Source organism: Astyanax mexicanus, chromosome 6 (genome assembly GCF_023375975.1).
Source record: "Astyanax mexicanus isolate ESR-SI-001 chromosome 6, AstMex3_surface, whole genome shotgun sequence".
Taxonomy (NCBI): domain Eukaryota; kingdom Metazoa; phylum Chordata; class Actinopteri; order Characiformes; family Acestrorhamphidae; genus Astyanax; species Astyanax mexicanus.
The window spans coordinates 56,876,662-56,948,750 of record NC_064413.1 but is presented as its reverse complement, the minus strand read 5'-3'; the positions used below and the strand labels follow the sequence as shown (position 1 = coordinate 56,948,750).

The window sequence follows — 72,089 nt, the reverse complement described above, 5'->3', positions numbered from 1 at the left end:
TTGTATAGAGTGATATGGAGTTATGCACAGTTGTAGAGAATTACATGGAGTTGTATAGAGCTATATACAGTTATATGGAGTTGTATAGAGCTATATACAGTTATATGGAGTTGTATAGAGCTATGTACAGTTATATGGAGTTGTATAGAGCTATATACAGTTATATGGAGTTGTATAGAGCTATATACAGTTATATGGAGTTGTATAGAGCTATGTACAGTTATATGGAGTTGTATAGAGCTATGTACAGTTATGAACTGCTCATATATAAGCTTATCAGCGGAGTTATAACAGATATTTCTGTAAAAATTAGCAGATAAACACCTACCGCTGCTTTCCTCCATCACTTCCGTCCTGCAGCGCAAACCACAGTCACGAGGACAAAATACACCAATCAGCTCGATGAACCAGTCCACAAGCTCCGCCCCAACCAGTTTAAACCAATCACATGCCATCTCTTCCGGGATATAAGGCTGTATTGGCTGTACAGGCAATACTATTCTAGTGACACGGTTTTCTTCAAAATAAAAGTCTCAAATGAAACGCTATGGACTACTTTGAGAAAATATATAAATTTTAAAACTAATTAAAAACTGATAAAAATGATAATCCCATAAAATAATGTAGATAAAAAAATAAAGGTAATTTAATCATAAATAAATTGTACTAAAACTAGTGTTGCTGGGTTATGCAGTTTTGTGGCGACACTTTATTAAATATACTGAGTCAGGAGACATAATTCTTTAAAAAGGTAGCATTATTGAGAAAAATACATAAAATATATTTATTTTAGCCACTTGTAGAATGTTTTACACTAGTCGAACAGACAAAATATGTAGAATTCATATGTGAATCTATTGAGTCTTTATGGTACATCCTGTAAATTCACACTCCCAGACACTCCTCACAGTTAACTTAAATACAATATTTGTACGGGATACGGAGAGTTTTTACTGAACTGGGAAAATCTGCTTTTAGCTACAGAACAGCCGCAGTGAGCTGGAATTATTCACTACAGGAAACACTAAAACTCACTAAATCTCACTAGAGTCACTAAATCATTTTAAACTATTAGTCTCTAACTACCTTCAGACAGCCTGTAACTGTTTTAGTTTTTCTTTTAACTTTTTATTTATTTTAATTATTTTGTCTTTTTATTCATCTAATTTTGTTTTACCTTTTAGCCGTTTTATTTCATTCTTTTATATTTTTTAATACTTTTTAAAATTATTATTATTTATTTTACTTTTTTATAAACTTGGTGTTATTTTAGTCCTATATTTCTTTTATTGTGTTTATATTTTATTATTCAAATTATTTATATCTTTGTTTTATTACTTTTTACATTTTAGCCTGTCTGCATATGTTTTATTCTGAATTATTTTATTTCTTCTTAAATAAATCTTATATTGTTTGCTTGTTTTTATAATTGAAACATATCCCTGATAGCAGACTACTCCGATCCGGATCCGTTTTACCTCCGGCAGATCCGCGCTACAGTCAGGTCTGTTTAGTGGATCTGGTCCGGCTTCACTCCGGGTTCGGGTTATGATTGTGACTCACGTTCAGATCCGTTTTACTGACGGTAAATCCGCATAACAGTCCGTCTCATTTCACGCCTTCCATATGACTTCGGCACGGAGTCAGATACCAGATGTGAGTTCAGTGTCAGTTCAGTGTCGTTTTGCGGATCCGGGCCGCATCGGCGGAGCGGCACAGGAGCGGGAGAAATTCAAACTCAGCGCGAGGACCAACTGACATCTGCTGAATCTGCGCTTCAGGTGAGATAACTAGCTAACTAGCTATCAGCGTCATTTAATTACATTTATTGCTCATTTTTAATCTTGTATATGCTAAAGTTGATTTATCACGTGTATGTTGGATAATATCAATTGTTTTTTTGTGTATTTAATGTTAATTGTTGTCAATTTGTAGGCAAAATTGACAAAAAGCTTCAGTTAACGATACCAGTTAGTTATGCTAGTATTAGCTAGTATAACTAGCTAAGCTAACCAGGCTAACTAGCTGAAATAAACGCTGTTAACTCATTTTGCTCGAGTAACACACCTTTTTTTTATTAAAATAAACAACTTTAGTTATTCTTAGAACCTTAAATAGTTGTGTTTGGGCTTAATTATAATAAAGCTCGTCAGACGTTTTCCTGCTCCACCTTAAATCGTGCAGCAATGGCTTACTGACATTGACATATTTAAGCACTGTTTAAGGTGGAGTGGGAAATACAAAGAAGCTGGCCAAAAGTAAAAAAAAAAAAAAAGAAAAAAAAGTAATTATACATTTTATAATTTGTTATAAACACAACTAAGTTACTGTCAATAAAAATATGAGGCTGCATTTAACTTATTATTTTCCAGCATAAACTTTTCCATTCCACCTTAAATTTATTCTCACGTCGTGGCGCACGAAGGAGCTGGCCAGTGTCCATATCAGCAAAATGTGAATCTTTAGAATAATAATTGGGTAATATTTGCTAGCCTAAATCAGCATATGTGTAGTAATATATTAAACAATATCTGTTCTGATTTCAACTTAAAAACACCTGTTCAAAGTTACTACAATATATTAATTATATGCATTTGCTTAGTAGGGCTGCTGAGGGCTGGGGACCTGAGATAAGGTGAGATACAATTATTTTAGCTAATAAAATGTATGTTTACAGGTTGGATCCACCTAATGCATTTTATGTTTAATATTATGGTAGTCTTGTTTGTTATACAACATATATTATGTTAATAGTTTATTATATATTTTGCCTGCTGCATCAAAGACCAATTCTATAAATGACCATTTAAGGAAAATGTCATAATTGCCAGCACCATTACCCAATGAAGTTCATGTTTATTATTAAGCAGAAAATTTGCATTCTGTATCAGAGGCCAATTCTATAAATAAATATATGCAATAACAGTATGATCCTAAAAAACACGTTTTGAGCCGAACTTGCCTTAAAGGGCCTCTGTGCCCTCTACTGCTTTGTAGTGTAGTAATTTTCAGAAGTGCTAAATATGTGACAACAAAGCTTTGAACATGGATCTTTCTTGTATAGGTTGCTGCAACAGTGATTAATAGTTAGGTTTACAAAACTTATTGCCTCATTTAGTTTAGTTTGTTCATTATTTGCAAATAAGTTTTTGGATAACTCAATCTGGATACATAAAGTCTGATGCAAATCTGATGTATGGTAAGTTAAAGTTCAGCCTTTATTTTAAAAAAGAAAATGCTTAACTTACAATACTGAATGTAATTTTGTTTTGTTTGTTTTTTAGGTGTAATCATTTACCCATCAAATCACCTAACAAGGTAATTAATTCTATTTTCCAGCAGTTCTGTAATTAATTTTGACTTTAAGTCTGTTGATACACGTTTGATTTGATATGTTTGCTCTTAATGTAGCATTTATCCACTTTCTTATTTTAATTGTTTGTTGTGCCACTGCACTAAAAACTTTAAGGGACACTGTAAGATTTTCTTGATTAATTTATATACATTTTAAAGAAGTAAATTTACAACCATAAAAATTAGTGTTCCACTCCATTGAGCTGTAATATACAGAATAAAAGTCCTCTCATGTCTGATCTGGGCTCCACTGTGTTAAAACAAGGCTATGTAAGTATTTGCGTGCCCTGCTATCAGAACTTTCTCAGCCTCGTTTCAACACCGTGGAGGTCAGATCAGACATGAGAGGAATATTATTCAGTGTATTACACCTCAATGGAGTGAAACAGTGATTTTGAAGTTCAGAATAGCTTTTAAGTTTGTGTTTTGTTTTCTAAGTCGTATTTTTGAGAACTTTGCAAGTTCTCTCACTTATAAATCATTGAGGGGTCTGAAATTTTCATCTTTGGTGCATGTCCACCGTGAGAGACATAATAAAAATCCGGAAATCACAATTTATGATTTTTTTAAAATAATTTATTTAATTTACAACTTTCTCAGCAGGATTTGGTATCCGCAAAATGGTTCGAGGTCCTCAGCCCTCGCCTCCCCCAGCACAGAGGAAAACTACCAAGGGCGGTACTCTCATTATAGGAGATTCAATTGTTAGACATTTAAAAGTATCTAAGAGTAATGGCACAATTTCATGTCTTCCAGATGCTTGCATGCTGGTAGTCGGCAAGCGGCTCCCTGGGGCGCATTGCCAAAGCAGGAACCCCGGCACCATCGCCCTCCATGTGGGGATGAGCTTTCGGGAGCGACCGGCCCCATTCCACAGAGACAGGCTTCTCTCTGTGAACATCGAGGCGGTGCTACGCTGAGACTGACTGTCTCTACCCAGTCACACCAGCCAAGTAGGTTTGTTTGCTGGTATTTCTGCTTGTACTATTTGTATGTCAATTCTTCATAATAGTGTAAATAAAACACGTTATCAAAATAGCTGGAAAATCTGTTAACAACTCCATTAGAATTAATACAAACTCGTCTGTCCTCCTGAGTTACAGCAACAACCACATTAAATCGGGGCTGTTAAATATAAGATCGCTGGCACCTAAATCAGTTACTGTAGGTTAAATTATCATTGACAATGCACTCTCTATGAGACATGGGTTAAAACTGATGGATATTTAGCTCTAAATGAGTCCACTCCCCCCAGGTTCTAGCTATTTCATCTACCCATGCAGGACTGGTCAGGGTGGTGGTGTAGTCGTCAGTTATAGGAATAAATCAAAATACAGAGTTTGAAGCTAAGTCATTTGAACTGTTTAACCTTATAGTCGCAGGCCCATCTACTGCCACCAAAACCCAACATTCATTCCTGCTGATAACTATGTACCGTCCTCCAGGACCATATGCAAAATTCACTAAGAAATTCAGTATATTTTTTAGCTGCAGTAGCTCTCAACTCTGACAGAGTTATCATTGTTGGTGACTTTAATATCTATTTTGAAAAGAAACAGGGCCCACTGAGAATAGCATTTAAATCAATTTTGGATGCATTAGCCTTCAATGAGAATGTAATGGGCCCACCTACTGATGTACTGACTCAACTTTTTTTTCATTTGGTGATCGTTTTGGCTATGTTGCAGCCAGGGGAATGCATTTTTGCAGAAAACCTGCTTTTTCATAAAATTTTTGAAATCTAATGTCTTTTACTCTCACGTCATTCATACTCTCTGGACGCATTTTGCACTCTCTGGACATGTTCATGGCAAAAATGTTCACACACCTACAAATTGCTCTTAAATCATTATACATCAATATTGTTTTGCTTTTTTTCATAAATCAGGATTTTAACCATTTAAATAACTGTTTAATAATTTTATACAGTAATTACAGTGAGATAAAAAAAAATGTGTTTTCAATGGAAGTCAATGGGGCATTTTTGGCCACAAAGGTGTTCAGAGGGAGTATTTGACACTACATAAAAAAAATTCTACCAATGCCCCATACATCTAATATTTATTATATGAGAAATAGTACAACTTTTGTGGGGGTTTTTAATGAATAATTAATCATGAATGTAATTAAACTGTCAATTAAAGGGTTAAAATCCTGGAATGTATTAAATATTTGATCATTTTGATCAGGGCTGGATTTGATTAAGTGATTTATGAAAAAATAGCAAAAAAAAATGTATATGAGTATTTTATTGCTGATTTTGTGCATGTACATTTTTGGCAACAAAGGTGTCCAGAGGGTGCAAAATTTAAATCTGGCACTACGTAAAAAAATAATAATGCAATCAAATCAATTTTGTTGCTAATCTTTTACATGTCCAAGACTCTAATAGTCACCAATGCCTCATTTGTCTGCTGTTTGTTTTGTGGAAAATAATTTTTGTGTTTTTTTTTTTGTTTTGTTTTTTTTGCCAAAATACAACAATAGTTAAAATATTTAAACTGTCATTTAAAGGGTTAAAATCCTGAAAATTATTTAATGTTTGGTAGTTTTGGGTAGAACGGAAGTTGATTAAGTGATTTTATGAAAAAAAAAAAGTTTATTTATGTAAAAAAAATATATATATATTGATGTATAATGATTTAAGAGCATTTTTTAGGTGCTTGTACATTTTTACCACAAACGTGTCCAGAGGGTGCAAAATTTGAAGGGGGCTTGAGGGTTAACCTGAACATTTATCACCTGGCCGCTTTATTAGCAAAAACACAATTACAACTGCAACAACAAATGCATTTATCAAAAACCGCTGACTTATATTCTACAGGTGCTGGTCAACGAATTAGAATAATTTGAAATAGTGCAATCATGAAATTCTTTGAATGCATTTTTTGTGCAGAAAGCAAATCAGGTGTTCACCGCACCTGTCCTACTCTTTAGACTAATCACAGAACTCGTTACCTGGAAAAAAAATTGCTCAGCTGAGCTTTCCAAAAGGCCCATTTAGGCCATTTAACTGTGACACTGTTGTTTTATTGAATTAGAATAATGGAGAAACTGTTTCATTGAATTAGAATAATTTTTATTATAATTACAATCATCACTTTCTCAGTATTTTGTGGCTGCCCCCTTGGCTTGTATGACTGCCTGAAGTCTCCGCGGCATCGATTTGACCAGCTTGTCGCAAGTTTCCGCACTCACAGCTTCCCAGGCAGTGGCGATGTTCTGCTTCAGGTGGTCCAGCGTAGTAGGCTTTCTGTCGCGAATTTTCCGCTTGACGATGGCCCAAAGGTTTTCAATGACATTGAGGTCAGGCGAGTTGGCCGGCCATGCCAAAACTTCAAGCTGTTTTTTAGTGAACCAATCTTTGGTCGACTTTGCCGCATGAGCCGGTGCAAGATCCTGTTGAAATATGAAGTCTTCTTCGCCGAACTGTTCCTCAACAGTCGGAATCAGGAACGTTTCCAGAACATCTTGATATACGGCAGCATTGACAGTCTTCTTGAGGAAGCAGAGTTTCCCTACACCTCGAGCGGACATGCATCCCCAGACCATAACGCTCTGGGGAAACTTGACGGATCTTTTCACACACTCGTGGTTGTAGGTTTCGCCACCACGACGCCAGACACGAGGACCTTGGTCACCGAAGGAGATGCAGAAGCGTGATTCGTCACTGAAGACCACTTTCTGCCAGTCTTCAGCAGTCCACTCGCTGTGTTCTTTGGCCCACTTCAGCCGTTTCTCCATTTGTTTCTTGTTCAGCATCGGTTTTACTGCTGGAACGCGAGATTTGAAGCCGAGTTTGCGCAGACGACGGTAAGTGGTTGATCTGGAGACGTCAGCGCCGGTCTGCTTGTTCCACAAGTCGGTGAGCTCGGAAGTGGACTTGAACCGGTTGCTGACTGCGATCTTTCTCAGCTGCTTGTTGTCGCGAGCAGAAGTTTTTCGGACGCCGGAACAGTTGGTGCGCTTGCTGCAGTTTTTCTTGAGAGCTTTGCAGACGGAAGACTGGCTGATGCCGAGCTGCTCAGCAATTTTAGTTTGGGTCAAGCCTTGTTGGCGAAGGGCTTGAATTTGAGCCACTATTCCGGTTGAGAGGTCGCGCTGCTTACCCATGATTGATTTTACAACTTAGAAATTCTACTCAACCCTGACTTTATACTGCACAGTGAACACTCTTCACAGAAATCAAAAATTCGAGCATTTATTCTAATTCAATGAAACGGTTTCTCCATTATTCTAATTCAATAAAACAACAGTGTCACAGTTAAATGGCCTAAATGGGCCTTTTGGAAAGCTCAGCTGAGCAAATTTTTTTCCAGGTAACGAGTTCTGTGATTAGTCTAACGAGTAGGACAGGTGCGGTGAACACCTGATTTGCTTTCTGCACAAAAAATGCATTCAAAGAATTTCATGATTGCACTATTTCAAATTATTCTAATTCGTTGACCAGCACCTGTATTGTAAATAAAATACAATATAATTTTAAGTACGAGTTAACAAAGTTCTTAGCCTTACAAAGCTTTTGGGAAATGCACCCCAAAGCTATAAGTGCACTTTTTATTTATCTTTCTTTTAATTTTGGGTGCATAATTCCAGTAAAATGGTAATTATTTATTATGTGAAATGGTATAAATGAAAATTAGCTAGCCCCTATTAAATACAGCTGTGACATTTATATATCTTTTAGAAATTTGGTCAAATGAAAAACACTTGTCATTTTAGTACGCTATATTCATTTCTAGCCACTTCTTTTCTGCTGTTTCTGAAATAAAATATTTTCTTATTTTGTCTTTTTTATAGGCTGCACTGTAGTGGTGTTAAGTGTCCAAGAATGCTCTCATCAGTGGAGGCACAGCTGGCTGCAAAAAACGTCTGTGTCTGCATGTTTATATTATGTGAATTAAAAATGGTTTTATTATTAAAATAATTGTATTAATGCCTGTTGATTTATAAATTGTTTAATTGAAATCAAAATTTATTTAAGTAGCTTAATTAAGTATTGCATTTATAAGTGATGGTATTTTATTTTAATTAGCTTAAGTATTGCATTTATAAGTGATGGTATTTTATTTTAATTAGCTTAAGTATTGCATTTATAAGTGATGGTATTTTATTGTAATTAGCTTAAGTATTGCATTTATAAGTGATGGTATTTTATTGAATTAGCTTAATTAATATTGCATTTATAAGTGATGATATTTTATATAATTAGCTTAATTAAGTATTGCATTTATAAGTGATGGTATTTTATTTTAATTAGCTTAAGTATTGCATTTATAAGTGATGGTATTTTATTGAATTAGCTTAATTAATATTGCATTTATAAGTGATATTTTATATAATTAGCTTAATTAATATTGCATTTATAAGTGATGATATTTTATATAATTAGCTTAATTAAGTATTGCATTTATAAGTGATGGTATTTTATTTAATTAGCTTAATTAAGTATTGCATTTATAACTGATGGTACTTTCATTAATTAGCTTAATTAAGTATTGCATATATAAGTTATGGTATTTTATTTAATTAGCTTAATTAAGTATTGCTTTTATAATTATTGTATTTCATTTAGCTAACCTAATTAAGGATTGCATTTACAACTAATGTTTTTTTATTATATTATTTAAATATTGCATTTGTAATTTAATGTACTGTATTAAACTCTTTTAATTTATCAATGTAAAAAGAAGTCAAATAGCTTAGTGCTCTTTCTTTACTACTTTTATTTTGAAATATGTCATTATAATCAGTAATAAGTAGGCTGGGGAACGTGAAAAGGCCGTGGCTTGGCCGTAGCTAATACGGAACTAATCCGGGGCTGATCCAGATCTGGTCCAGATCTGTAACGGACCTGTTCCAGCTAGTGTAACGGTAAGCGGATCCGGCGCGGATCCGGCCCATATTCGGTCTAAAGGAACACCTGAAACGCTTGGTCTGGACTGGTGCTGGCCCAGTATCTTTTTGACTCCGTAAAACGGATCCGTGACGGTTTTGGCCCGTTGTGCATCTGGACCCCGGCCCAGAACCGTTTTACGGATCCGGCGCGGAACTTGTGATAGACTCGGCCCGGATCCGGCCAGAATGCTTTTTGCTATCTGGGATCTTTCATCTTTCAATGAATTCTATCTATCTATCTGTCTGTCTGTCCTTAATTGTTTTCTGGGTATTACAATAACTTCTTTTTAAATGTAATACTCTAAAAGTGGACTAATACAAGTCCATGTATCTGCTTCCCCCTGCTGTTCTCACACACACACACACACACACACACACAGATTGAATATTCCAAGTATTCCTCTTATATCTTGTTTTTGATTCCCACAGTAAAGCCTGCTGTTGGTTTTTAAACTAGGTGATTCAATATCTAAATTTTTACTTTAATACTTGAATACCTTATGTGCTGTAATGGTAATTTAACCTAATTAAATTATGATCTACACTCATCTTTCACTACTGTCATCAAACATATTGTTAAGTAATGTTAAAAGCTGTGAAATGGTAAATGTGGGTTGTGTGTGATTCTGACCTGTGTGTTTAAACGTTATGTAGAAACGCAGAAGCTGCGCTTCTTAAAGATTTGTTCTGAACAAAAACATTTTTTTCTGCATACTTGGTATAGAAAATGATTAAGGATTAATTTATTTTAATCCTAAACTGTGATTATAAGGGTCAGAAATGAACTATGATAAAATGATATATTTTTCTAAACAGAAACAAATTAAATAGTATATGCTCAACGTCCGGTTTTCTATTTATATACCTAATTAAGCCTCAAATGTTCAGAAAACTGAGCTGATAAACATTACACCGACCCTTTGTTGTTGTAACATTGTTGATTTCCCTACTAATAATCAATTACTGATTATCTGGGGACAAATATAATCACAACACAAGGCCTGTTAGATTCAGGTTATCTTTACTATATAACCTGTGATATAGAGTCTCTGCTATAGAATCCCTCGCGCTGCCGCTCAGTCTTTCATTCACGCGCTATGGCGCTGACGTCACGCGCTTGTGGCTCTGACATCAGGCGCCTGGGCCTAAAAATAGCGCACTGCGCAGATTCTGTTCAGATGTCGAGGGTTTCATCCTCTCATCTTACCCCAGATTACAGTAAAGGTAAGATAATAACAATCTAAAATAACCTAAAATGATAAAGAATCATATAAAATAGTATAAAAAACATAAAATCCAAAATAATATAAAATAATATAAAATAGACAATCTAAAATAATACAGAATAGTATAAAATACATATAATATAGTGTAATATAATATAATATATATAATAATATAAAAATCATACAATATAATCCAACTTAATATAATATAATATAATATAATATAAGACAACACAATAATATACATTAAAATCCAATATAATATACTATAATACAATATATTTTATTGTATTATTATATTATACGTTACAATGTATTATAACATATAATATAGAATAATATAACATAATATAATATAATGTAATATAATATAACATAAAACAATATAAGATATTACAATATAATACAAATTTAAATAGTACAACATAATATACAATACAATATAACTTAATACAATGTAATAAAATACAATATAATACATTATAATCTAATCTAATGTAATGTAATAAATTCTAATATAATACAACATAATACACAATATATTTTATTTTATTATTTTATATTGTACTACATTGTTTAGTATTAGATGGTATTATATTGTATTGTATTTTGTTTTATTTTAATTTAGTATGTTGTATTGTATATAATCTTTTATTGTATTATATTATATTATATTATAATATATTATAATATATTACATTGTATTGTATTGTATTTGATTATATTCTTTTATATTTAATTATATTTTATTATACTTTATATTAAAATAATACAGAATAGTATAAAATAGTGTAAGAAATAGACAATATAAAATAATACAGAATAGTGTAAAATATATATAATAGTGTAATATAAAATAAAATAATATAACATAATATAATATAATATAAAAACAGACTCAGAAAATCCTTTATTCCTTCATCGGGGACGGGATGCTGCTGCTGAGTTTAATCCAGTCACACCACTTGGACATTATTCAACCTTATTTATTTACACTAACACTTCCCCAACCTCGCTTACATTCAGGTACATTTTACTCATGATTGGGTATTCACATATTCACGTTCTCTTTATAAAACTATATTTGTTACAGATGCATATTTATATTATATTTCTATGTCACATCAGCCACTTTCATAATCAATATCATTGCACCTTTCACTTTACTAATTACTAATTATTCAATTATTTAATGACCATTAGCAACATCTACTGCACTGCTCTGTTTACAGATATAACTTACCTGGTATAGTTACGTTTTGTATAGCCTTATATATTTTCTATTCCTCTGTGTTTTAATTTATGTTTGAGTATGTTTCTTATTGTATTGTGTTGTTGCTGCAGGATGCCTAAATTTCCTTTGGGATAAATAAAGTATCTATCTATCTATCTATCTATCTATCTATCTATCTATCTATCTATCTATCTATCTATCTATCTATCTATCTATCTAATACAACAAAATAATATACAATAAAATAAAATCTAAGCTAATCTAATATAATACAATATATTTTATTTTATTATTATTTGATATTATAATATATAATACAGAATAGAATAAAATAGTATAAAATAATAGACAATCTAAAATAATACAGAATACAATAAAATAGAAAATCTAAAATAATACAGAATAATATAAAATAATTTAAAATAGGCAATCTAAAATAATACAGAATACAATAAAATAGTATAAAATAATAGACAATCTAAAATAATACAAAACAGAATAAATTAGTATAAAAAATAGACAGTCTAAAATAATACAGAATACTATAAAACAGTATAAAATAGACAATCTAAAATATTATAGAATAATATAAAATAAAACATCTAAAATAATACAGAATAATATAAAATAACATAAAATAATAGACAATCTAAAATTATAGAGAATAGAATAAAATTGTATAAAATAGACAATCTAAAATAATACAGAATAATATAAAATAGTATTCGGGTTAGGTGGTTAGGTCAGGGTGGGTTAGGTGGTTAGATCAGGGTGGGTTAGGTGTTTAGATCAGGGTGGGTTAGGTGTTTAGATCAGGGTGGGTTAGGTGTTTAGATCAGGGTGGGTTAGGTGTTTAGATCAGGGTGGGTTAGGTGTTTAGATCAGGGTGGGTTAGGTGGTTAGGTGAGGGTGGGTTAGGTGGTTAGATCAGGGTGGGTTAGGTGGTTAGGTGAGGGTGGGTTAGGTGTTTAGATCAGGGTGGGTTAGGTGGTTAGGTGAGGGTGGGTTAGGTGGTTAGGTGAGGGTGGGTTAGGTGTTTAGATCAGGGTGGGTTAGGTGTTTAGATCAGGGTGGGTTAGGTGTTTAGATCAGGGTGGGTTAGGTGTTTAGATCAGGGTGGGTTAGGTGTTTAGATCAGGGTGGGTTAGGTGTTTAGATCAGGGTGGGTTAGGTGGTTAGGTGAGGGTGGGTTAGGCGGTTAGGTCAGGGTGGGTTAGGTGTTTAGATCAGGGTGGGTTAGGTGGTTAGGTGAGGGTGGGTTAGGTGGTTAGGTGAGGGTGGGTTAGGTGTTTAGATCAGGGTGGGTTAGGTGTTTAGATCAGGGTGGGTTAGGTGGTTAGGTCAGGGTGGGTTAGGTGTTTAGATCAGGGTGGGTTAGGTGGTTAGGTCAGGGTGGGTTAGGTGTTTAGATCAGGGTGGGTTAGGTGTTTAGATCAGGGTGGGTTAGGTGTTTAGATCAGGGTGGGTTAGGTGTTTAGATCAGGGTGGGTTAGGTGTTTAGATCAGGGTGGGTTAGGTGTTTAGATCAGGGTGGGTTAGGTGTTTAGATCAGGGTGGGTTAGGTGTTTAGATCAGGGTGGGTTAGGTGGTTAGGTGAGGGTGGGTTAGGTGGTTAGGTGAGGGTGGGTTAGGTGGTTAGGTGAGGGTGGGTTAGGCGGTTAGGTCAGGGTGGGTTAGGTGTTTAGATCAGGGTGGGTTAGGTGTTTAGATCAGGGTGGGTTAGGTGTTTAGATCAGGGTGGGTTAGGTGTTTAGATCAGGGTGGGTTAGGTGTTTAGATCAGGGTGGGTTAGGTGGTTAGGTCAGGGTGGGTTAGGTGTTTAGATCAGGGTGGGTTAGGTGTTTAGATCAGGGTGGGTTAGGTGTTTAGATCAGGGTGGGTTAGGTGTTTAGATCAGGGTGGGTTAGGTGGTTAGGTGAGGGTGGGTTAGGTGGTTAGGTGAGGGTGGGTTAGGTGGTTAGGTGAGGGTGGGTTAGGCGGTTAGGTCAGGGTGGGTTAGGTGTTTAGATCAGGGTGGGTTAGGTGGTTAGGTCAGGGTGGGTTAGGTGTTTAGATCAGGGTGGGTTAGGTGTTTAGATCAGGGTGGGTTAGGTGTTTAGATCAGGGTGGGTTAGGTGTTTAGATCAGGGTGGGTTGGGTGTTTAGATCAGGGTGGGTTAGGTGTTTAGATCAGGGTGGGTTAGGTGTTTAGATCAGGGTGGGTTAGGTGTTTAGATCAGGGTGGGTTAGGTGGTTAGATCAGGGTGGGTTAGGTGGTTAGATCAGGGTGGGTTAGGTGTTTAGATCAGGGTGGGTTAGGTGTTTAGATCAGGGTGGGTTAGGTGTTTAGATCAGGGTGGGTTAGGTGTTTAGATCAGGGTGGGTTAGGTGGTTAGGTCAGGGTGGGTTAGGTGTTTAGATCAGGGTGGGTTAGGTGGTTAGGTCAGGGTGGGTTAGGTGTTTAGATCAGGGTGGGTTAGGTGTTTAGATCAGGGTGGGTTAGGTGGTTAGGTGAGGGTGGGTTAGGTGGTTAGGTCAGGGTGGGTTAGGTGTTTAGATCAGGGTGGGTTAGGTGTTTAGATCAGGGTGGGTTAGGTGGTTAGGTCAGGGTGGGTTAGGTGTTTAGATCAGGGTGGGTTAGGTGTTTAGATCAGGGTGGGTTAGGTGTTTAGATCAGGGTGGGTTAGGTGGTTAGGTCAGGGTGGGTTAGGTGGTTAGATCAGGGTGGGTTAGGTGTTTAGATCAGGGTGGGTTAGGTGGTTAGGTCAGGGTGGGTTAGGTGGTTAGGTCAGGGTGGGTTAGGTGGTTAGGTCAGGGTGGGTTAGGCGGTTAGATCAGGGTGGGTTAGGTGTTTAGATCAGGGTGGGTTAGGTGGTTACATCAGGGTGGGTTAGGTGGTTAGATCAGGGTGGGTTAGGCGGTTAGGTCAGGGTGGGTTAGGTGGTTAGGTTAGGGTCAGGGTGGGTTAGGCAGTTAGATCAGGGTGGGTTAGGTGGTTAGGTCAGGGTGGGTTAGGCGGTTAGGTCAGGGTGGGTTAGGCGGTTAGGTGAGGGTGGGTTAGGTGGTTAGGTCAGGGTGGGTTAGGTGTTTAGATCAGGGTGGGTTAGGTGGTTAGGTCAGGGTGGGTTAGGTGTTTAGATCAGGGTGGGTTAGGTGGTTACATCAGGGTGGGTTAGGTGGTTACATCAGGGTGGGTTAGGTGGTTAGATCAGGGTGGGTTAGGTGGTTAGGTCAGGGTCAGGGTGGGTTAGGTGGTTAGGTCAGGGTCAGGGTGGGTTAGGTGGTTAGGTGAGGGTGGGTTAGGTGGTTAGGTCAGGGTGGATTAGGCGGTTAGGTCAGGGTGGGTTAGGTGGTTAGGTGAGGGTGGGTTAGGTCAGGGTCAGGGTGGGTTAGGTGGTTAGGTGAGGGTGGGTTAGGTGGTTAGGTCAGGGTCAGGGTGGGTTAGGTGGTTAGGTCAGGGTCAGGGTGGGTTAGGTGGTTAGGTCAGGGTCAGGGTGGGTTAGGTGAGGGTGGGTTAGGTGTTTAGGTCAGGGTCAGGGTGGGTTAGTTGGTTAGGTCAGGGTCAGGGTGGGTTAGGTGGTTAGGTTAGGGTCAGGGTGGGTTAGGTGGTTAGGTCAGGGTGGGTTAGGTGGTTAGGGTCAGGGTGGTTTAGGTCAGGGTCAGAGTGGGTTAGGTCAGGGTCAGGGTCAGGGTGGGTTAGGTGGTTAGGTGTTTAGGTCAGGGTCAGGGTGGGTTAGGTGGTTAGGTGAGGGTGGGTTAGGTGGTTAGGTCAGGGTGGGTTAGGTGTTTAGGTCAGGGTCAGGGTGGGTTAGGTGTTTAGGTCAGGGTCAGGGTGGGTTAGGTGGTTAGGTGAGGGTGGGTTAGGTGGTTAGGTCAGGGTGGGTTAGGTGTTTAGGTCAGGGTCAGGGTGGGTAAGGTGGTTAGGTCAGGGTCAGGGTGGGTTAGGTCAGGGTGGGTTAGGTGGTTAGGTGAGGGTGGGTTAGGTGTTTAGGTCAGGGTCAGGGTGGGTTAGGTCAGGGTGGGTTAGGTGTTTAGGTCAGGGTCAGGGTGGGTTAGGTGGTTAGGTGAGGGTGGGTTAGGTGGTTAGGTCAGGGTGGGTTAGGTGTTTAGGTCAGGGTCAGGGTGGGTTAGGTGGTTAGGTGAGGGTGGGTTAGGTGGTTAGGTCAGGGTGGGTTAGGTGTTTAGGTCAGGGTCAGGGTGGGTTAGGTGGTTAGGTCAGGGTCAGGGTGGGTTAGGTCAGGGTCAGGGTGGGTTAGGTCAGGGTGGGTTAGGTCAGGGTGGGTTAGGTGGTTAGGTCAGGGTCAGGGTGGGTTAGGTCAGGGTGGGTTAGGTGGTTAGGTCAGGGTCAGAGTGGTGTAGGTGGTTAGGTGTTAAATTAAGTGTTAAGTGTTAGGTGTTGAGTGTTAAGTGTTAGGTGTTAGGTGTTGAGTGTTAAGTGTTAAGTGTTAGATGTTGAGTGTTCAATGTTAAGCGTTAAGTGTTAGGTGTTGAGTGTTAAATGTTAAGTGTTAGGTGTTGAGTGTTAAATGTTAAGTGTTAGGTGTTGAGTGTTAAGTGTTAGGTGTTGAGTGTTAAATGTTAAGTGTTAGGTGTTGAGTGTTAAGTGTTAGGTGTTGAGTGTTTGTGGCGTGTGTTTGTAATGTAAGTCTTGTCGTGTGTAAAACTGGTGGAGGAGAACATGATGCCAAGATGCATGAAAATAAAAACTGTGATTAAAAAACAGGATTATTCCGACAATGAAGATTTTTCGTCATAGTTTTCGTTAACGAAATTAACACTGTTGCTGAGTACTCACTGCAAGTCTAAAAGGAAATCTCTGGCACATGCCAGCATTTTTGTTGACAAATCTACAATAAGGAAAATATTAGACAAGAATGAAGATCATGGGAGGACACCACGGAGGAAGAAAAAACATTTTGTAAAAGAGCACCTGGATGTTCCACTACTGCACTACTGGCTAAATATACTGTGGACAGGTGAAACCAAAATTGAGTTGTTTGGAAGGAAAAAACATGACGCTATGTGTGGAGAAAAAAGGCACAGCACACCATCATCAAAACCTCATCTCAACTGTGAAACATGGTGGAGGGAGCATCATGGTTTGGGGCTGCTTTGCTTTGCTGCCTCAGGGTCTGAACGGATTTTGCCGTCATCAATGTAAAAATGAATTTCCAAGTTTATCCAAGTTTACATTTTACAGGAAAACTTAAGACCATCTGTCCTCCAACTGAAGCTCAACAGAGGATGGATGATGCAACAGAACAACGACCCAAAACATAGAAATAAATCAACAACCGAACGACTTCAACAGAAGAAAATAAATAAATACTCCTTCTGGAGAGTCCTGACCTCCTGATCCCAACTGAGATGCTGCAGCATCATGACCTCAAGAGAGAGATTCACACCAGATATCCCATAATATTATAGCTGAACTGAAACAGTTTAGTGAAGAGGAATGATCCAGAATTCCTCCTGACCGTTCTGCAGGTCTGATCTGCAGCTACAGGAAACCATTGGTTGAGGTTTTTGCTGCTAAAGGAGGATCAACCAGTTATTAAATCCAGAGATTCACATACTTTTATTTACTCTCACTGTGAATATTAACATGCTGTGTTCAATAAAATCATGCAAACATATAATGTTTTGTGTGGTTTTAGTTTAAGTAGACTGTGTTTGTCTATTGTTGTGATGTAGATGAAGATCAGAACACATTTAATCACCAATTTATGCAGAAATACAAGTATAATCCCAAAGGATTCACATACTTTTACTTGTAACTGTGTATTCGTTTTCTGAGTAATCACTGCATCTCTAAAAGGAACCCAGTGGGTTGTTGGGTCTATGGCGGGTCGAGAGGTCGCTCTGGACTCGCTCTCTGTGACGGCGAGTCACGGCGAGACTGGCTGATCTGGAGCCTCAGATAATCTGACTGATCCACAGTTAATGAGGCAAGCAGACACAACCTGCTCCCATTCATTCCCTCTGTCTCTCGCCCCTCCCTCCCTCTCTCTCTCCCTCTCTCTCTCCCTCCCTCTCCCTCTCTCTCTCAGATGTAGGTCAGTGGAGGGATCTGAGTCAGGGTTAGCCGGTCTGGAGGAAGAGAGCGAGTGACTGCAGTCAGGAACACACTCAAAACATTGAGCCTCCAGTTCATTTCATACTGGTAGAAGAACTTCTGGACCAGTATAGCAGCAGTGGGTGAGTACTGGGCTACATTTACTCCCATAGTACTAAAATACTGCAGTACAGCTCAGATTTAAACTACTGGAATTGATAGTTTACAGAGCAAAAGTTGGAATATAGACTAAACACTAGCGTATCATCGACATATACTCTATTAGAGTCAAGTACTGGAACTTCTGCTGATTTTGATTCACGGTTTCTTCAGAAATCAAAGCTGTTAAAAAGAGTTTATCCTGCTTTTGTTGGAGTAACTGTCTCTAATGTCCAAAAAAGACGAGATTCAAAAGACCAGATTCAGACCCAACTTATTCCTTAAAAGTATTGGACCTTTGTCCTGGTCCAAACATCTAGGGTCATCAAACTGGTCAACCATTTTCGGCCAAATCCAATAATTTCCAATAATTCAATATAGCTCTAGAAGGAGCCCACTGGGTTCTGGCGCCTATGAAATCATCAAACATATCATTCTTTGATGATTGTTATGATCTCAGAAGATCCAAATGCAGCTCTTGAAAAAAAATAAGACACCACAAATTGAAAACCTCTGGAATATAATCAAGAGGAAGATGGATGATCACAATCCATCAAACCACCAAACTGAACTGCTTGAATTTCTGCACCAGGAGTAAAGCAGCATAAAGTTATCCAAAAGCAGTGTGTAAGACTGGTGGAGGAGAACATGATGCCAAGATGCATGAAATTAAAACTGTGATTAAAAACCAACCAGGATTATTCCACCAAATATTGATTATTTCTGAACTCTTAAAACTTTATGAAAATGAACTTGTTTTCCTTGCATTATTTGAGTTCTGAAAGTTAAGCATATTTGTTTTTGTTATTTCAGTCATTTCTCATTTTCTGTAAATAAATGCTCTAAATGAGAATATTTTTATTTGGAATTTGGGAGAAATGTTGTCTGTTGTTTATAGAATAAAACAACAATGTTCATTTTACTCAAACATAAACCTAGAAATAGCAAAATCAGAGAAACTTATCCGGCGCCATTCTATATTATGAACCTAATTTTAAACTGTTTACCCCATTTCCACCAACAAAAGAAGGTTCCTGAACCAGTAACGTTTGTTCACCGCCACTGTGCAATGCCCCTTGGTTGATGACATTTGATGTAATGTTTTGACGTTTTCACTAATATTGGTTCTTATAAGCCTGAAAGAAGTGGTTCAAAACCCAATAACGCTTTATAGTACAGCCTAGGTTTCAGAGGGTAATTTCCCTTTTCTTATGGATGAATCAGTGCATTCAAAATACTTACTGGGTCCTACAGGTACTTTAACTGTAGATATAAATAAAATACAACCAGGAACAAGAGAGTAACAACTAGATAAAACTTTCTGAAACTTACCCTGTACTTTCCCAACCCGTATGGTGTAACTGTTCTCTATGAATCAGTAAATACTAAATACTTATGGGGTCCTACTCATACTTAAATGTAGGTACAAATAAAGCACCTACATAAACTTTTGGTGCAATTTGCATATAAAATAATATACAATCATTTTGCCCATTGTTCATGGCTTTATTCCAGTCACACTCCAGGGAACTATTATTATTATAGTATTTTTAATATTAAAGTTTGAAAAAGAAGATGAGAATTTGATTTATGCTTTTAAAAATGTAAAGGTTGGAGCAGGAAGAAAACGTATAGTTTCTAATGTGAAAACTAAAATACAATAATGTTTATTTATATATATATATATATATCTATAATAACACAATCAGGAATCCTGGGATTTTAAAGAAAATGTATTAATTAAAACACAAATACTACAAGGTTTTATATTAATGGTTTATAAACCCACACATCATCTGATATTTACTGTTCTTACTCTATAAGTACACAGTATTTACTCAGTAATTACTCAGAAACAGCAGGGAGTGAGCTGTATTATGTAGTGTACAGTGTTTTACTATTCATACTCTATAAGTACACAGTATTTACCTTCTAAAACACGGGCTGTATTATAAAGCGTTACCCAGAATTTCATGTGTAAATAGAGAAGAACCGAGTCGAGCGCACTACAGCTACTGTACTAGAAGATATTTGTTTTAGGTAATTAGCATTAAAGTTCTGGAGATTTTATATTTTATTTTATACAACAGTTAGTTCCGACCTCCCAATCTGATTGGTTGAGAAGTGTTCGTTCTTTTTTAGGAAAAAAAGAGAAAGGAAAGTCATCCGTGACCTGAACGATAACCAGCCAGGCTAGGCTAAGCTAATGCTAAGCTAAAGCAAGCTACGCTAACCTAACTACAGTCCTGAAGGCACAGCTAGCCTGCTAGCTAGCTAACCAACACCACCCAGAAAACAGGCAGAAATGCTCACAAACGCGCAGCTTTATCATGTGAAGACGACTCCTAACATTTACTAAACCCCTTAATCCCCAATTTTGATTTCAAGCTAATGTATAAATGGTATAAACCATACGCCGTTTTGTAGCTACAGTTCTGTTACAGTTCACTTGTTGTGGAACTACTTTTTGGCGAAAGGCACAGTTCGTATTAAAGCATATTTATTAAACATTTTTTGATGGTCTTTAATTCATTTTTAATTCATTTTCAATAGTTCAGTACCACTTTAAAATAAGACTACATTTATAAAGGGTTTATAAATAGTTTACAATTAGTTTATTAATGGTTACTAATTAGGTTGTAAATGCCTTAAAATAATTAATAATCAGTTATAACACATATGTAGAAAGGGCAACAATGACCTGTTGTTTGTCAAATAGTGAAAACCCACAGCCATCTATATTGTTGCTCTTTCTACTTATGTGTTATAACTGATTATTAATGATTCTTAAGGCATTTACAACATAATTAGTAACCATTAATAAACTAACTGTAAACCATTTTTAAACCCTTTATAAAGGTAGTCTTATTGTAAAAATGAAAAACACTCGAGGTCATATGTTTTTGAGAATATCATCACGGCTGTGATTTGGTCGTAGGCAGTGGTTCAGAGAGACTGTTGGGTCAGGATCATCTCTTCACATCTGCTTTAGTGAGATCAGTGATCTACAGAAACTCTATCCATCTAAACTCAGTCTGAAACACACACTCCTCAGATCCAGTTCCCTCCAGACCAACTCTGAACAGCTTTCAGTGCTCCCTCAACCACTGTAAACATATTAATCCATCATTCTGTAACCATTACAACACCTTCATTCTGTAACATAAAAACTGAGCACTGTTTTAATATAAAAACTCCCATTCTGTAACCATAACAGCAGATCAGTGATATGCAGGAACTATAGAAACTGATCACTGTGTGTTGCAGCAACACAGACGGCAGTCACTCTGATTGGTCCACTGAGCTTTATAAACCCGCCTACACATTCATTTACAACATACAGTTATAAACTTTATAAACTCACAACGACTCAACTCACAGCAGCACGCATCAAGAGACTGAGCGTTGGGTAAAACAAAATAAACATGTTCTTAATATATCTAAAATAAAAGCATTTTATTGGGTTCTAAGCATTCTTTCAAGCATGACCCAGTGCTTCAGCTTTTCATTAATAAAAGAAACAAGACGTTACTGGATGTCATTTTAGACACCCCACTGTCCTGGGCAAGACAAACCGATAAAATAGTGAATAAAATCATTTCTGCTCTTGCATTAGTTAGAAGGTGTAGCCTATTCCTCACACAGGAACTGATGAAGAGGGTTGTTGGCACCTTTCGTAATATTATACCACAGTTAGTTCCGACCCTTCAATGTGATTGGCTGAGAGGCGCTCTACGCTCTACGCTATCAGCCGGTAATGCACTGAAGCCGAAACTCTCCATGTATTACTCCGCCACATAGAGGTAACCTAGCAACGATGCAGCGCTTACAAGCCAAACAGAGCAGCTACACACAGAGCAGCAATGGAACTATTTTAACTGACAGAGTTTTTATAACCAAACAGATCCTATTTTCTCCTCCTCTATAACTCTAAATCTTTCAATAAACAGTGATAATGGAAGTGTGATATAATCGCAATAATACACTCGAGTGTATTATTGCTTTATTATATGGTCCATTGCCTTAAAAAAACTAATAGCTAAACTTCAGCAAGTACAGAACTGAGCAGCTAGGCTAAATTCTTAAATACCCAGAGTATACTAATATCCCAGACGTGCACTCTCATTTACACTGGTTAAAAGTTAAGGATAAACTAAAGGCTTCTTTATTGATATCCACATGGTCAATTTTAAATAATAAAAGCCCACAGAAACAATTTATATTCCAACATACAGTAATATATACAGTTAGATATAGAGCAATTACTGCATGGACTGAAAATTCTTAGATCAAAATTATTATTTTGGACAATGTCTATTTTTATATAGTGTATGTTGTTTTGCTGCTGTTTTTTTTTAGTTGTACATGATGATCAAATTTTAAAACTTTGACGAAATTATTTATTGTTATTATTATAGATTATTTTTACTTAAGTAGGACCCCAGGAAAAATAGCAGGGACATCTGCCTCGGCTAAATAAATAAACAAATCTGCACACATATCTGGGACAATAGCTACTCACACCTATTGCTGACACAGATGTGCAAGAGCTCACACTCACACAGCTTGTCTCTAGTCCCTATAGTAGAGAAGTACTGCCAATAGATTAGGACTTTCTGGATCTCCATGCTTTGTCTAATATCAGATGTGGGTTATAGAGGGGTATAAACTCCCCAGTACTGATCTGTGAATCAGTGGAAGAACTGTGTTCTCTGGAATGATGATGGAGCTCCATATAATATTTTAGGATACTGGTGTGAGTTAGCGTGGAATTATGCTCCAATATTCGGGCTAGTGCTAGTGTTTAGCCAATAATGCTAATGCTTCAGCCTTAAGGCTGGATAATTTTGTGAATCTAAGCTTACTGTAAATAAATGGAAGCGCTTTACTCACCCAAATAGAGATAAATCTGTGTAGATTAACATCTAGCACTCGTCTAACTTTACAATAAAGTCTTTTTTATTACAGTTTTGTTTACTTAACTTGTCTTTATATAACTTAGTTAGTTCGAAAATAGATGGTCATTGATAGTGCGCCTTAAAGTGTGAAAAATACAGTAAGCATGTATGTGTGGTACATGTGATCCTGTGAAACGGACTGTTGGTGGTACTTATTTTAAATAGTTTGAGAACTGCTGCTGTAGTGTAAATATGTTGTTGGTATGAGAAACTGTGTCACCTGCTACACAGTGTGTGTGTGTGTGTGTGTGTGTTCTATGAATATCCAGTGTGAACATGAGCAGTGTGTTTATCCGAGCCGGAGTGGGTCAGTGTGTGTGTGATCCTGTAACCCGGCCCAGAGTGTTTACTGAGTAAACCCCATTGCTCAACACTCTAAGTGTGTGTGTGTGTGTGTGTGTGTTTACTGCGCTACTGCTATTGCTTTACTTGCCAGCGGGAGTGTGTGTGTGTGTGTGTGTGAGTTTGTTTGCTGCCAACTCAAGTGTGTTAATTGAGTTGGTGCTGTTGCTCCAATAACCTGTGCGTCTGCAGGGCGACGCTGCGGGACGAGACGGGGTTTATAGGGCAGGTGGCTGCTGTGGTATTCAGGACAGGGATCCATATAATTGTGTCTAATTGGCTCTGCTGTCTGCACACCTCACCAGCTGCACCAATCACCAACCCAGACACCATCAAACACACCACAGATCACTCACAGCGTCTACCTGTAATTAACTCTATACAACATTAGAATTTATAAACACAAATAAACTTTAAAGGTCCCCTTCCGCTAAAATCCCTTTGTTCTTGTTGTTAGTGAAATACAGTGGGTCTCTCTGAGTTGTTTATGATGCTGCACATAATGAAACTCTTCTATTTCTTTATTCTCTGCAGCAGCTAGTAAAAAATATTAGTAAAAAAATTAGTATTCATGGCCCCTCCAACCTCGGCTCGGGACCGCCCACAGAGCTGAAGCCGGGTGGCGACGCCATCTCATCAGATAGGAGATAACTAACAGCACTAGGAACAGCATGCAGTTCATTCCTGTGTTATTTGTGTGAATAACACATCAGTGTTTATATACTTTACCCAGTAATTCAGAGCTAAGGAACAAATGGTTAGAATTAGTCTATGGAGGAACAACACCACCAGCCAAGTACAATTGAGATAGGTAGGTGTTTAGATGTTTAGATCAGTTCTGTTTACACTAGTTAAAAGTAAAAATCCACCCCGGAGTTTTGTTCCAACTGCCTGGGCAGCTCTGCTGCTGCTCAGCAAACAAAAACCAAACCCGGGGTGAATTAAAACTATAGGTTTAAATAGGATCTCCGGTGGATTTGGTGTTTTACAGAGACTCTATGACTAGGTCAGTGTCTGAACTGCACTTAGCAGGGCATTATTACACATGTTGTAAAGTAACATATAACATTTCATTACAAAGACTGTTATTAGTGTAAAAATGTCTTTATTGTAAAACATTTCTAACTGTTGTTCGTCTCGCTGCGTCACAGTGCTTGAGTTTGTATGTATGAATATTCATTAACAAGAGCCAAAATCCTACTGCCCCCCCCACTTCTCTAAACTAGAGACACAACTAGATGTTTAAAAATAAATGAAGAAACGATAGAATGAGACCTTTTTATCAAAATCAGTGGTCAGTGAGTGTTACCTGTAAATAACATTATACATGTTTTTTTCAGCGATGTCTGAGGGAAGTCCGAGTGGGCGGAGTTTGTGGAATGGGAACGGGGAGATGGAGGCCACACCTCCTGTGATGACGCTTGAATTTGAGGAGAATGGACTGCAGGTGGCACAGGTGTGTATGTGTTTTAATGTGACCACGCCCACTTAGCTTCTACTTTATGTCGCACCCATTGCTGACACAGATGTGCAAATGTACAAACACAGCTTACAGTCTAGGCCTGTAGTAGAGAAGTTCTGAAAATAGATTAGGATCAGATAAATACACATGAGGCTGGTGGCTTTATGTCTAATAACAGGGGTATAAACATAGAATTATAAAAATGTATAAAGACGTATAAAAGTAGAAAGTCTCGTATAGACAGTAGAGATAGTTATACTCTTCCTAATACCCTTAATTTTATATACATTAAAAGTATGTTAAAATTAGGTAAAGAATACTAAAAGTGAATTTTCTATTTAGTGTACACATTAAATATACATATTTATATTTCTATAAAATTTATTTTTAACATTTTATAGACATGTATGCTTTAAATTAAGGTTGTGTTGATAGACAATATATGCAGTGGCATTAAATACTGCTTAAAGTGCACTTTAGTGTAATTTTTTGTCCCCAGTAGCATTAAGATGTAAACAATATGTGCATCAATACGCAAAATAGTACATTTACAATGTAGTTCAAGTGTATTAAAAATTATAAAACCTAAGAGTCTACTTAACTTTGCAGAATATATAAGAACAAAGCACTAAAAAAGCACAAACTATTGCTTTTAGGTTGCATTTAAATATAATAGCTTAATTTCAATTGAATTATATTTAAAGTTGTACTTTCCCATGTTAAGTATACTTAACATATTCAAAATATATACTTTCTTTTACAAGGGTATTTATACAACAAGTTATGATGAATAATGAGAGTACAGTACTGCCGTTTCTCCATCAGGAGAACATCCAAAACTGTTACATCACAGTCTGACACAATTCGCATGAACAAGAAAAGGCTTTTCAGGGCTAAATTTACATTGTAGTCACACAAAACGACCAATTCAGGAAAATTCAAAAGTGAAGCTAAACAGGGCTAAAATGCTAATAGCTAATAGCCAACCAGATGAAGCACCAGTCATACCTGGAGTGCTGGCTGGAGGATGCCCTGCGGCGGGTCCCAGTCCTGCAGCCTGAAGAGGCCTGAAGAGCTCTATGCACCACGGGAAACCTGGAGCAGCAAGAAGGTATCCATGCTACGCTAAAAGCAGCTAATGCTAGCAAACTGAATTAAGTTGGTGTAGCTTGCTAATAGAACACTGCACTGAAAGATCAGCAGCAGTGGTGTTACAGTGCTTAAATCTAAGCTACACTATGCTACACTATGCTATGCTACGTTGCCTTTTTGATGTCTGGGTGCCATAAACCAGCCAATCAGAGCAAAGCTTATTTCATTTTTATCACAAGTTTCTGTTACAAGATAATTGAGTTTTATTCTGATGTAAAATAACAGGGTGGTAAACAGGGTTGTAAAAAGACATCTAAGCATTTTACATAAAATCAACATAAATACTTAAACAGAAATACTCTATTGCTTTACATTCAGAGGAGATTAGAGACATAAGAGACTAAGTTTGTTAATGATGTAAAAATAGTGATTTCTCTTTTAACTCAATGGAAGTAAATGTAAGGCTGGATGTAATACTTACATACGAGTGTGTGTATGTGTGTGTGTGTGTGTGTGTGTGTGTGTAAGCAGTCAGATTCGGAGCAGTACCAGCCGGTGACGGAGTGTGTACCGGCGGAGGAGATGCCCCTGGTGGTTCCTGTAACGGGAGAGTCGTTCTGTCAGTGTCCCACACAGACCGACCTGAGCTCACACACACTGCCCGACACACACACTCACGAGTGCACCTGCGGAGAGGACGAGTCAGGTACGTTTTATTAGGGTAAAACTGTTTTGTAACTAAAAGTTGTCTCTATGTAGTTCCCTGTTGGTTCTTCTATGCTGGATATAAGATGAGATTGAGAGGGTTGGGTTTGGAGGAGGTTCTACAGGTTCTGTATGGATCCTGCAGCACATTTACCCACAGATGTTGCTACAGCTGGGCCTGTAGATCCTGTAGCTCTACACTCGTAGGTTGAAGCTGAAGCTGTAGAGTCCCAGCTGCTCCATAAATGCTGGATCAGTGATAAATCTGGAGAGCGGGCAGGACGAGAAAGTGCTGCAATCTGGTGGAGACTCTGTTCCTCGGAAACCCTTGCTGTGTGTGGGGGAACATTATCCCGCGGAAAAATGCTGCTGCTATCAGCTGGAAGTTCTGCAGGAGAGAAAGCAGCAACACATGGATCTGCAGGATGTTCTGCACAGATCACTGAGATCACTGTTACTGTTCCTACTATCACTACTAGCGGTTAACGACTGTCACTGTATGAGATGATCTCCAGATCATCAATCACACCTGCAGTTTACACTGTGAACTCTTCAGTCCAGGGATTGAAGCTTTGCCACAAGACCTCCATACTCAAACCTGACCTTCATCAGATCTCAAACAGAAGCTGGATTAGCCTAGCAGACAACCTTCCTCACCTCTCACCAGGAGGTACACTACCAAAATGTAGTCTCAGAGCCTTCATTTTGACATATGTATGTGTGTGTTTTGCAGGTTGTGTGTGGGCGTGGGATGAGGAGTGTATATCTCCAGCGGTGTTCCTTAGCTGCTCGAACAGGAAGGTGAGCTTCCACCCTGATTACAGCTGCGGCACTGCAGCCATCCGCGGCTCCGCCGAGCTCCGGCATGGGCAGCACTTCTGGGAGATTAAGATGACCTCGCCGGTGTACGGTACAGACATGGTGAGACCGCAACACACACACATTCACACACACACCTTTTAGAAAATACGGTCAGCCATGGTCATTAAAACTGCAAACCACCATAAGCCAGTTCTGATCTATCGAAACATGGTGGCGGCTGCACCACGATTGCATTTTCCAGCAGAACTTGGCACACTGCCCACACTGCCAAAAGTACCAATTGGTCTTATATAATATTCTATTTAACAATAAAAGAAATAAATGCTTAAAAATAGATTACTCTGTGTGTAAAACTTCTATATAATATTCCCATTTTCAACTGAAAACGTGTCCAGTAGTCCTCAACAGTGACAGGACCCACTATATTACCCAGATTTACTTCAGCTGTGTTAATGCTGTGTAGATGGTAGGAATCGGCACGGCAGAGGTGAACCTGGATCAGTATCGGCACAGTTTCTCCAGCTTGCTCGGAGTGGACGCCCACAGCTGGGGACTCTCTTATACAGGTAAACAAATACAGGTCATGTGACCACTCGTATACTGTTAATATGGCTAACTTATTCAGGTTCTTTTTATAGCCGGTAAGACAATGTTTTATTAAGAAACTAAACATTTCTAAACATCTTCTACAAAATACACTGACATGCCAAAATTCATGAGAAGGAATTTAGTATCAGGACTTTTGGCATGTCCCACAGAAGCTACACAACACTGCATTGGGCGGTGGGATATGGGTCCCAGGACACAGAAATTTTGGTGTGTTTAGTGTGTTATATTTTGGACAGCTCCAGAATGTTTCGGACTGTGTCGTATTCTCCTTTTATTAAGAAAGCTGTGTGTGTGTATGTTTATGTATAGGCCTGCTGCACCACAAAGGGACAAAAGTAAATTTTTCTCGACGGTTCGGTCAAGGCTCCATCATCGGACTCCATCTGGATACTTGGAACGGAACTCTAACATTCTACAAGAACCGCCGCTGGATTGGTGAGACACATATTAACACATTTACATTTGTTACTGTTTCAAAATATCCAAGTATGATCCATCCACCACCGAGTTTGGCAGTTAAGGGCCCTATTGTACAGCCTGCACAAGGTGTGTTGCTATGCAATGTTCAAGTAAATTTCTGTGTGTTTCTATCATGGCGGCAGGAAATACAGGTGCTCCACTAACTTATTAAAACCCTGACAGTCAACAGTTAGCCATCCAATCCTGTCTTAGCACACGGACGCACTGCAGAGCGCAAACCTGACATTTAACTCAGCAATAAACAGAATAATGAATAAAATCACATTACTGTTACCTTAAATGAGCTGCTGGTGTATGTTCTCAGTGTTAACACGCAGGTCAGTATCCTCTGCTGGGATGCACAAAAGTGTCACGCTGTTACGATATGAATGCGCCAAAGTCAGAGCTCACCTGTCTCTTAAAGGGAATGACAACTGGCACGCTGATTGGTTTATTTCACATTACGCCCAAAGACACTTATGAATAATTCATAGAATTCATAGAATATATGCCTTTTGCACATTTTGAGGTTGCAAGGCGTATATTTTTTGTGCTCTCAAGATATTAAAAACACACCGACGCATCCCTAAATCCAGCTGCATCATTTGTAATTGACTGATGCGCTACAGATCACTAAAATAGGGCCCTAAGAGTCGTTTTTTCTTGAAATCCTTCAAATATTCCTATTTTGTTTTACCTTATCTGTCCATAAGACTTGTTTCTACAAAAAATTAAGCTTGAATAGTCCCTCTGTTTACACTAAGGCTGCCAGCCCAAATCTAATTTATGGCTTATGTAGATTAAATCCAGATTGATTTAGAACAAACTCTGGTTGTTTTGAAGTGTGAAACAGTATATTTTCGGACAGTTCTGATCTGGTTCAAACCAATTATAGGAAGCTGAGTTAGGCTATCATCACCCATTAAACAATAGAAGAAGAAAAGAGTATTGTGAGGTATTGTGTGGAAATCCATATCTGTATCTACTGTAGCTGTAGATTAACCCTTAGTTATAAAGGGAGTTGATTCTGGCAGGGAGGTAGAATTCAGCACAACACCAGGAATGGCAACTCACTGAACTGACAACATTCAACAAACCAATTAGTGTATAGAATAATGAGACTCCGCCCACATAGGTGATGATGCAAGGATGTAGTAAATTCTAGTGCAGAAGTATTTGGTGTCCACCTGTATTTGTAAAATCTGATATTAGGATTTGATTAAATCTAATCTCACTTCTACCTGTCTGCAGGTGTGGCCGCCACAGGGCTGCGCAATAAATCCTTCTACCCGATTGTGTGCTCCACCGCCGCCAAAAGCAGCATGAAGGTGATTCGCTCAGTCTCCGCCCCCACCTCCCTGCAGTACCTGTGCTGCACTCACCTGCGCCGGTACCTGCCGGACGCCCCGGACGTCCTCTCCGCCCTGCCCCTCCCCCCCGGCCTGAAGCTGCAGCTCAGCCAGCAGCTCGCCTGGGTCCTCCAACTCAGGAGACCAGACCTGCCCACACACACCTGCACACACACACCTGACCATCAGCCCCAGCCAGGCCACGCCCCTGCTCACAACACAGATTATGACCTATTCCTAGACACCGCCTCCTACCTTAACGATGCAGATGCTGCATCTCCTCCTGACCCCGCCTCCTTCACACCTGCAGACACACACATCACCTGTTACCCTGACTCCACCTCTTACCTCAGTGACACAGAGAGTGAATATCCTGACTCCGCCTACTGCACACCTGCTCACGCACTCCTGTCCTCTGATTCTGACTCCACCCCCTGCACACCTGTTCATACACTTCACACACACCTCTCCTCTGATCCTGACTCCACCCCCTGCACACCTGCCCACCTACACCTGACGTTCCATCCCGACTCCGCCTCCTGCAAAGACGTGTCCTTGTGCGACGATCCTGATTCGTTCTTTGAACTGAGTGAGTGTTCTGACTCCGCCTCCTGCCCATGCTGTGATGCTCCACTTCCTCTTGCCACCTGTGACCATGACGACTGTCTGTCTAGTGTGTCGTGCTGCTCAGGCCACGCCTCCCGCCCAAGCTCCCCTCTTCCCAATCACTCATTCTGCTCCGCCTCCCCTCTTCCTGACCACACCCACTCTAGGCCAAACTCCACCTCTGGGAGTGACTCGGAGAGCTGTAATTCAGAGACCTGCCAGAGGAAGCGCTGCCGCTGGACGTAACACACACACACACACACACACACACAGATATTTACACATGATAAAGGCCAAAAGTTTGAAAGCAATAAACTAATGGTTGGCTGATACAACAGCATATATCACATATTCAAATATATCAAAATTTTGCCTAATATCTGTAAATATTAATAAATATATATACAACCCCGTTTCCAATGTGTTTGAGACGCTGTGTAGAACATAAATAAAACCAGATTACAATGATTTGCAAAAAAAAAAAAAAAACATGATGCAAACCTAAATTCAATAGAAGTCACTATAAAGACAAGATTATTTAATTTACAAACTGATCAATTTTACTACTTTTTCAAATATTCACTCATTTTGAATTGATGCAACACTTCACTGGAATTGGGTTTGTAAAGAAAAGCTTTATCTCTACACATTTCAGAATATCTAACAATTCAGAAATTTGAAAGTTGCCAAATATTTCAGTGTTATTTCAGCAATACCATGAAAGATCTTCAAATATCACCAAATACTTAATCGCAGATTATTACCACATACCTTTAATAGCTCAAAACTTTGAAAATATTTATAAATATTGTGAAATGTAGCTCAATATGTTCCATGATTTGTCAAAAAGTTTGGTCAGAATTAGCCCTTAAATCAGTGTATTCTGCTGACTAGAAAAAAATACAGTCTTGAACTGGCTTACTTTAATATTCGCCTTCATTCTTTTGGCCTAAAAAAACATACACACAACACACACACACACACTACACAGCGCTTGTGTTGATTACTGTATTTTTCGTACTATAAGGTGATCCGAATTATAAGGTGCATTATTTTTTTTTAAAGTTAAACAAGTGCTGGATGTTAATTTACACAGATTTCTCTCTTGAAAACTGTTTATTTGGGTGAGTAAAGTGCTTCTGTTAATTTCCAGTAAGCTTAGATGTCCAGATTTCCACTAAAGCTGAGTGCAGCAGCATTAGCATTAGCAGCTAACAGTTAATGCTGCCAGACAGCGCTACACTGAGGAATCTTAAGTGTAACCCTGTGGTTAGCAGCAGACTACAGGCCGATAATACCTCTGAACAGCAAAAGAGCTAGAACTTAGCGTGGTTAGCGGCTAATGCTAATACTGTTCCAGCCTTAGTGCTGGAGAAACTTCACTAAAATTCCTGTATAATATAAGGATCTCCGGATTATAAGGATCTCTGATGATTTTTGGGAAAATTCTATAATAAATAATTTTAAATGCATCTTATAGTGCCAAAAATGCAGTATCCTGGAACCTGTGCTGTCTGATCTGGGACAGAGTGCATGACTTGAACACAGCTACCTGCCATATCAGTCACATCTGACAACTCCTACCTTTATATATTATAATCAGCCAATCAGAATAAGCTCCGCCCCCTGCCCTGGGTCCTCTCAGGGTGTTTGGTTTTGTAATAATGTGATTTTTTTAACAGTTAAATCTGCTGCTGTTTTGTTTGTTTTTAGTAGTGTATAGTTTACAGTATGAATTTTATTGGAGTTATTTTAATAACATTGTGTATGAGATTATTACAGCACTTTATATAAAGAGATACAGACTGAAGATCAAAGCTCATCACAATCTGATCATCTGATTATCAGACCATCTGATCACACTCACTATACACAATATACATCCCTCCCCCTTAATATGCTTCATTACAAACACCCACCTTCTGCTTACACACACTGTGGCCACTTTATTAGAAACACCCTCCTACAACTCATGCTTTCACACACCGTGGCCACTTTATTAGAAACACCTACAGCACAATGTAGAAAAAAATAACAGGCTTCTATATAGTATAATATTCATAATATTCAAAATATTCACATTATTTTATTCATAAGCACATTTCATAGTCTATAGCATCGACAAATGGTTCCACTGTTTTGGTACTAAATAGAATTTGTAAAAAAAAAAAAAAAAATTTGCTCATCCAAAATTCATGTTTATGAATTCATAAAACATTAATGCTATCGAACATACCAAAAGTCCTGGAACAGGAACCAGTACCACGAATCCCATGACTTTTGCCATGTCCTATAGGAGTTATAGAAGAACACTGTACTGACCTGTGGGATATGTGGGCGGAGTCTCCTGCACCGAAGGGGAAAGAAAATTCACCTCACTCACAAGATAACACCTTACAACTCAAAACAAATACAGGTGTGAGGTGTGTTCCTTCCCAAGCTCACAATTAGTTTACTACTAAACACTGCTGTCCCGTGACTTTAGGCACAGTGTGCAGGAGGGTTTGTAATAAAGTGGACAGAGTGAGCCGCAGTAATACTCTGCTGCGTGTTTATATAGTATGTTTATATATTTATATACTGTGTAGAAGATAGGCGTGCGGTTTGGAGATGTTGGATTGTACACAGTTGATTGTACTTTTCCTGAGGCCAAACTCCATTACCCACAATCCCACTGTACTGTTACACAGCACTGCTTATTACTGTGTGTAAACTTTTGATCTGTGTGGTTCTGCTGGTCTGTCAGATCTTACTGATCTTCATGATGATCTTCATGAAGAAGGTGAAATAAAAGATGATAATTTAATAAATATGAAGTGAAGTGAGTCCAGTGTCTGACTGTAGATCTTCTGAGCTCCCATATCCCAGCTGAGGTCCACGGTTGGGTTCTGAATACAGGTGAGGAGCTTCTGCAGGTGAGGTGCATGATGTTGAGGTAAAGTGTTCAGTCCCAGTCTCCAGGCCTATAGAGCTAAAAAAAAGGAGAATCAGAAATCAATCAATCTTTATTTAAACTCACAACACACTGAGAGAAGCCCTCATTACAGTATTATACAGAAGAAGGGATTATAACAGTATTTAACATAAAATAAACCAATCAGTGTGTCACTTGCCTTTCCCTTTAAGAGCCAGGCGCGCAGATTGCAATTAGTACACAATTGGGACACAGCCTAACAAACTAGTTAGTATTAGCAATTAGTAATCAATTGGGATGCAGCGTGCAATCTAGTTATTATTAGGAATTAGTATGCAATTGGGACACAGCCCCAATCACTATTTGGTATTAGTGAATAATAAACAATTGAGATGCAGCTTAAAAACTAGTTAGTATAAGTAGTTAGCAAATTATTGGGATGCAGCCTAAACGCTAGTTAGTATAAGAAGTTAGTAAACAATTGGGACACAGTCTATCTAGTTATTATTAGCAATTAGCAATTAATTGGGACGCAGCCTAACAACTATTAGCATGCCTAAACACTGCAGTATTAGCAGTTAGAAGACAATTGGGACACGGCCTAAACACTAGTCAGTATTAGTAATCAGTAAACAATTGGGACACAGCCTATGCAGTACTCTGTATTAGCAATCAGTAAAGAACTGGGACACAGCCTATTCAGTGATTATAAGCAATTAGTAATCAATTGGGACACAGCCTAACAACTATTAGCATTTAGTGAACAAATGGGACAAAGCCTAGACACTCCTCAGCACTACCAATTGGTAAACAATTGGGACACAGCCTAAAACATGGACAGTATCAGCATAAACCGGCCCATCGCTTTACTATTTTATTATTTCTCAATCAATTAATCAAATTCAGATTATATTTAATTTATTACAGTAGAGAATTTATTTACACTGACCAATTCCAGTCATGCTGGACCGCTAGTCTGCTAATCCAGCACCAGCTGAGGATTCTGGGACGTCATGAGCCGGTGCACCCGAAGCGACAGCTCGGGTCCGACACGCCTCTCTTTAGCCCCGCCTATCACTCTCAGATTGGCCAGTAGTTTGCGCTGCTCATCTTCTGACTCTGCCTCTTCATACGCCTGATTGGAGAGATTTTTAAATCACAGAAACAATAATTTTTTTTAAATTATTCACAAAAATGATACTATTTTATATTTACCATTACTGAATTTAACATAAAAATAAGAAAATAAGAATTAATTTAATATTTGACTTAACCAATCAAATTCAAATTTATATTTAGTTTATTGCTCAGGAGCAGTTTTTTTTTTTTTTTTTTTTTTTTACACGCAGCACAGTAAAGTCATTAATTATTAACAAGCATGTAAATCAATCGATCAGATCAATCAACTAATGATTAACATATATTACCTGCAGCAGGAGGGCGGGGGAGGGGTATGATGATGTCACAACCGTTGCCATGCCAGCACTGACCCGGTTCAGCTGCTGAATTTGCCTCGTCCACACCTGAGCAAGGCCCCGCCCCCCAGCGTCCACGCGCACACCTCCGGACCACGCCCCGTCCAGACAGAACCCCAGATCAGTGCTGTCACACAGCGCTCTACACACACACACACACACACACACACCGTCCTTACTCACAAGATAACACCTCACAACTCATGCAGGTGTGGGCTTTTGTTTCCAAGCTGTTCACCTAACGTAACACTTTAAGATTAATGACTTTTGGCATATCTGTGTATAAATACAATGCAAGTATCTAAGTGTGTGTGTGTGTGTTCAGTGTGTGTGTGTATTACTCACTTAAAGGGCCGTTTGGACAGGGCCTTTGTAACAGAGCATACATGATCCGTGACTTCCTGCCAACCGAACAGGAAGTGGACCGACACGTTCTTAAACAGCTGCAGATACACCAGAACCTAATTACCATAAAACAAACACACACACAGTAGTTTCCACCAATCAGTGATGGTTTGGAGAGACATGTCTGTCATCTGCTGGTGTTGATCCACTGTGATTTATTATCAAGTCTAAAGTCAGTGCAGTTTTGTTTTCCCACAAAATCTTACAGCACTTTTAATACATCTATATAATATATGAGTTTCACATTTTGAACTGAATTAACTTTTTAATGATATTCTCATTTTGTTGAGATGCACTAGTATATAAACTTTTACATAAAATAAAAGTTAGTTTTGCACTTTTCAACAGAAATGAAAATGTGTAGCTAACTTGGAGTCAACAGCCTAAGTTAAAAAACTCAATGCAGTCTAGGTCTGTGGTTTTGTTAGAGGGGTTGATTATTTTCTAGAGAGAAAAAGTGTGCATTCGATATCATCGACATTTTATTTATAAAATTAAATATATAGATTTCAGGTTCAATTTCACAATTTACAGCCAAAATACATAGCGCAAGTTTTGCACTAAAAGATGCACCAGATTATGAAGCACACAATTTTAAAGTTAAAGCACTAAAGCTAGAGAACTGAATGTTAATCTACACATATTTCTCTCCTGAAAACTGTTTATTTGGGTGAGTAACATCTGTTATTTAAAGTAAGCTTAGATTTACAGATTCACACTAAGGCTAGCCATGGTTAGTGCTAGTAAATGCCGCCGGACAGCGCTACACTGAGGAACCCTGAGTGTCTAGGTAAGCCAGGGTGATATTAGCTAGCAGTTTGTCCCACGTAGCTTGTTTTAACACGGTTAATACACAGACTACAGTCTGATATACTCACCTCTGAACAGTGAAAGAGCTAGCACTGTGGTTAGCAGCTAATGCTAATACTGCTCCAGCCTAAGTGATGGAGAAACTTCACTGAAACTACTGTATAACTCTGTACTTCTGTACTTCTGTACGCGAGAAGTGTAAAGTCTCGCAGGTGTCTGTGCCTACCTTCTCCTCCTTTGAATCAACAGTGTGTCAATTGTCTGGACCTATTCCCACTATCATTACAACTGTCTATCGTCCCCCAAAACAAAACAACCACTTTCTCAATGATTTTGCTGCTCTGCTTACTCATCTCTCCACCCTCTCACCAAATAATATAGTGCTGGGAGATTTCAATATTCATATGGACAATATCAATAACCCTCTTACCAAAGACTTTACATCTTGTCTTGACAGTTTTGGATTCCAGCAGCACACAGATGCTCCCACTCACACTAAAGGTCACATTTTGGACTTGATTTGCTGCTCTGGTGTCTCACCTTCCTACCTTACAACAGATTATCTCCCTATAACTGACCATTTCCTGCTCTCATTCTCTATTAATCTCCCTCTCTCCATCTCTAAGCCCCCCCGTCTCATTTCTTTCCGTAACATTAAGAACATTAATTTAGATTCTCTTTCCTCATCTATTCACCACCTCACAAACACTCTCAACTCAACTACCCTTGAAGAGCTGATATCACACTATAATACTGGACTCCACCACATACTCAACTCTCTCGCTCCGCTAAAAACCAGGTCTGTTTCCTTTTCTCAGTCTGCCCCCTGGTTCACGCCCGAACTTCGGCTCATGAAAGCCAAAGGACGGCAACTTGAGCGGCTCTGTAAGAAAACTGGTCTAACTATTCACAAGGACATTTACAAAAATCATATGCTGCACTATAAGGACTGCATCACCGCATCCAAATCCAACTACTACACTAGTCTAATCTGTTCCAATGAAGGTAACAAGTCACTATTTTCATTATATAAGAATATCACCCAAGCCCCAGACTCTCTGCCATTTCACCTCTGCTCAACTGCTTTCTGTAACTCCCTCATGTCATTTTTCAATGAAAAAATTCTGAACATTCATAAACATCTCACTTCACAACCTACGCTTGGCATATTTCCTGAACTTTCCCCCCCTGTCCACTCTTTTTCCTCGTTTCAGCTTCCCTCAAATTCGGAAATTTCAGATCTCATCCGTAAATCTAAACCATCCACCTGTCAGCTAGACCCTCTCCCTACAGGCCTGGTCAAAGCCTGCCTCCCTTCCTTGCTCCCTCTAATTTCCGCTATTATCCATTCTTCTCTCTCCACTGGAACTGTTCCTGCGTCATTTAAAACTGCTGCAATAACCCCAATCTTAAAAAAATCTGGTGCTGACCCCACAAATTTTAATAACCTACGGCCAATCTCTAATCTACCCTTTATCTCAAAAATCCTTGAGAAAACAGTAGCAGCTCAACTACATACTTATCTGTCTTGCAACAACCTGTATGAACAGTTCCAATCTGGATTTCGCCCTCTCCACAGTACAGAAACCGCGCTCATAAAAATCACTAATGACCTCCTCATGGCAGCTGATTCTGGTTTACTTTCCATCCTCATCCTTCTTGACCTTAGTGCAGCATTTGACACCATCTGTCACACCACACTCCTCAATAGACTAGTTTCCATTGGTATCACTCAGACTCCTTTAAATTGGTTTAAATCATACCTCACCTCTCGCACTCAGTTCATTCAGCTCAAAACTTTTACTTCTCTGCCTTCTCCTGTCACTTCAGGTGTGCCCCAGGGCTCTGTCCTGGGGCCCCTCCTATTCATCATTTATCTCCTTCCCCTTGGAAATATCTTCCGCAAATACAACATCCATTTCCACTGTTATGCGGACGACACCCAGCTCTACCTTGCCACCAAACCCAATTCAAATCTTCCATCCTCCTACCTTACTGACTGTTTGTCTGAAATAAACTATGGTTCAATTCAAATCTACTAAAACTTAAAAGTGATAAAACTGAGATTCTCCTCGTAGGCACAAAATCAATACTATCCAAAACCAACAGTCTGTCTCTTAACATTGACAACTGTTCCGTCTCCCCCTCCCCACAGGTAAAGAGTCTGGGTGTCATCCTGGACAGTACTCTCTCATTTCAATCACACATCAACAACATTACCCGGTCTGCGTACTTCCACCTCCGCAATATAAACCGTCTTCGCCCTTCTCTTACTCCTCATGCCACTGCCATTCTTGTACACAGCCTTGTCACCTCTCGATTAGACTATTGCAACTCTCTTCTCTTTGGTCTCACCAATAAAACTCTCCATAAGCTTCAACTGGCCCAGAATTCAGCTGCCCGTATCATCAGTAGAACCCCCACCTTCCATCATATCACTCCTGTTCTCCAACAGCTCCACTGGCTCCCAGTAAAGTTCCGTATCAATTACAAAATCCTCCTGCTCACCTTTAAGGCCATTCACAATCTTTCTCCACCATATCTCTCTAATCTTCTTCAGGTTGTAACTCCATCTCGTTCCCTCCGATCTTCTTCCTCCATCCACCTTACCGTCCCCACCGCTCGCCTCACCACCATGGGGAACAGAGCCTTCAGCCGCTCTGCTCCCCAACTCTGGAACTCTTTACCACCTCATATCAGACAAATTAACTCACTCTCACAATTCAAATCCACCCTCAAAACTCACCTGTTTAAAATTGCCTATTCCATCTGATTGTTTTCCCTTTTTAACCTGTTTTTAAATGTTGTGTATTTTGTATGTTTATTTAATGCTTATTTTGCACTTTGTAAGGTGTCCTTGAGTGACAGAAAGGCGCCTGAAATAAAATGTATTATTATTATTATTACTTTAGTGGAGTGTCTTTACTGCTCCTTAATACCTGACTGATAGAATTCCTACATACATGATTTTTAGGAAAATTAAAGGATTTCTTTGCACCTTATAGTCTAAAAAATAAGGTAATCTTAATTCTATATCGGTCATGTAATTCAAACTCATTACAAATGATCACGCTTCACATTTCTGTGTCTTTTCTATTATTTAAAATGTAATTTAAACCCGTTTTTCCCAGTTTTATATTAACATTGTTTTACATCTGCTCTGTTGTATGATTTGAATGTTTTCTTGCCAACAGAATTTGTACAGGTTATTTTGTGTGTGTGCGTGTGTAAAGTGGATTTGACCTCTGACCTCCTCAATGTCAATGTCCTGGAGACCAAGCTGAGAGCGTGGACACACCTCATCATCCTCATCCCACGATCCCTTACTATAAACACACACACACATACATCATATTTTTTATAAAGATTTATAAAGCTGATGATTTAACCTAGGTGTTTAGTTACTGACAGAGACACAGATATACTAAACTCACTGAAAAAGACCATCATTACAGAGAAATTCCACTTAATTCTCTAAATTCTCAGCGTAGTTCAGTGTTTTTCAGATTAAAAAGATTTTTTAAATATATTTTACCATCATTAACATACCGCTGATAGTACTGAGCTCCAGTCACCAGCAGAGACACCACCGCTCCCGACGCTCGGTTCAGATACTCACACAGAGGCTGGAACAGAGACTCCGCCCCCTCACATCCACCAATCACAGCCTGGGAAGACAAACTTTTACACCTTTCATCTTATAATAGTAAACATATCCTAACTCTGAGCTTATTGAGTGGGTGTGGCTAAACTGCAGAAGGCTGAATGAGTGGGTGGAGCTAAACTGCTGTAGGCTAAATGTGTTACCTGTTTAATTGAAGTCATCATGGCTATAAACTGCTCCTGACTGACCACCATCATCACCTGATCTTCATCCACCACACCTCCACCTTCATCACCAACCTGCACACACACACACACACACACACACACCTTAATACAGCATAGCAGGATAATATTACCACAAATACTCGATCAATCATAGGACATGATATAAAGTTGGATTGTTAAGAATCTGAGGATGTGTTTGTGGTGATAGGATTTGGATACATGCAAACATATCGCCTCTGATTGGCTAACAGCACTACGACACCAAGAGGCAGCGAGATGGACAACAGTTAGAAACGTTTTACATTAAAGACATTTTACAATAATAACAGTCTTTGCAATGTTACTTTAGTCACTCCTCCTTGGACAGGTCCCATCTGTTTACAAAATTGCTGCAGTTAAACCCATACTTTAAAAACCTGGTCTTGAACCTTCGGACCTTAACAATTACCGTCCTATCTCCAATCTCCCCTTTCTGTCTAAGATTCTTGAGAGAACTGTAGCCAGCCAACTGAAAGAGTATCTCGAAACCAACAGTCTCTTTGAACCTTTTCAATCTGGGTTCCGACCATTTCACAGTACTGAAACAGCTTTAGTGAAGGTTGTGAATGATCTGTTGGTAGCTGCTGATGCTGGGTCTCTCAGCATCCTTTTGCTCTTGGACCTAAGTGCAGCATTTGACACAATCAACCATTCCATCCTCTTGTCACGGCTGCATGAACTTGGCATTGTTGGCACTGCGCTGGATTGGTTTTCATCCTACCTAACTAACAGAAAACAGTACATCACACTCTGTGGCTATTCCTCCTCTACCTCTGTGATTACACAAGGGGTTCCTCAAGGATCAGTCCTTGGACCTCTTCTCTTCATCATATATATACTTCCCCTTGGACGTATATTGCGTCACTTCAACATTAATTTCCACTGCTATGCGGACGATACCCAAATTTACATCAATACCAGTTCAATCAATAATCCACCCACTGCACATATAGAAAGCTGTCTAACTGAGATCAAAAGCTGGATGAAGCAAAACTTCCTCATGCTAAATGACAATAAGACTGAACTCATACTGATTGACCACACTCCCCCTCTCTCCCTCAAAACTGGTGACATACAGCTCTCACCATCTGCACTGGTTCGAAATTTGGGTGTCGTCCTCGACTCCACTCTTTCATTCACAGCACATGTAAGCACTGTCGTAAAAACAGCCTTCTTCCATCTGCGTAACATAGCTAAGATTAGACGGTCCCTCTCTCAATCAGCTGCTGAGCTCCTCATTCACGCATTCATCTCCAGCAGGGTAGACTACTGCAACGCCCTATTGGCTGGCATTACCTCTTCTTCTGTCCACAAACTCCAAATGATTCAAAACTCTGCTGCTCGGTTGCTCACCTACACTCGCACTCACGATCACATCACACCTGTTCTTCAAGATCTTCACTGGCTTCCTGTTAAACACCGGATTCACTTTAAGATTCTCCTACTTACCTATAAAGCCTTAAATAACCTGGCACCTCCCTATCTCTCTGACCTTCTTCATCCCTACAAACCTTCCCGCTCTCTCAGATCCTCTACTGCTGGGCTTCTAAATGTCCCGTCATCCAATCGTCGTAGTTTCGGTGATCGGGCTTTCTCCAGGATCGCTCCCCGACTATGGAATTCTCTTCCAACTGCAGTTAAGCTATCTCCCACTCTTCCCATATTTAAATCAAATCTTAAAACTCATCTATTCTCTCTTGCTTATGGTCTCTCTTCTGCTTAACATTATGTTTGATCTCACATACTATAGTACTGCTGAGTTGGAGCTCCACTGTAAATGTTGTACCTGTATTGTCTGTGTATTGTATATCTGTATCTTTGTACCAATAATTGTAAGTGTCTTTGGGTTTTAGAAAAGCGCTATATAAAAATAAAGTATTATTATTATTACTTTACAACATGTGTAATAATGTCCTGCTAATTGCAGTTCAGCCTATACTGACCTAGTCTTAGAGTCTCTGTAAAACACCAAATCCACCGGAGATCCTATTTAAACCTATAGATACACACAGAGGTGGGTAGTCCAGGTCCAGAAAGTAAAAATCCACCCCGGGGCTGGTGGTGTTTTTCCTCCATAGACTAATTCTAACCATTTGTTTCTTAGCTCTGAATTACTGGGTAAAGTATATAAACACTGATGTGTTATTCGCACAAATAACACAGGAATGAACTGCATGCTGTTCCTAGCACTGTTAGCTCCTCCTATCTGACGAGATGGCATCGCTGCCCGGCTTCAGCTCTGCTTTGCCTGTGCGCGGTCCCGAGCCGAGGTGGGCGGGGGCATGAATACTAACTCACGGGTTGATCGACTTGTTTTTCTAAATATTTTCTTTTACTAGCTGCTGCAGACAATAAAGAAATAGAAGAGTTTCATTATGTGCAGCATCATAAACAACAACAACAAGAGGATTTTAGCAGAAGGCATAAATTATTAATTCTTTCACTGTAATAAACAACGAAAATATATTACTATTATATCATATAAAAGTTAGAACACGTGTGTGTGTGTACCTGAGGTAGTTGTCTGGTCCAGCTGATGCTGTGGGTGAGGCTGTGCTCCTCTATACAGCTACTCCACCCAAACCCAGCTAACGTCTCCACCAGTACATCACATCCACAGTCCTGCAGCAGCACTACACACACACACACACACACACACACACACACACACACACACACAGTAACGCAGCGATTTACCATATTAATAATACAGAGGAGAGTTAAAGTCAACCATGTAACATTCAACTGCACAGGTCAACACTGTATTAATCACATCTGCAAAATTCAACCCTGCTACACTCAAGCCTAAAACAGTCAACATCGAATAAGTCATCACCATAACACCCTGCTAAAGACAACTCTATAACAGTTAACTCATGTTAAAATCTGGTAAACTCAACCATGTAAAATCAACCCTGTTCACTGTACTACGTTAAACTCAATCATATAAAACCGTGAATGTCAATCCTTTAACAATAAACCCTGCTTAACTACAGTGTTAAGTACTGGTCTGTGTGGTGATTTGGGTGGAGGTCCTTTGTTACCGGGGTGGATGTGGACGGTCAGGTTCTTCAGGCAGTTCTCTGGCTTCAGACTCTTCAGTCGCTCCGCCTCCTCCCTCCTCCATCTCTGCTCCCTCTTTTTCTCCTCCTTCACCCTCTCTCTCTCCTCCCTCGCTCTCTCTCTCTCCGCCCTCCTCTCCTCCGCTCTCGCTCGCTCCTCCTCTCTCTCCTCCGGGGTTCTCCTCCTGCGGCCGGGGCTGACGGACGGGGCGCGAGAGCCTCGGCCCGACGGAGGAACCAGACAGACCGAACTCGCGCCTTCAGATTTACTGTTTGAACTCTGGGTCACCGCGCCTTCGTCATCTTCATTATCAACATCACCTTTATCATCATCGTCATTATCGTCTTTAGCAGAACTAGGAACAAAAACATCACCAGAACATTAAGAACAGAACATCTCTGGCAGATCCAAACAGATAGATTTGATTATCATTCTGTAGGAAATCTAACTTTTATTTATATTATAATTATGGATAAAAATACATGCTTTAGAAAAAGGTTTGTTAGACCTATTCTGTTCTTTTTTTATTATGACTTCTAACCCTGCTTCGGTCAACTCTGCTCAAATTAATTCTGTTCAAATCTACCAGGCTACATTTAACTCTTAAAAATAAACTGTACACAGAGGCGGTCTTTGCATAGAGGCATTGCTAGGCAACTGCCTTGGGCCCCTTTCACTGCAGCCCACTGTAGGGGCCCCTTGACTAGCTGCAAACGTCCCATAGGCCTACAGCTGGTAATTGGGGCCCTTTGGACAGTAATTCACAGATAGTGCGTTCAGAAATGGTGATTCTTGTATGTTTAAAATGGAAACAAAGACAACACAATAAATTACAAAGAAATACAGTTCAGTCCACACCCCCTCTCTTTCGCGTTAAAATTGAATATTCTATTCTATTCTATTCTATTCTATTCCATGCCATGAACCGCAACGCCAGGAATTAAGGTGAAATTAAGTGTACAAGTGGGTTGTGAGCCAAGCCATGAAGCGCCACTTGCTACAAAAAGAAAAAAAGAAGGAAGAGGCTAAACTAAAAACAGATGCTCTTCCAAAACTGATAAGCTTTTTTTATCAATAAAATACTCAAAATATTTTAAATGAATAAAAAGTAATTAATATAAAATAAAAACTCATTCAAAACACAATCAAAAGCTATAGAATAATATCAGTTTCAGTTAGTTTCAGTTTAAAATAATTGCAACAGCTCCCCAAAACCTCAAACTATCCTTTATATTTGACAATATTTTATTACTTTACAGGTCTTTACTCATCTTAATTTTAGTTGTTATATTATTTTTAGCCTCACGCTGAATTTAGCTCCGTGCTGCGGGAGGGAGGGAGGGGGAGAGAGAGAGCGCAGCGCAGCGCATTTTGCCTGATTTCTCTTGATTAAATATCAATAAACATGTGAATTTAATACCATTTAATACCATATATTTTCATTCACTTGATAGGACCTTATTTATTAAAACGTTTTTTTTTATTTATCGCAATGCCGCGCGCGCTTTCCTTTTGACTGACGCGCGCGTTCCTTGTGACTGATTTGATCCAGTTATTATATTTTATTATATTAATACCATTTTAAAGTTTTTCGTTTCTATGTTTTGAAATTCGTTAGATTTTATTTTTGTCCACATTTTGGGTTTATTTTCGTTTGTTATTTTTCTAATAATAATAGAATTATCATAATTTATTTTCAAAGTACCGTGCCCAACACTGGCTGACAATGAGCAAGTTTCCTGGCACAACCAGCATGAATGACATGAAATGTTTAAAATTAATACAGACATGTAGAAAAACCAAGACGAAGACAAGCTGTAACCTAGATATAAATAATAATAGAATAATAATAATAGAATAATAATAGAATAATAATAAATAATAGAATAATATGCCAATTAGGCATATTTAGCAGTAGGGTATTTTTCATCCCTGACTCTAATTCATTTAAGTCATATACCTGATTTGATCTTTTTCCGTACAGTCCCTGCTAAAGTTTTAGGTGAAGGAGACCTAAAGAAGGTCAGTGCATGTTTCTGGAAAAACAAAACAGTGGGCGTGGCATCGCGATGGTTACCATGCATCGCAATGTTGGGTCATAAATGAGGATGGACGATGATATCATCCATCGGCACAACCCTATTTCTTGCATATTAATGTTGATGGGCCCCCTAGCTAAATTCGCCTTGAGCCCCCAAATTGCTAAGTCCGCCACTGACTGTACAACAGCCAATTTGATAATGGGGGTTTAATTGCTGTCTATAGAATCAAATGTCTAAAAGTATGCATAGCTGGAAATCAATCCATATGGGATCATATTCCTAAAAATCTATTGTTGCAGTATCTGACTTTTTGATTAGATGTGATTTTTGAGGTTTTAAAATTCATATAATACTGTGTAATTTTCACCAACATTTACCCACAATTCTTCACCACATAATTCTACATTATGGAAAAACAGTAACGTTTATATCAATAAGTAATCTTTATTTAGTTTCTTTAGTGTCCTCCATCTATTCAATTCATGAGGCTATTTTTATCTATCCACAACAGACCTAGCTAAAGTCAATCCTACTACAGCAGACCCTGCTAAAATCAATCAGACCCGGATAAAATCAATTCTTCTAGAGCAGACCCTGTTAAAATCAATTCTGCTACAGTCCGCTGTAGAATTGTCCTTCCTTGTCAAACTGTGCTGCCCTAATGTATATTTAAGTGTAACAAGCACTATTTTAGGCCATGTACCCAGTGAAATTCCAGTAGATGTACGTTGTTAGATTTAGATTTCATAAACCATTCTATCATTAAGCAAATTAAGCTCATTACAAACTGCTTTTGTATTTATTTATGAAAATAATTGTAATTTTTAGCTTCCATTTACACGTTTGTTCAATGACAGTGCGTCCAGGTTGTTTAATGCACATAAACCCGCCAAAAAAAGATTAATTGTAAATAAAAAACAGGAGAAATAATTAAACTGTGTAGGTCAGCGCATGCGCAGTACCTCTGGGAAGCATGTATTGATAGGTAGGACAATTCTACAGAACACCGGATCAGCTGTGTTGCTGTGAACTGTGTTAGTCTGTAAGTGTAAAATCAACCCTACCTCTGCGGGATTGAATCAGGCGGGGTTTGTTCCTCCGGCTCTGAGTCTGAGAGTTCCCAGGTTTTAGCTCTTTTTAAAGAGGCCATTAATCCGGTAAAACGCAGGTAATTTACCTGAACTATATAACATCCCAGCAGCGCTACTGTTTACACAGAGTACGGGGGGCCGGGAGGGACACACCGCCGCTCAACACCAGATAAACGCGAGGCTAAAAACCCGCGCTTTCTGGCGGCCCCTGCTGGTCGCCTGAACTGAATGTGTACAAAATGTTATATATTACATTTATTAAATAAAGAATAAAGAGGCCTGTTACTTCAACACGAGTAAAAATACCAATATAACAAATTATATTGTATAATATATACGAGTTTCATTTTATTATAATTGTAGGATATATTAAAGCAAATACAATGTGTATTACAGTTCCAGTGCTGTAATGATGGGTGATGGTTTCTTGCTGTATATCTGATAAGTTACACTGTGTGTTTTGTGGCTGGGATATCCATACTCTTAAGGGAGCAGAGTTTGGAGGAAGAGTATAGAAGAAAGTCTTAAGCTATACATTCTTCAAGAAACACATTTATAAAGCTTTTTTTTTGCCAGCTAGAAGTTTTTTTATAGTGAAAAACACGTAATTCAGCTTTAGTTACAGCTGAAATAAATAAATGGACTACTAAATTAAGACATGCACAGCTAACATTTAGCAACTTAACGTTGGTCGGCGGTCAGTGTAACGTTTATCAATTTAACTGTCTTACCAATTAAGGCTAAATTAAAAAATAGAAAATTCAGGATAAAATCTCTTTATTATCATTGAACTCTTTTTAATTTTATTTGGTGTAATATAGAATGAATGGGTTTTAAATCTATGTTCTTTATTTCTGCACCTCACAATTAGAATTTTAGGAAAATTTTAAAATCTTCTGATCACCTTTCTGATTTCTCCGTCTTTTAACAAAAGTAAGTTGCATTATACAATCGGAATTTTGTTACAAGATGCAAAAATGGAAAAAGAAAAGCAAAGTAAATAAAAAATAAATGAAATAATGAAGTTTTATAAGGTTTTATATGTTTTATGAGCTTTTTATAAGGTTTTAAATCAGCGCAATAGGGAGACCGGGAGGGCGGGACAACACGTAGAACCAATAGCGTCGCGCACGTGACGGCTCTGGCTCTGCTCTGTCCAATCGCGCGAGGACAGCGGCCAATCCGGTGAGGCAACAGTGAAACAATTCAGTGAAACACTTCTTCCAGCAGCCAATGGGAGCCCGGGAGGGCGGGTCATAACGCGAAGACTGTTCTGACGGAGAACAGCGCCGTCCGCCGTGAAACACTTCGTGTGAAACAATTCTTCCCGACCAATCAGAACGTGGAATAAGGTGAAACACTTCGTAATGGTTCACCTGAAGATTAATCGCCCTAAAAGTGCCCATATAGCGCCCACGGGTGAGATGCTTAGTTTAACTTGGCTGCAATTCCGGTACCGGAACACAATTAAAAAAATTAAATAAAAAAGAAGAGGAGTATAACATGCATGGCTATAAATTAAAAGGTTTTCTTTTAACGTTTAGCTATACATTCTGTAAGAAACACATTTAAGACAGCTACAATTTTTTTTAGTAAAAATCGTGTGATTTAAGCTAGCTTTTATTACAGTTTAAATGAATGAACAGACTACTAAATTAAGACGTGTGGATACTATTCAGCAAATTAACGTTCATCAGCGGTCAGTGCAACTTACTCTTACCAATTAAGGCTAAATTCGAAAATAAAAAACAAAGGGGGAAATCTATTATTTTGTACAGTATATAAGAAATGTTTATGTTTTTCTATTTTCTTTATTTCTGCGCCTCACAATTTTAGCTTTCGGAAAAAAATACAAACCTTCTCAATTTTCAGATTTTTCCATCTTTTAAAAAAAGAAAGTTGGATTATACTGTCAGATTTTTGTTACAAGATGCATAAATACAAAAAAAAAAAAAGAAAACCAGACCAATTTCTTCTTCAACAAAGTAAATAAAAAATATATGAAATAATGAAGCTTTTTAAGTTTTATGAGCTTTTTATAAGGATTTTTTTTATCAGTTATACAAATGGGTACAGTGATAAATCGAAACAGGAAACAAGCAGTAACAGCAACAAATAAACAATGTCAAGGACAAATAAATAAAGAAAAGAAAAGAAGAAAAATACATACAAAAAAGCCAGAGGACAAAACAAAAAGAAACATTCCACAGTCATCTCATCTTTTGAAAAGATTGCAAAAATAATGATCAGCCACATGAATCTCAAACTATCTTTTCTGTATATTTTTTTATTTATTTAGTATTATTTAAATTAAATTGAAATGCTTTAAAACTTTTAGAGATCTACCATTTATTTTATTCAATGAGGGGCCCATTGACTTAATTGTTTGTAAATATATTTTAGGATCAGAGTTTATAAAAGATATATAAGATGGCAGTTTTTTTTTTAGTTTTTAGCTTTATGTATGTAATATTTTGCTAATATTATAATAAGGTTGATAATAAAGGATTATAAGGTTTTAAAGCAGCGCAGGATATTCTGAAACACTTCTTCCAGCGGCCAATAGGGAGACTGGGAGGGCGGGACAACACGTAGAACCAATAGCGTCGCTCTAAAATAGACACGTGGCTACTCTGACCAATCGCGCGAGGACAGCGGCCAATCCGGTGAGGCAACAGTGAAACAATTCAGCGAAACACTTCTTCCAGCGGCCAATAGGAAGCTCGGGAGGGCGGGTTATAACGCGAAGACTGTTCTGACGGAGACCAATCCAGGCGAGGAAAACTGCCTGAAACCTTTCGTCAGCAGACCACGCCTACACCGGCCAATCGCGGGGGCTCTAGCACGGCAAATCAACCAATCAGCGCCGTCCGCCGTGAAACATTTCGTGTGAAACAATTCTTCCCGACCAATCAGAACGTGGAATAAAGTGAAACACTTCGTAATGGTTCACCTGAAGATTTCAGGCACAATCGTGAAGCGCCTTTAAATCGCCCTAAAAGTGCCCAAAAGTGCCCATATAGCGCCCACGGGTGCGCCGCTTATTTTAACTTGGATGCAATTCCCGAACCGGCCGCGCGGTGGCGCCATTAGCCAGCTGATTATTACTGAGAATAGACCAAACAGACTATTTATTATATGTGATGAGAACTAGAAGAACAAAGCTCCACATGTTGAAATAGGATCTTTTTGAGATTTTGATGCCACACTGAACTATTTTATAAAGGAAAAATATAAAAATATAATTCCCATTTAACCAAAATAGTAAATGATGAATAGTACAATGAGGAAATTTTATTTTTCAGTATTGCAAGGGGATTGAAAAAACAGTCTGTTATTGGATTGTGTTAGTCAAGTTACTGTTATTCAAGTGTTATAAGTAGTTCTATTGTGTGAATTATTGTTTGTACCTGAATTGCGTTGTGTGTTTTTGCTCATTCAGTGTAGGAAATTGTGAGGGTGGTCTTTAAATCTTTATTGCATGGGAAGTTGGTACATGAATGTAGCTGGGTAACATGTCTTGTTTTAACACACACTCTTGTTTTAGCAAATCCCTATGGGAGTTAATGTGAAGTTTTCTAAATTAAACATTTTCTCCTTTCTTTTCCTGTCCTCTTTCTTTATTATATATATGGCTTTTGGCTATTTCCTGAAGAGCCAGGAAGCTTCTCAGACCTGAGTATATGGGAATACATGTTGTAAATGATCTGAAAGTGGAGTTAGAGTTTCTAAACTTACCATCTGACTTGGTGTTAGTAGTGAGGTTATACTCCTGTGTTACGACAGGGGTACGGCAGCTTCCTGGGCACACAGATGAGTGTTCTGTTACAGCTATTTTTAACTTTTTCCCATCTGCAGTGCCCTATATCTTTACGTACTGCATGTTTCTGGTCTTTTTCAGTTGTGGACAGAGTGGCTCTTGTATGGCTTTAGTCTTTGTTCTGTGCTGTGCTGCAGTGCCGGGGCGGCTGTTAGGAGTGGGGGAGGAAGTGGTAACGCCTCTGAGGGGGATGGTAGCGTGACGAATGACAAAGAATCTGCTTACGTCAGCCTGCGGAGCACCAATCCAAGGTTCTAGATAGCCATGTGCTCTGCATATATCCAGGAAGTCCCTCTCTGAGGCTGTAAAAGAGAAAAATAAAGTAAAATAAATGTGAATAAATATGTTTTTCACTGTTTATTATTGCTATGCCTTTATATTCATTTCTTTGCCATTCTGGAGCCTTTTGTGATAAACGGATGGGTTTTTTTGCACTAACCATGGTTAGAACTCATAGCTGGTGACCCGGGTATATAGCCCGGCTGTTCTGACACCCAGTTTGTGCTTGCTACGGCAGCACATATACTAAAATTGGAACGATACAGAGAAGATTAGCATGGCCCCTGGCGCAAAAATCCAGACCAATCTTCGAGTCGCGGAGGGGAGGGGGAGAGAGGGGAAAAAGGGAGAAAAAAACCCGCGCGCCGCGGCGCGCCGAAAGTCGCGAGTTCGAGTCCCGCTCTCGGCGGGCCGGATGCGCGTCCCGGGGCGCGTTATGCTTCGGTTGAGCGCACCGCGGAACGAACGGACAGAGACTAGACTAGAGATTTAAGTTTTTACCAAACAAATAAATACGGGCAGCGTTATGCTTCTGTTTATTAAACAAATAAAGAGTCCATAAAATGAGATATAAAGGTATAAAACTAAAAATAAATAAGCTGAATAGGGGGCAATATGAATACAGTCAAGGCAAGAATTGCTTAAAGAAATTATATAAAACAATCTATTTTGTAAATAAAATATAAAGTACAGAGATTTTTAGAGATAAATTTATTTAACGTTTATCAACCAAATAAATACGGGCAGCCTTACTCTACTGTGTAACGTTTAATGGACAGAGACTAGAGATTAAGTTTATTTAACGTTTATTAAACAAAAAAAAGAGAATTCTGCACACTCAGTTGCAGTACATAAATAAATACAAACAAGAGAATTCTTCACCATATCAACAGTTTTGCAACAGGCTTGACGCAAATTCAATACGTAAACAAACATTATCCTGAACAATAAATAAAATAATAAATAAAAATATAAGCAAGGAAAATCTGCTCACAATATAAATATAGTTAAAGCAAGAATTGCTTAAAGAAATTATATAAAACAATCTAATAAAATATAAAAGTACAATAAAATACAGTACAATAAAACAATTCCTTCAATACAAACAGGAAAATTCTGCTCAAATGTAAACAGTGCAGTATAAAACTAAAAATAAATAAAGTGAATAGGACAATATAAATAGTGAAAACTAGAATTGCTTGAAGAAATTAAAAAACAATCTTGTAAACAAAATATAAAGTGCAGTATAATAAAACATTTCTGTCAGTACAAAACTCTGCTCAAAATAAGATGCAGTATACTAAAACAACCGATTCTGTGAGTACAAACAGGAAAATTCTACACAATATAAACAGTGCAGTATAAAACTAAAAATAAATAAATTGAATAGGGCAATATAAATATAGTCTGAATTGCATAAAGAAATTATATAAAACAATCTATTTTGTAAATAAAATATAAAGTACAATTAAATGGCAAATTCTGTCAATACAAACAGGAAAGGTCTATATATAAAACTATATAAAAATATAAAAATAAATAAACTGAATAGGAAAATATAAATAGTGTAAATAAGAATTGCTTGAAGAAATTAAAACAATTTTTTTTTAAATAAAATATAAAGTGCAGTATACTAAAACAATCAATTATTTCAGTACAAACAGGAGAACTCTGCACAATATAAACAGTGCAGTATTATAAAACAATCAATTATAAACAGTGCAATATAATAAAACAATCATCTATGTCAGAACAAACAGGAAAACTCTGCACAATAAAACAGTGCAGTATTATAAAACAATTATAATCAATACAAACAGGAAAACTCTGCACAATAAAACAGTGCAGTATTATAAAACAATTATAATCAATACAAACAGGAAAACTCTGCACAATAAAACAGTGCAGTATTATAAAACAATTATAATCAATACAAACAGGAAAACTCTGCACAATAAAACAGTGCAGTATTATAAAACAATTATAATCAATACAAACAGGAAAACTCTGCACAATAAAACAGTGCAGTATTATAAAACAATTATAATCAATACAAACAGGAAAACTCTGCACAATAAAACAGTGCAGTATTATACAACAATCATCTATATCAGAACAAACAGGAAAATTCTGCAAAGTGCAGCATAAAACAATTAATTAAAATAAAAAAAAAACAGTGAAAAAGTGCTCGAGGCAGAAGACATTAAATTCTAAAATGTTACTTCTTGTGTTTTAGCCTCATCTGTGCCAACCACTGGTCCACAGTTAGCGATGAGTTTGCAGCACAAAAGGTCTCGCTGCCAAACCTGCTGTGGCCAAACTCTTTTCTTTTGGGTTGACCACACTTAGAGCACAAGTTAGCCTCGCTAGAACGCTCATATTTCCGCCTCTGGGTGCCCTCGGTCTTCTTTCGGTACCAGGCTGTGGTTGCTGGAACGCGTTCAACCTGTGCTGCTGCTGCTGCTCCAGTCACTGCCGTGGGCGGCTGAACGGTGTGCTGGACTGGCTGAAACGCTGGTACCGGAATGTGCGATGAAGTGGGCGGTGAAATAAATATACAGACAGGCTGTGTCTGAGACGCAGAGGCAGCAGGAAGGATGAGGCGAGCACCGGGAGCTTGAGGCGGTTGTGGCATCTCTGTCTTCTGACGGCGCCTCACCGCCTGTCCGGCTGTGTTCGGCGGAGAGGCGAAGGTGAAGGGCTGGAATGCAAAGGTGGGGGGCTGTAAGGGCTGCTCGCGCGGGAGAGGGAGTGGATCCTGGGCCACAGCGCTGGCACTCGGTCGCTCCACCCCCTGAAGAAGAACAGCACGCTCCTGGGCCTTCTGACGTTTGTTGAACCTAAAAGAGAGCAACGTATTAATAATCTGACCAATCTAGCAGGAAAAAAAAAAAAAACCTCATATCTAGAAGCAGCATTTGTATGGTAAACTTACCACTGCATAAGAGTTCGCCGATTTATTTCAAACAGCTGCAGCGTAGTCCTGCTCATCAGCGTCGGAGCGTTTAGGACTAGCTGCCTTATGCTGTGGTAGTCTTGAAGGATCAGCGCCCACCTTTCGACCCGCACCCCCTTGGTCTGTACAGAAGACGGGTGCAGGTCGCACAACTGCCGGCAGACTGCTTCCACAACCCTGCTAGCGTCTGGCCACTGCGCAGGTCCGGTAGTCTCTCCCAAGAGACACCTATAAAACACGAACATTTCAGTGAGTTCAGGCTGACAAGTGTTCTTTAGTTTGGCAAACTGTCAGTAGCATTCTCTCTAAAGTGATTCAAACACCTCTTACCTTTTAAGACTCTCTACGCCAGGAGTGCCCGAGGTATATTTTGTGGCCTTGAATCGCCCGGCGGTTAGTCTGTCCTGATGACGTGGAGGATACACTGACCTTTCCTTGTCATAGTCAGGAAGCACCTCCCACAAAGCGACAAGCTCGTCCACCTTGCTGTCGGTCAGGTGAGTCAGCTTGCGAAGACCAACCAGAGCAGTTGCGAGATTTACAACATGCTCGTACCCTGGTGCGCCATCAGGTCCATGTGACTCTTCTCTCTAAAAAACAAAAAACAAAACAAAAAAAAATCGTTATAAACTCGAACCACACAAAACATCAAACTGGCAAAACTCTGCACGTATCTGTACACTCACGTTGTGCGGGGGCGACACAGACGAGGGCCTGAGCTCTCCCTCCTGCAAAGGTGGGGCCTCACCCTGGGACCCTTCACTGGATTCATCACTGTCCTTCTTGCGTTTTAGGCCGGATCTACTGGCGACAGTGGCCGCATCCTCGGGCAGGCACGGGTGAGACTGGCGGGCGTCGGACAGCTCGCTGAGGGTGGGGTCTTCGACCTCGGCGTCCTCTCCAAAGCCTTCGTCAGGTTCCAGCTCATCTAACAGATCCTCTGGGACATCTGGATCGTCGCTGATGCTGGGAAGAGGACTCCCTGTCTGCGCGTACAGGTACTCCACACCTATGAGCTCACCTACAACATATGTTGTTGTTGTACAATTAGTTTAGTATAAAAGTAACCCTTTCCGTAAAAATGCAGAGGTATCTTTTAAAGCCGAGGACCGCATTTATATATTATTACTATTATATCAGGTTATTAGCATTAACAGGTTATACATACACGTTCTTTCATTTTAACAGTCGCGCCAAATTACCTGTATAGACACCAGGCCTGGTGTGATCTTGCAAGGTGCTTGTACCCAGCACCTTCAAGCTCAGGGAGTTCAGGGCATGCTGAAGAGAGCTGCTGTAAGAATGCAGCTGCTCTTTGTCTCCCTGCACGGCGGCAATGGCACGGTTCTCGTTCCACCTCACGAGGCCCTCCAGCAAGTACACCTGCAAGTGCATGGCGTTCGCACTTGTGCCTAGAAAACACAGAGCATAACTTCCCGTGAATGTCGTGTTATATAGATTTGGGAGCAGCGGCAGTAACTCGCATTGAGGCCCATACATACCTGGAATGAAATTATTCAGGTGCAGGTGAAAGGACTCGAGCGAGGTGGATCCTCGGGCGCAGCGGTACACGGGCAACGTCACACCCCCCTTAACGAGCTGCCCGACCTTGGTGTAAAGCTGTTCCTCGTCGGGGTCCTGGATACAGGCGAGGTGGCGTTTTTGGGACTGCCACACAGCTTCGATCCGCCCTCTGTCCAAAAGGGGTATGCCCATGGTGTCGCTGCCCTTGTGCCCTTTGAACGTGTCGATAAGCTGCCTGATCAGCCGCGTGGTTTCCTCCGCCCCGCGCGTGCGTCTCCTGCAGTGCTTCGCCAGCTCCTTCTTTGTGATGCGGAGCTCTACCTGGTCGTCGCTCAGGCCGAAAAGGTGGCGCTTCCCCTCCAGCTCCGAGCGCTTGGCCTCCCTCAGCCTCGTCACGTCGCCGGCATCCCACTCGAAGATGCATCCAGACAGGCCGCTCATGAAAGCGCCGTACAGCTGGTGGCTTTCGGTGGTGACGGCGCTCGCAAACCGCCGCATGAGATGCCACACGTCCAGACGCACGACGGTCACGTCCTCCCACTCGTGGAAGAGTTTGGCGACGCTGGAGGACCCCGTCAGGGAGCAGCAGTCACGGTCCACGTAGATCACGCGCGGAGGAGGCTCCATGGCATCCCTGTAGCGCTTCATTAAGCCGGACGCCATGTCGACCAGGCCCGTACCCTCGTGGGACGTCAGCACGGTCGTCAGGACCTGCCCGTGCTCGTTCCCGACGTTGGTAGCCCACGCGGCGGTGCCCGCAGCGTCGCCTGCCAGCTTCTTCACGATCTGCGGGACACATTGTGGACAGATATTAGCATAAGCGCGTGCGCGCAGCTTGACGTTACGGAGAACCGTAGAGCGGGAACACGCAAATTACCTTCTTCGTGGAGTCCATTTTCAGAATGGACCCAAAGGTCGAGGTCGCTTTGGCCTTGACCTCGTCCAGACGCGAGTGTACGTCTCGGACGTACACGCCCAGGAGCCACTTAGGAACTGGGATCGAAGGCATGGGGGGCGGCGGGGCAAACTTCGGCGAACTGACGGCCGAGGAGGAAACGAAGGGCTCGCAGTCCGCCAGGTATCGCAGGCACTTCCTCATCCAGGTCTCTGAGTGCTGCTCTCTCAGCTGCTGATACAGCTGCGTGGTGCTGTTGCCAAGCGTGCGCTCCCTCATGAGCCGCACCACACTGTAATCACAAGACAACCTACAGCAGAACATGTTATGTTAGTACACAGTTACCGTACTTCGTATAACACTGTAATCACAGGACAACCTACAGCAAAATACATTGTGTTACTTCACAGTTGCTGTAATTAATATAAATGTCAGGTAAATCAACAGAATGGGATTTTATTTTTCATACCTGTATGTGAGGATTGCTGGGAAGTAGCTCCTGTGTCCCGGATCCAGCTGTTTCAGGAGCTTGCCGGACCAAGAGGCGTACTTCCTCTTGCACCTCCTGCACTCCATGTACTCGGTGGCCATGTCGTACCACCCGTCCACACACAGTACCCTTCGCACTGTTTTGTAGAGCCCAGCCCCTGTCAGTTTGTGGTTGCTGCACTCTTCGTGAAAACAGGTCAGCTTCACAGCCCACATGCTGTAGGGCATCCACAGAAACAGTGGCCGCGCGAAGTACAGGTCAGGTGAGGCGGGGGGCTGAAGTGGGAGGAGACGCGGCTGCGGAGGGTACCACCACAGCTTTAGTTCTGGCACCAGCTCACGCCTCCCGAAGCGGTTCCTGCGGAACAGTGCCTTGTTCATCCATGCAAGCTGTTCCGGCGGCAGGCACTGCTTCCAGCTCTCAGGCATCAGCATCTTGAGGGAACAAATAAAATTACAGAAATGTGATTACAATTAATTTATTTTTTTGTTCTGACAACATTTTTTTTTTTTTTTTTAAGCGTAAAACATCGCTTACACAGCTATGCGTTCACTTACAGAGAGCACACTCAAATCAGTTTAGTGAGGATGAATTGCAGTACATTTTAAATCACTGTATGCAGTACATTTGAACAAATGAAAAGTGTTTAGTGACATGGCTGTGATTTAACAAATATATAACATCTGAAATACCTGAGATTCCTGCTGCAGAGCCTGGGGTGCGAGCACGGGCAACGAGCCAGAAGCCACAGCTGGCGTCGGAGGAGTCATGGTCGCGGCTGGCGTTGGAGGAGTCTTCTTCAGAGCTGCCGTCGGAGGAGTCTTCTTCAGAGCTGCCGTCGGAGGAATCTTCGGCCCTGTGGCTGGATAAATAAAAAGGGGGTATAAGTGGCAACATAAAAGACTGTCGGACACTAGCAGCTTGAGTGAGTCTTTGCGTGTGCCTTTAGGAAAATAGCGCAATTGCCCAAGTGTTGTGCTGCAAACACAATGCTGTGAACTACTAGGTAAAGCTGATGCATTATAGGAGTTAGAAAGGTCACCTATTCCATAAGGGATTAACCAAACCTAATGGCAGCAAGCACAAAGGAAGCAGCTATACTGAACCAAAGACGGCTCCGCTACTACCGTGATTCTACAGGGAAGGTGTAAAAGAACTTAAGCCAAGCACAGAGACATGGAAAACATGTCATGCAGTTTTACAGACTTACCCTATCCTTGTTCCTCGTGTATTACAAAAAAAATAGAAACACTGTAAAGTACAGCTACACATTACCAACATATACAATCACGTATGTATACTTATACCCGTGTCAGTCTTACACTGTTCATACTTACCTGCAGGGTTCTTAAAGAGTACCAGTGGGCTAACTACTGAATTATACTTACATGAATGAGTCCATCCTCTGCAAAAAGGGATGGGAGAAAAAGAACCTGTAAAAAAAAAAAAGAAAGTGTACGTTTATAATGTGTGTACAATGAAATCCAATTAGTGGCTATTGTATGTTCTGAGCATGTATCGTATCTCATTATTTGCTATACTTACTGCTCTGTAATTTATAATGATGTTTGACTGTTTTTTTTTTGTTCATTTTTATTCATTTATATATACACATTTTTTTATTTACATGTATTACACAAAACTCTAAAACGGCACATGCTTTATTACAAGCACGTAAACACTAAAACTGTAAGTAACAGGACAATATGTGGTGAATAAAATCAGCATTTGTTTTTCTTCATCTGTGCCGGTGCAGAACTTACAACTTGGGACCACAGCTGATTGCTCCTCTACATTTAGCAGCTCTGCATCTGTCACTTCTGCTGGTCCAGAAGATGAAGGCTGCCTCTCCGCTGCTGTAAGAAGTGAAAACATTACTCATTCTGGTTAGAGAGAAATGGTATGTTTTTTTTAAAAGAACTGATAACACAACTCAGTCAGTGCTTACCAGCTGTAGGGGCTTTACTGCCAAGCTGAGTCTTCGCCAAGGATAACGCGTCGCGTCGCAGGACATACTCCCGGAAGGCCTCCATCTGCGTCCCGGGGCGAGGAGTCTGCCGCTTTATCCACTTGACGTACCTGCAGTATCAGCAAAACACAATTGTTTAATTGAACGTATTAATGTAATGTGCGGCAAAATTGTTCTTAAAGTATTTCTTAAGGGGGCAACACACAATTAAGACTTACCCCTTCTTCTCCTTATCCTCAGCATCATAAAGCTCACGCCAAGTCAGCTCCCTGTGCTGACCAAACCCCAGAAGTCGTAGGTCCTCCTGGCCAGGTTCAGCGGCCTTTTCCCGGGCCTCGTTCTGAAGTTTCCGCAGGTTCACCGCAGCACTGACGCGTGGAAAGCTGCAGGCGTACTCCTTCAGAGAGTCTTTGTTGGACATGAAGAGGCTGTCCGTGGTCACGGTCTGCCTCTCCTTTATGTGGCTGGCGACGACGGAAACGACATAACCGACGTCATTCTCCAGCAGCCACAGGAAGGTCTGGCCACGATATTTGCCAAACTGTATGGAGTAGTGGCTAAGGACAAGCTGGTTGTTGTCAACATCTCCCCTAGCCGCTCTCACTCGGAACAAGGCCTCCTTGCGCACCTGATCCGATGACTTCGGCACCCATCCCTGTGACGAACTTTTACTGGATTCAGCCGCAGACTTTGCCACATCAGAAGGAGACAGAAGAAGCTCCTCGGAATCAGGGACGTGCCGAAATGTGGGAATTCCAGCCATGGCTCTGTAATAAATAAAACACAGAAGTAGTATTAATGCATTAATCAATGCAGCGTTCATTTTAAATGACACACACACATATACAAACATACACACATATATATATATATATATATATATATATATATATATATATATATATATATATGAGACTGGTGGAGGAGAACATACTAAGATGCATAAAAACCAGGGTATTCCACCCAAATATTGATTTAATCTTTTTTTGTTATTTCATTTTTTTTCTATTTTAATTTTCTGCAAATAAATAGGCTCTAAATTACAATGGAAAGTGGTCTCTTAATTTCTTTCCCTAGGCCCCTAGACTCATTAGCTACCCAGTGCCCCTCCAAGACTACCCCCACTGTCTAGCATCTTTCAGATCTAAGGTCAGGGTCATATCAGGCAACTTAGCCCCTCCTACCGTCTGGCATCTTTTAAATCTGAGGTCAGGGTCATATCAGGCAACTTATCAGGCCCCTCCTACCGTCTGGCATCTTTCAAATCTGAGGTCAGGGTCAAATCAGGCAACTTAGCCCCTCCTACCGTCTGGCATCTTTCAAATCTGAGGTCTGGGTCAAATCAGGCAAATTAGACCCCATTTTTTTATATGCTATTTTTTTAAAGGAAAATCTGGCCCAAATTCATCTGACAATGCTAAATAATAAAGCATACTGAGCAATTTGAACACCATACACTGAAATTTCTGTAATTTTTCAACAATTTAACAAATTTGGTACCATTTAAAATAAGATTACCTTTATAAAGGTTTACAAATGGTTTATAAAGGAGTTTATTTTTTGGATATGAATTAGTTGTAACTGCTTATTAAAGTTTTTTAAGGATTTTACAATCTTATCAATAACTATTAACTAAATAATTTATAAACCAGTTTTAATCCCTTTATGAGGGTAGTCTTATTTTAAAATGGTACCACAAATAAAATACCTTAAAAATGTGCATTTTCAAAAGCATTACATGTAGGAAAACATATTGAAAGAGGAAAATAATGATATAGTATTATATAATTCCTTAAACTCATTTTTACTTGTTTTTTAAATGACCTAGCAGTACTTAGCTACATAAAACGTACATATAACATAATAAAACATCATTATTTTAAAAGAATAAACGTAATAAAACACATTAAAACTGTCTCAAATTTTTTTTTACTCGAAAAAATTAAAAGCAAAGACCTAGCAGTACTTAGCTACATAAGACGAACATATAACATGATAAAACGGCATTATTTTAAAAGAATAAACGTGATAAAACGCATTAAAACTGACTTAAAAAGAGACTATAACGTTTTGCGCCGGTACCAACGCTCGTAACTCGCAAAAAAAACCACCACAATTAATATGGCACTACTTCTACTACACAACTAAAGGAAAAGTACTTACATTTATGCAGAATTCTCACGTTTTTGGAAGATTTTCTCAAAAGTTGTCCGTCTAACGCTTCGCTCCGGTCAGGCAAACCGCTCGCTCACAGACCCAGGGGCCAGTTCCAGCGTTTTATTAGCAGAGTAGCGCTCTCTCCATTGGTCGATAGTAAACGAAGGCGTGTACCTGAAGCCGATTGGCTGATTCTAACTCTTTCTAAAATTCACAGTTCTCGATCAGGATTGGCGGAGACGCCCAATGCATTGTCGCAATTGGCTGATTCTGATTTTCTAAAATTTCTAAAAAGCGGGAGTTGGAGAGCTGTGATTGGTCGGCGCGAACTCTAACATTCAGCAGTCTTAGGCGCAAAAAATGGGGCCCAATCTTCTCGGTTGGGCGCCCGCGGGCCGTGCGGGAACCTCCGGGAACGAACACTGACCCGGTGGCCTCGGGGCTCCCCCCTGGCTCGGTCGTGAACGGGGATCGCCCCGACGCGGTCTCGGACAGCGGGGTGGGGAGGAGTTGTTTCGTTTGGGGAGGAATTGTTTCATTTGGGGGCGGGGAGAGCTTGAGCTTGGGGCGGGGAGAGCTCGAGCCAACCGGAACGAGAGGCGGGGAGATGGAGGGGCGGGCTCTAAAAGGAGGGGCGGGCTCTCGCGTAGCGGGAGTTATGAAAACACCGGCCCAGGATACACGACAGGAGAACACCAGGATACAGAACCGGACAACGTGGAGAGAGAGAGAGAGAGAAGGCAAGAAAATCAATCACCGCGAGTGTGTTTATAAAAAAGTATTTGTGTGTGTTTAAAACCTATAATTTGTTTGTTTTTCTGTTCTTGTTTTTCACAGAATGAACACTTTTGAAAAGAAAATTATCCAGAGGCTTCATAAATCCACTAAGTTAAAGGATAAAAGGTATTTGTTCAGTGTGCATTTTTTTTTAGTATATTAAGACTGTTGTATTGCGTTGTAATAAAAGGTATCTTCGAAAAAAATCTGAAATACCACCTTTTTTGGCCTCTGTATATTATTATTCATGCACCTCTGTTTTGTTATTGTATTTTTGTGTTATATAGTTACATTGGCTGGCTGAGGCAGGTCCACTGCAAACCGGGTGGGCATTTGCATGCAAAGAAGGCACTAGTTTTGCAACTGGACAAGGAGAAAAAGAGAGCTGCTAAATTCTGCCTTCCACGCTGGCCGCCCATCATCTCCATAATGGTGAGGGAGAGAAGGAAGAGGGCAAGAAGAGAGCTGGAGTGGGTCCAAGCAGTCCAGGCCTCTGCGTCCAAGCTTCCAAGGAGCAGGCCTGATCCTCGCTCAGGTGGCACAGAGAGCAGAGGTGGGTCTCAGTTCTGCCCTCCCCACTGGCCGCCAGTCATCTCCCAAAAAGAGATGATGAAAAGAAGCTGGTTTCTGCGGGAGCTTGAGAGGGCCCGACTTGCTCAGGCCAAGAAAAGACGCAGGAGGGCTTCCAAACCAGGTAATGTACTTTGGCAGACCCTTTTTCATGTACTACAATTCTTACATCTACGTGTTCTGTGAGGACTAAATTTTGTCATGCTTTTTTTAACCTCAGCCAAGGTGACAAGAGCAACTGTGTGGAGAAGGAAAAGAAGTTTGGAAGAGGACAAGAAGGTCCTGCAGAAGATTAGATATGTTAACACACAGAAGCCACCTGGCATCCTCTGCCATCTCTGTGGCCAGCCCAGGAGAATGGAATTCGGCCATGTCACCTACAAGGGCAAGAGCTTTTGCTCCACCGCCTCTGGCCAGAGTGCCCCCGACTGGCTGGCAGAGCAGAAGTGGGTGGATGGGTCGTGCAGGGGAAGGAACATCCCAAGAACCACAGCCTGGAATACCCAAAAAAGAAGGCAGAGGGAACAGGAAGCTGAGGAGTTTGGTGTCAGGCTGAAGGACAGGAAAAGGCCTGGTTTCCACATTTGCAACCTGTGTGGCCAACCCCGACAAAAGGATTTTGGGCACAGCCGCTACAAAGGGGTCCCCTTCTGCTCGCTATATGAAGGGATATCAGTCGAAGAGTGGCTCGCCAAGCAACGCTCCGCAGACCGAAAAGGCAGACCTGTAAAGAGCAAGAGTGGGAGGAAGAAGGACTGAAGAACTGAAGAAAAAAAATCCCTGCCCAGCCCTCCAGCGCTTAAGATTTGTAAAAAGCTGAAGTTTAACCATATTTCTTGTAAATATCTAAATTTCTGTATTTTATTTGTACTTTTCAAATGTTGAAGAAATTTAAGGATTCTGTTCATTTTATGTTTTAAATAAATACTTTCTATTAAAATTGGTGTATTCCTTAAAGCATTTAAAGCATAAGAACAAACTAAAATAAAAGAACAAATTATTTGTGGAAAACAAAATTTATTAAATGATTTAGTCAAAAATATAACATTACAAATATGCCAAAAAAATATACATAAAAGTCAAACACAAATTACTATTTACAAAGCATGAACACAGAACACCAGTGCCAATATTAAAAAGTGCTGATTAATTAAAAGATCAAACAACAGCATATCAAATGAATTTAACATGCACATATAAAAATAAAGGCATGTAGATATGTATACAATAAAAATGTGTGCTTATTTACATCCGATTGTCAGAGACTGTTAATAACGATAACAAATAACAATTTTAACAATGATAAAATCAACAATCCAAATATAGTGTGAATATGTACAGAGTGTATAGCGTAAACATGTATTAACAAGTAACTATCTAAAATAATACAAATATAATTTATTTAAATTAATGTCCTTCTGCCTGCCACTCCTCCACAGTCTTCCCCTCAGCTTTTGCACAGAAAAAACTACTTCCCCTCCTGCTGTGCCCAAACTCCCTTGTCCTTGGCTGGCCACACTGTGTGCATTTGTATGTTGTGTGGGTCACATGTGGTGAGATGGGGAGACCTTTCCGTCTTGCCAAGGCCTCAGCTGCCTTTCTCCTCCTCCACTGTGTGGACCTACTCAGCACTTTGCCAACATGTTCATGGCCTGGACGAGGTGGTGGAGGTGGCTGCGGCATAAGCACAGGCTGAGGTGGCGCAGGTGGCTGCGGCATAAGCACAGGCTGAGGTGGCGCAGGTGGCTGCGGCATAAGCACAGGCTGAGGTGGCTGCGGCATAAGCACTGGCTGAGGTGGCTGTGGCAACAACACAGAGTGAGGCAGTAGACGTGGTTGAGGTGGCACTGGCAAGCGACCAGGTTGTTGTGGTGACAGCTGGCTTTGCAGGTACGACACTGCAGCAGAAACCTGACGCTGTCCTCTCCGTGCAGCCTGCCCAGACCGATCCGGAGGAGTGATGAACTCAAATGGCCTCGGATGTTCAGGCTTTGGATCAATCTGCCTGGGCTCAGGTTGTGGGGTGGCTGACAGAATGCTGGGATTTGGTGCAGGGATCTGCATTGACAGCACAACCTGTTCCTGCTTCTTCTGGAAATTGTTGTGCCTATTAAACCAGAAAAAAAGAAAAAAGAAGAGAAAACAAACACATAAATAAATAATTTTCAGGGTTCAGCTGTGAATTGTCTGCACTGCATTGATACTGTTAGGTTAAGAAACTTACCACAGAGAGAGAGTGCGTTGGTTAATTTCAAAAAGTTGAAGCGCTGTTGCTTCCACGAGCCCGGGGCTGTTCAGAGTCAGACTCCGTATCCTACCATAGTCATATAGGACGACAGCCCACCGGTTCATCCTGAAGCCCATCAGTTTTCGGCCCCTGGGATGAACAAAGCACAGCTCCAGGCAAATGGCCTCAACAAGGCGGCTTGCATTCGGCCATTGCGCCGGCCCTGTGCCTTGGCCCAGCAAACAGCTACAAAGAAAAACACACAAAAACAGACAAGTTTAGTATATTAAATCGAACTACTGTTTCGGTGCTGTTTTTTAAAAATAATCAGTCGTATAATAGAAGACTGTTTGGATTGTTTTGCTTACAGTTTTATCCAGTCCTATCCGTCATTAAAGAGCAAACTCCTTACCGTTTCAGACTTTCTGTTCCACTGCATGTGGTGGTCTTCGAGTGGCTGGCCTTAAACCGGCCCTGGAGAAGCCGCTCCCTGTGTCTCGGCAAGTAGGAGACACGCTGCTTGTCAGCCTCTGACAGAGACTTCCAGAGGCTGATTATTTCGGCAACGTGACTCGCAGAGAGACCAGGTTCATCACGCAGCCCCACCAGGTACCTGGCCAGCCTGACCACATGATCGTACCCCGGTGCTCTATCGGGCCCTATGACCACCTGGCAAAATAAACAAAAGAACAAAAGAAATAAATTCAAATTCAAGTTGCTTTGACATGAGCGTTTTAAAAATTATTTAAATCTAAACTTACATTATTGCCGTCATCCACCCCTGATGCAGCTACTGAGGACGGAAGGCCTGGCTCAGAGAGGGGCTCCTTGGACAGAGGAGGAGAAGGAGGAGTAGCCACTGGTTCTGCCGCAGTCACTGGTTCTGCTGGAGCCACTGGTGGAGCATATCTGGACAGCAATCCGTGGTGGGGTTGTAAACCAGAAACCGGCGCCACTGTGGGGTCAATGATTTCCTCCTCTTTGACCAAATAGCTGACCTCATCATCCTCCCACTCTGACTCGTCATCTGGGGTGTCATCTGGGGCGTCTGGGTCCCGACCGATGTCCTCCCTCAGCTCCTTACACTGCTGGGAGTACAGGTACTCAACACCTATTAACTCGCCTGCAAGACACGCACAAAAAAAAAAAAAAAATCACAATACAATATTAAAAAAAAAAGAATAACAGGTTTGTATTTGTGTTTGATTGGTCGACAACAGCGTCATGACTCTGATGAGAATAGTTACCTGTGTACTCTCCTGGTTTTGTCCAGTCTGCAACAAGCTTGCAGTTCAGCAGCTGTTGACTGAGCTGGTTCAGGCTGTGCTGCAGATGGCCACTGTAACAGCGCAGTACCTGATCTGACTGGTCTACCGCTGCGGCACGGTCCTCATTCCATCTCGTCAATCCTTCCAAAAGGAATGCCTGGAAATTTTCTGCATTTGCAGAAGTTCCTGTTACGCAAAGACACAATTTAGATATTGAGTTCAATAAAAGACACATGCACATATGTACGCACACACATAAAGACACATAGGATCCATGGTACAATACTCACCAGGTATGAAGTTGTTTAGATGATGATGGAATGATTCCAGGGAGGTGGTGCCCCGTGCACACCGGTAAACAGGCAGGACTACACCGCCTTTAGTCAGCTGCCCCGTCTTTGCATACAGCTTCAGCCCTGGAGGATCCTGGATGCAGCGCAGGTGTTGCCGCTGGGTGTTCCAAATGACATCCATTCGATCATTGTCCAGCAGGGGGATGCCCATGGTGTCCGTCACGTTGCGGAAAGCCACCAGCAGTTGACCGATGAGCTGCTCTGTTTCCTCTGCCCCTCGCGTACTGCGCCGACAATGCCGAGCAAGCTGCTTTGCTGTCAGCTTGCTTGTGAGCTGGTCCTCAGATAGGCCCACGATCCCCTGCTTCACCTCCAGCTCTGCTTGCACGGCCTCTCGCAGACGAGCCACATCTCCTGCATCCCACACAAAAATGCAGGCAGAGAGCTTCGCCATGAAGAGGCCGTAAAGCTGGTGGCTGTCTGTGGTGACCCCTGCTGCGAACCTTCTCATCAGGTGCCACACATCCAGCCTGACCTCCAGCTCCTCCCACTCGTGGAACATGGCCGCTGCTCTGGATTTTCCTGTTCCGGAACAGCAGTCCCTGTCTACGTACAGGAGCTTCGGTGGAGGGACTCCAGCATCGCGGTAGCGCCCCATTAAGCCAGCTGCCATGGGCAGCAGACCACCTCCCTCATGAGTTGTGAGCACAGACATGAGCACTTGTCCGTGCTCATTGCCCACATTGGTCACCCAGGCTGCTGTCCTAGCTGCTGCCCCAGCCAGCTTCTTTGTAACCTAAATGCACAAACAAAAAAAAAAACAAAGACAATGCATGAGTTGACATATTACAAAGTGTGCTGTTTTACAATGCTTGAAAGTCGGTCAATTAAAAATATTACCTTCTTTGTGGAATCCATCTTTAAGATGGATCCAAAAATGGAGGTGACCCTTGACTTCATCTCACCGATCCGCGTACGCACATCCTCGGCGTGGACAGTGAGAAGCCAGTGGTGAGAGGGAATAGGCACCATGGGTGGTGGTGGTGCAATGCTCGGTGCCTCTACGCCAGCGACCTGGAATTTCTTACACACTGCAAGATATTGCAGTGTGCTTGCCATCCACGCCTCGCTGTGCTGCTCCCTCAATTTATTGGAGAGCATACGGATGCTGTTGCCAAGGGTCCGCTCCCTCATCAGCCGCACCACCCTCATGTCACAGGACAACCTGTAAGCACACACATTAACAGAAAAAAGGTTGGACAGGCTGTAAATGGCTGCGAGTTCTGTGTTCTGTGATCTGTACAGGTGGGTTGCAGGGAGAGAACAATAGAGGAGTTAACGGCCGTACAAACGGGCCGACATTCCAGACCAAGGACATGAAAAGGTGACAAGACAATACACTACTGCTCACTTAACATGACAATACCACCCCATCAATGGACCTTAATTGGTCTGTAATGTGTGGGCCTTGTGTTTGTTTGTTTTACCTGTATGTGAGGACAGCTGGAAACATGGCACGATGTGCAGGATCCATCTGCTCCAGGATGTCCTGTGACCACCCTGCAATCTTCTTCCGGCAACGATGGCACTCGAGGTACTCTGTGGCCAGAAAGTACCAGCCGTCAACGTCCAGCACCCTCCTGACCGTCTTGTACAAGCCGCTGGACGTTAGGTGCTGACCAGCCCGATGGCAGTTGGGCTGCTTGCACAAGAGCTTGAACGACCACATCCGGTAGGGCATCCACAGACAGAAGGGCCGGGTGAAGAATACGTCAGGTGAGGATGGGGGCTGATTATAGACAGGGCGTGGAGGCGGGGGATACCACCACATATGTTGGCTGTCCACAAGAACAGCCTTTCCTGCCTGGTCCCTCCTGAAAAGAGCACGGCTGACCCACTCATGCTGCTCCTTTGGGAGATGGTGCTTCCAGCTCTGTGGAAGCACTGGGCCCTTCAGAAAAGAAGGCTTGTCAGTCTATGTTTTTCTCCATACTTGTTCTTGTGAAATGATAAAACACTACAGATTAATGATAACCTTACCTCGGAAACAGCAGGAGGGGTCGCACCTTTCTGTGCTACAATCCTGGCAGAACGAGATGGGAGAGCAGGTGGTGTGACAGGAACAGGTGAAGGAGCTGCAAGAATCATAAAAAAGTCTGTCAATAGAGATTCTAAACAATGTATTTCGAATTCGTAATATAGTTGTTATTGCACTAACAAACATATACTACATCTACTGCTAACTATGTAAATGAGTGCCAAAAAAAGCAGGAAACAATGAAACAAGAGTGAGTAAAACATGGAAACCTTCAGGAAATTTCAGCCAAATAACAGTGATGCAAGCACAGAGACAAGTGATGCTTACAATTTTTTTTGCAATTATTCCACCCAAGCAAAGGACGAAGGGAGAGGGCATGCACACTAGAACCAACTACGTTTCTAGTATAATGACAGGGACTAATGTTCGATGGGCCAGTTACAGCAGTTACCTTAACTTCTTCTGCATCATTCCAAAAGAACTAATAAAACACATGGATTTAAAGAAACACATTAAATACATTATTTAAGATTTTTGTAATTAACATTTTGTATAATCAAAATTAAATCCAGAAACACACACCTGATCTCTCCACCTCCTCTGCACACATCATCAGCTCATCATCAGTGGGCTCTGAAAAGTACAAGAATTATAGAACTTTTTTATATGATCATTTTCATAAATTTTTTTAAAATGTGGCTTTTCATCAGATTGAATCTCACCAGGAGCTTTGTGAGACGATCGGTGCAGAGGTGAGTCACGAGCCATTGGAGGAGGAGGAAATGAGGTGGAATGCAGCACCTCCAAATCCCTCTTCTGGATGTACTTTTTTAGTGCATCCATCTTGGTTCCAGGTCTGGTCTTCTGAACCCTCATCCACTGGACATAGCTATTAAAACACAGAATTATGGGGAAAAAAAAAAGTTTACAATCAACTTCTTTTTAATCACATCACATATCTAATTCTGTTACATCTACGTATTTACAAAGACACTGCTAGTACACCAAAAAAATTACAGTATGGCTTAGGTTTTCTTCACCTTTTTTTCTCCTTGTCCTGAGACTCGTACAGGTCCTTACAGGTGCAAGTCTTGTGTGCGCCAAAGCCCACCAAGCAATCACCGACTGTGCCCCCCTGCCTCCGCTGCTTTATGGCCTCAGCGACCTCGGGGTAGAAGCTGGCGTATTTGAGGAGAACATCCTTATTGCTCATGAGGGCAGTCTCGCTCAAATCGCCGGACTCACGCTCCTTCTGATGCCCAGCGAGGACCATGGCAGCGTAGCCCATGTCATTTTCCAGAAGCCATCTGAAGTTTTTCCCTCGGTACTGGCCAAACTGGATGGTGCTCACACTGGCTACCAGCTGGTTGTCCCGAGGGTCTCCTCCTCCAGCCACCACCTTCTGCTTGGCTTCTGCCCAGGCTACATCCCGATCCTGCATCTTGAAGGGAGCACCTGACCCTATGCGTGCCAAGTGCTCCCTCTCTGCTGCCTGTGCTGCAGGTGAAGCTCGCAGGGTGAGTTCCCCATTCTCCTCAAAACGGAATGCTGGCTTTGCATCCATGCTTAGAATCCTTTAAAAATACAAAAAATGTATATTATCAGAAATGAACTGTATGGAAAAATACATTTTGACATCTGAAACATTTATATCACAACAACTGTTACTGTTATATTTAATATTTTTCATGTTTATCTATTTTTAAGTACATAAAATTTACCTATAAATGCCACATTTCAAAAACAATTAAAGAGTACGATTCACTGTTACATGTTAAATATTTAGTTTGCATTTGACTCAATGCTACACTTAATAAATATCTTTTAACTAATATCCAAACCTAGAATTATTGGTTCCACATTTTTTAGAACTAGAATCTACATTTACAAAAATAACCAAAACCTCATAAACAAGACTAATCCTGCCCAAATGTGGTAACAGTTCTTTAAACAGACAGAAAAAACAGTTCCTTAAGTTTAAGTTAAAATGGTCTGGCAATATATCATAATATTATTATAACAATTATTATACTATTACAATTAGATTATTATACACTCACATATAATAACCAAATCACAGCCCTGATGTTTAACACACCCTGTAGTATTTTATTGCTAAATTCGACAACATAATGCTATAATATTAATTACAAATAAATAAGAATTGTTACAGTATTCATTACAGAATTATAAAAATGGGATTAATAGCATTTACATATTGCTTTAGGTAAGTAAACGTGGAAAATATGATAACTTAGTTGATAAAGACAAATACGACAAAACGGAGGATTTTTACCGCGACAAAACATAACACTTTGTAGCTGGTTAAACTAGTTAAAATCTTCTATTACTTGGAAAAAAATACGCTTACATTTCGAATCAAAAACCAAGCTTTTAGGACGCTATAAAACACGGGGATATGTATCTAGCCAGCCAGTGACCTGTACATTAATACAATAATAACGTCTTTCCAACGAGACAAAATGTACATATATATATATTTTCGTTAAGTACAAAAAATCCCGCAATCGAAAGTTATTTTAAAAAATAATGACTTACGTGTTAAAGTGCTGAGGCTGGAAAAGATCCGTCCGCTCCGAAGTGCTCTGAAACGCTCAGGTCTCAAAAATGCCGCCTCAGAGCCCGGGCAAAATGTGGAAAGCAGTCTGAAACACTTCGTCACCAAAACACGCCCACTGGCCAATCGCGGGGGCTCTATACGCATAGCAACCTATCAGCGCCGTCCGCCGTGAAACACTTCGTGTGAAACACTTCTTCCAGCGACCAATCAGGAGGTGAAACACTTCTTCCAGCGACCAATCAGGAGGTGAAACACTTCTTCCAGCGACCAATCAGGAGGTGAAACACTTCGTCATGGTTCGCCCGAAGATTGTTCCACCGTAGGCGCAAGGATGACACGCAAAATCGTGAAGCGCCAATTCTTTTGCCCGAAAAAGTGCCCATTTAGCACCCATGGGTGCTCCCCTTATTTTTATTTTGGCTGCAATTCCCGAACCGGCAGTTGACAACAGATACATATTGGACTAGCTGCCCACAGAGGGCGCCACTCTACTGCATATAGTATATGTAGCGATAGTGTCGCTGTAGCAGTGGATATAAACATTTAACGTTAATTGTTTAAAATTAACATATAAATCAGAAACTATAGTTTAAGGGTTTTCAGCAGTCGGTCCGGCAGCGGTAGCCGCACTTTGAATGCACTTCAGGCGGACTGTTCTGTCGATTTGTGCTACCAATTAAGGCAAAACGTGCAACCAACCGTGTTGTATTTTATTTTATTTTATTTGTTTATAAGTAAAGCAGCCAAAATGTCTCCAAGCAGGTGTATACATACTTGGATTGCCTGCATTGCTGTATGTGGGCAAATTCAATACAGTATATATTTTTTATTTATTTTATTGTAGCACGCAAATAACAACCGCAAGCTAAAATAGCGAAATAAACTCTAAGAACTCTGAATTAGCATGAAAAACACGTAAAAACATTTAAAATACAGGGTAAGCGCATATCGATTGATGCAAAACTTGACGAAGCGGTATGCAGGACCGCAGCGGTTCACGCTTTTTTAGAGAACACCCTTTTTAATACGATCGGTTTCCCGCACAGATTACATGCTAAAAACGTTCTGGCTTGCTCGTGGTTAAATAAATGAATCTTTATTTCAAGTCAATCAAGAGTCAAGAGGCTTTTATTATCATAATGTCTGAATACATCTGAGTACAGGTACACAGTGTAAAAAATACATTTCTCCGGAACCATGGTGCAACATAGATCAATAAAACTAAAACACTACAAAAAAAAGATCAAGATTCCCGCATTTGGGGAATCCACTCCTGCCATGTAAGCATGTATTTAACGTTAAAATTAATTGATGTAGTTTATAAACTACAGTTGGGGGGATCTTGTGTGTTTTATTTGGAGTCTAAACCACTGTTAACATATCAGATAAACTGTCCCATTAAATACCTCAGGGTTCAGGTGTGTAAGGTGGGTTCTGGGATTTGGATCATCGGGACAGGTATGGCGGGTGTTTGAGAAGAACAGAGCAGGTAAACTCTGGTCCGCACTTCTGTTTACTGTGTATTAACCTCGTCTGCATTCATCTAACAGCCAACACACACACACACACACACACACACACACAATAAGTGATTATTAAGACAGAGGCGGGTAAACGGGGTGATGCACACAACCTATGCCCTATTCTGGCAGGAATGGTTGATAGTTCCTTGTCCAAAGCCTTCAGACGTTCCCTCGTTCCCAGTACTTTTCTTGATATAAGTTATGCTGCCTTTAAGTCGTGTCGGATATAGTATTTATGAGATAAGAACACATGGACGCCACCAAAACTCGTATTTACCAGTGGGGAAACTCTGAGTTTTAGATAAGCCCCAATTTTCCCAGGTGGGGAAAATGTATTTAAATTGTTAATTAAGTTAAATAAAGTGATGCACACAGTTCGTATTGTAAACTGCTTAACACTTAAACACGAAGGCTGTTAGCTCACTAATAATAGCTAGTAATACGTGTAATACACTAAAACTAGCAATACGTGAAATAACGTAAAAATATGTAGTATGTAGTATGATTCACGGTTCTAATTGGATAAAAAACACTTATTCTATTGCGTGTATCATTGGCTTCATTCTCTTGGAGTAGATACAATAAATAAACCTACTGTTTTTTATGATAACAGATCAAAAATAATTAATATAAGTAAGTACGATTTTCCGAGGAGGACTTGAGGGCAACATTATGCTTGACAAGCACTAACATTTGCTTTTGGGTTCGTGGGTCACAAACACTAGAAACCCTATCCTTCACCT

At 40.4% G+C, this 72,089-nt stretch overlaps 3 protein-coding genes, 1 long non-coding RNA gene and 1 pseudogene across 6 annotated transcripts; 3 read left to right on the top strand and 2 right to left on the bottom strand.

The window, feature by feature from the left end:
* Positions 1 to 1,436: 1,436 nt before the first annotated feature.
* On the top strand, positions 1,437 to 8,286 carry LOC125802394 (uncharacterized). Of its 3 annotated transcripts, none has more exons than XR_007439513.1 (5): positions 1,437 to 1,781; positions 2,606 to 2,635; positions 3,285 to 3,318; positions 3,958 to 4,307; positions 8,155 to 8,286. It is a non-coding gene; the product is annotated as an uncharacterized LOC125802394 (long non-coding RNA). The 3 variants fall into 3 exon arrangements; XR_007439511.1 differs by having other exon boundaries at positions 3,955 to 4,307; XR_007439512.1 differs by having other exon boundaries at positions 3,955 to 4,311.
* A 9,443-nt stretch (positions 8,287 to 17,729) lies between these two features.
* Positions 17,730 to 30,581, top strand: LOC103036421 (SPRY domain-containing SOCS box protein 3). The gene is made up of 7 exons (XM_015602868.3): positions 17,730 to 17,889; positions 24,546 to 24,661; positions 26,291 to 26,465; positions 27,198 to 27,385; positions 27,750 to 27,852; positions 28,205 to 28,330; positions 29,606 to 30,581. Exons 2-7 carry the CDS (start codon positions 24,548 to 24,550, stop codon positions 30,553 to 30,555), a joined length of 1,656 nt encoding a protein of 551 aa, XP_015458354.3. The 5' UTR covers positions 17,730 to 17,889; positions 24,546 to 24,547; the 3' UTR covers positions 30,556 to 30,581.
* Positions 30,582 to 32,282: 1,701 nt separating this feature from the next.
* LOC103036719 (probable crossover junction endonuclease EME2) lies at positions 32,283 to 46,127 on the bottom strand. Its single transcript, XM_022685601.2, has 10 exons — positions 45,953 to 46,127; positions 42,828 to 43,201; positions 42,295 to 42,416; positions 39,721 to 39,816; positions 39,463 to 39,581; positions 39,164 to 39,239; positions 35,044 to 35,159; positions 34,651 to 34,840; positions 34,173 to 34,358; positions 32,283 to 33,280 (listed from the first exon to the last, which is right to left on the bottom strand). The coding sequence occupies exons 1-9, from the start codon at positions 46,036 to 46,038 to the stop codon at positions 34,203 to 34,205; spliced, it is 1,335 nt and encodes a 444-aa protein (XP_022541322.2). The 5' UTR covers positions 46,039 to 46,127; the 3' UTR covers positions 32,283 to 33,280; positions 34,173 to 34,202.
* Positions 46,128 to 50,300: 4,173 nt separating this feature from the next.
* On the top strand, positions 50,301 to 50,365 carry LOC125802843 (U6 spliceosomal RNA; annotated as a pseudogene).
* Positions 50,366 to 52,296: 1,931 nt separating this feature from the next.
* On the bottom strand, positions 52,297 to 53,377 carry LOC111190052 (uncharacterized). The gene is made up of 2 exons (XM_049480929.1): positions 53,014 to 53,377; positions 52,297 to 52,918 (listed from the first exon to the last, which is right to left on the bottom strand). Exons 1-2 carry the CDS (start codon positions 53,277 to 53,279, stop codon positions 52,297 to 52,299), a joined length of 888 nt encoding a protein of 295 aa, XP_049336886.1. The 5' UTR covers positions 53,280 to 53,377.
* Between the last annotated feature and the right edge of the window lie 18,712 nt (positions 53,378 to 72,089).

Bases quoted from the DNA above. Each gene is read 5' to 3' on its own strand.
- LOC103036719 (XM_022685601.2), bottom strand. From the start codon at position 46,038: ATGGCCTCTTTAAAAAGAGCTAAAACCTGGGAACTCTCAGACTCAGAG. The intron at 39,817-42,294 runs GTACACACACAC...GTGTGTGTGCAG, and splicing joins GGACCAGACAACTACCTCAG to GTTGGTGATGAAGGTGGAGG. The intron at 39,240-39,462 runs GTATGTTAATGA...GTGTGTTTATAG, and splicing joins GGAGCTCAGTACTATCAGCG to TAAGGGATCGTGGGATGAGG.
- LOC103036421 (XM_015602868.3), top strand. From the start codon at position 24,548: ATGTCTGAGGGAAGTCCGAGTGGGCGGAGTTTGTGGAATGGGAACGGG. The intron at 24,662-26,290 runs GTGTGTATGTGT...GTGTGTAAGCAG, and splicing joins ATGGACTGCAGGTGGCACAG to TCAGATTCGGAGCAGTACCA. The intron at 26,466-27,197 runs GTACGTTTTATT...TGTGTTTTGCAG, and splicing joins CTGCGGAGAGGACGAGTCAG to GTTGTGTGTGGGCGTGGGAT.
- LOC111190052 (XM_049480929.1), bottom strand. From the start codon at position 53,279: ATGTTCGTGTTTTATAGGTGTCTCTTGGGAGAGACTACCGGACCTGCG. The intron at 52,919-53,013 runs GTAAGTTTACCA...GCTCTCTTTTAG, and splicing joins CGGCGAACTCTTATGCAGTG to GTTCAACAAACGTCAGAAGG.